General features: G+C 46.4%; 1 protein-coding gene across 1 annotated transcript; it reads left to right on the top strand.

Annotated features, from left to right (window-relative positions):
* The first annotated feature begins 16,479 nt into the window (after positions 1-16,479).
* DCLK3 (doublecortin like kinase 3) lies at positions 16,480-30,408 on the top strand. Its single transcript, XM_023760870.1, has 4 exons — positions 16,480-18,293; positions 28,053-28,185; positions 29,009-29,176; positions 30,105-30,408. The coding sequence occupies exons 1-4, from the start codon at positions 16,485-16,487 to the stop codon at positions 30,341-30,343; spliced, it is 2,349 nt and encodes a 782-aa protein (XP_023616638.1). The 5' UTR covers positions 16,480-16,484; the 3' UTR covers positions 30,344-30,408.
* The last annotated feature ends 39,534 nt before the right edge of the window (positions 30,409-69,942 follow it).

Here is a 69,942-nt window from a genome sequence, read left to right as displayed (position 1 = left end):
GCAAGGGCCCGGACCGGTTCTGGAACCCCAGAGAGAGAAGGGCGGGCGGCTCGTGGCGGCTCCCGTCGCGACCCGCCTCCCGCGCCCGCCGGGCCGTCGAGCCGCTGCCCTGCGACGGCCGCCAGCCCGCTCTCCCGGAGCCGAGCGCGCAAGATGCCGGCGCAGCGTCCCCGACGCGCCCGCGCCCGCCCCCCGACACGACCCGCCCCGGGCTTGCCCCGCGCGGCCGGCCCCGGGTAAGTGCCTTCGCTCCGGCGGGGACCCGGGCGGGGACGCCGCCTCGGTGGGGGGTGGGAGCGCTTCTGTCTCCTGAACTTGAGACTCGGCTCCGTGCGGGGTGGGGCGGGGGTGCCGGACCCGCGGGGGTGCCGGACCCGCGGGGGTGCCCGGAGTGCAATGTGCGTGTGTGCGCGCCGGCGCGTCTACACCAGCTGAAACTCGCTTGCTCGGGGATACCGCTGTCCGGAGCTGGTTCCCCTCTCTCGCCAGCCAGAGGGGCTCCCGGAGAAACGCGTGGGCATCTTGCGAGGTGAGGTGGACTTCAGAGGGGAGGGCACCAAGAGGGAGCTGACATTTACCGAGCGAGCGAGCGAGCGTCTCAGGTGCCTTCCCTAAAGTTGACCTCATTTCATCCACTGCACAAACCTGAGCGCGGTTTTCTCAGCTGAGAGAGCGGAGGTGCCCGGACTCCCGACTTGCCCAAGGCCACATGGCCCGGAGCGGTGGAGCTGGGATTTGAACCCAGGTCTCCAGAGCTCGCTGACCCAGCTAAAGGCAAGGAAACTCTCCTTAGAACTAGGTAAAGAAACACACAGAGGACCATCAGGAAAAAGGATAGAGGCAAAGCATTTGGGAATTAACAGGAAAAAAAAATGAGTTAGTGAAATGTCCCATTAATTAACCACAAATATAGGAGCGCATTTACACGGCCTTCCACGTCTGGCTCTGGGGGCGGTGTTGTGAGGTGGGCAGAGGCGGCTGGGGACACCTTTTCAGAGTACCCACCTGTTGGGAGTGGGGGGTGAGAAGTTGTGGAGGGAACTCAGTTGTTATTCATCCCCAAGTTAGTCATCCCTCTACCTCCCCCCTCCCTGTTGGCCCCATTTCCTTTCCTTGAGGTGTCGTCCGGGATGACAGCTGTCATGTCGAAGCTGGGTCCTGCCTTCATCATTGGCTCTCGGGGAGGATACTGGCCTTCGGTGGTCCTGTGCGTGGGTGACTGTTAGGAGCTGTGAAGCTGGTCCCATTACTGCCCGCACAGCGGATCTGTTGGGCTGGTGTTGCATGAACAATCGTGATCACAATCAGTGGGGCCTCTAGAGCAGTAGCCACGCATGGCGCTTATCCATGGGGCAAGCTAGCAAGAAACGGGCCCCAGGAAGTAAAAAAGGAAAGGGTTGGGTTTGCCTGGCAGCACCACCTCAGAAAAGCACTTCAGTTCAGTATTTGGATTGCGTTGGGCAGTGCCCTCAAACGCTCCACTGGGGAAAGATGGAGGCAGGACACGACTTCTGAAAGATGCTCTGTCACTCATCCCGTTTAGGTCTGAAAGGTCATTGGGTCAGGGTCTTCGATAGTGAGCTCACGGAAGTGCAAGACTGGTAAGGTTCCTGCCTGAGAACCCCACGGGGCCTCAGAATGACAGAGATGGAGTCTCGCGTTATCATGGCCAACACTTGGGCAAAACTTGGAGAAAGAAATATTGGACAGCCCTAGCTGGTTTGGCTCAAAGGATAGAGCGTTGGCCTGCGGACTGAAGGGTCCCAGGTTCGATTCTGGCCAAGGGCACATGCCTGGGTTGCGGGCTCGATCCCCAGTGGGAGGCATGCAGGAGGCAGCCAGTCGGTGATTCTCTCTCATCATTGATGTTTCTGTCTCTCTCTCCCTCTCCCTTCCTCTCTGAAATCAATAAAATATATTTTTAAAAAAAGAGAGAAAAAGAAATATTGGACAGTGGACTGTAGTAGATGCTTCGTGCTGTGCTGCATTTCCTCAGAGACCTTTGCCACCTTTGTGCGCATCGGTACCCTGGTCCCAACTGCCAGCCCCTCCTCTTCGTTGGAGGATGACCTTGGGCTGCTGGAGTCAGCTTGTCTGGAGGAAGGAACTGAAAGCAAGGAGTGCCTGGGAATGGACATCTCCCCTGGGGGCGGCCCTGACCAATGACTGAGAGGTGCTGGAGCATAAATAGTCCGGCTCCCTTCCCTTGGTTGGGACACTGGAGACGTAACATCCTTTGTGGAGTTGTGTCAGTTGACTTTCATGGGTCTTTGCTGGGGTTGCTTTTCTTCCTTCTCTCACTTCTTTACTCCCCTACCAGTTTTCCCTAGTGATACTTCCTAATAAAACACTTTCATGGGGATTCTTATTCCAGGATCTGATTCTAGAGAACAACAACAAAAAACATGGACCCTCTCACTCTCAACATCATTTCTCTCCCATGGCATCCGAGTAAAACTGTATCATTAATCTTGGGTTAGCTGTGCTGGCCCGTAGAGAGCCTTTGTACGCATTCCCACAAGGTGCCTCCTTCTGGGCAGAGGGCGCCCTGTGCCCAGGCACGGGATGAGCAGGGAGGGGTTCAGCGCCCATGAACCCCCTCATCTTTGTGCCCAACAGAAGGGGTGGCATGGTGCTTGGGCGCTCTGCTCAGAAAAGCAAAACCAAGTTGGTACCCCACTATTCTGAGCCTCAGAGTTGCTGAGTTGTCCTAAGATCTCATTTCTTGGCTTCTCTCATCCCTCTTTTTCCAAGTTCAAGGAATCTCCCCTCCATGTTTTCCTAAATATTTGAATATTTTAGGCCCTTGTTTTGCTTTTTTCTGGTGCAATGTTGAGCTGGTTTAATGTCTTAGCTTCTTTCTAAAGCCACTAAGTGGGAAGAAAAGGCTGTCTTGGCCAGTGGACCCACCACACCACAGACTGCAGGGGGGTGGTACCTGGTCAGAGAGGGTGGGCAGGTCTCCACCTGCCTGGCCTTCCAGGAGGCCTCTGCCGGACATGGGCTCACTGTGTCAGGGTTTGGATGGGCTGCTGTAGGAGAGGCTCTTGCCTGATGAGGTTTCCTTTCCTTGCATCCATGAGGCCATGATATCTGGTGTCAGTTTCCCCACCTTTTCCTTGGTGGCCTCCGGTTACTGGCTAAATTTGGCCCATCTGGTGGTAAAGCATGTGGGGGAGTTCTTTGAAAAGGATTTTTTTTTTTAGCTACCTGGTAATGTAGGTCAGAAGAGGGAAATACCAGGAGAGTGGGAGAGTGGGGAAGAAGACGGCTGTCCTGGGAGTCAGGGATGCGAGGGCTCTGGCACCCGTTTGCCCAATGAAGCACACACGTTTTTGTCTCCCACGGGTTTGAAGAAAGCCCCAGAGATCTGAGGCTTCCTGGTTTCCTGGGGCAAGTCGTTGACTTCTCTGGGAACCTCAGTGTCTTCGCCTTTATTAACTTCATCATGATTGTCCAGCCAACCTCAGAGGGTTGTTTGATGATAAAAGGGAAAATCTTTTCATGGGCTCATCAACATTATCGAGCAAGCCCATAAAATCCGTACCCAGGAGAACCGGCAGTCTCTCTGGGACAGTGGTGTACGTGGAGGCCTCGTGGTGTGTCTAGTCAGGGATGGAGTAGAGAGAGCGCCAGTTCAGTGGCTGTATGAAGGGATAGGGAGGCCTCCAGAGCTGCTTCGGCTGATCTCGAAGGCGGAGTGTTCACAGAGCTCTGTAAATGGCAGGGTGCCATGTAATGTGTCATTTTGGGGGTTAGAGCTCGTGAGTCCATCAGAGCTGCCTTCACATCTTGGCTCTGAAACTTCAAAGCTGTGTGATTCTGAGCAAGGTACTCAACCACTCTGAGCCTCTGTTTCCTCATTGATAGAATGGGCATGATCATGTTCTGAGAATTTAGTGAAGTGAAAGCTCTTAGCAGATATTATTGTAAATGAAAGTATTATTTTCAAGTTACCCTTTAGGCGCAAGGGATCCTGTCTGGGTTCTTATGAATTTGGTATGCTATGTGCTACGCCACCTGAGTTGTCCGATGGCTCAATGCTCTCAGCCGTTTCCTCGCTCGATATTTAGTCCGATTTGTTATTTTTCTCATTAGCCTGTGACAGTTAAAAAACCATTTCTTGTTGCCTACTACATCATCAATGCAAGAATACGTACGGTGAAATAATGTGGCTGCACTTGGTCATCACGTGGCCATTCGGATGATCTAGAATACGTTTCATTGATTTTCTATTGATGATCTTAAAAAAGGTGATCATGAAAATGGAAGCACAAAGTTAAGCAGGAAATAATTTTATTTTTTAATATATTTTATTGATTTTTTACAGAGAAGAAGGGAGAGAAATAGAGAGTTAGAAACATTGATGAGAGAGAAACATTGATCAGCTGCCTCCTGCACACCCCCTACTGGGGATGTGCTCGCAACCAACGTACATGCCCTTGACCAGAATTGAACCTGGGACCGTTCAGTCCGCAGGCTGACGCTCTATCCACTGAGCCAAACCGGTTAGGGCAGGAAATAATTTCAGAGAACATCTGAGCCCCCTAGAATATTTGTGAGGCTCCCCCAGAATTTGAGAACAGGTGGAAGTCCACCAGACTGTTTCCTGAAGGGGAGATGACCCGCTTTGTGGGTTAGAGACATCACTTTGTCCAGGTGTGTGGGTAGGGGAAGGGGAGGGGGAGGAAGGCCGGAGACAGATGGGTCAGGTCACATGTGATGAGGGTGGGCTCTAAGGCAGTAAGTAGTTAAGGTGCCATATTTGAGAGGCATATTGGAGGTGGAATCCGCAGGATTGGGAGATTGACCAGATGTGGGAGGTGAGGGAAGAAAAGAGGAGGTAGAGATGATGCTTAGTCACGGGGATCTGGGCAGTTGATGGTGCCACTGACCAGGATGAAGACCACCCGTGTCCACAGGAGGAACGGGAGAGCTCAAGGCAGAGCTGTGTTCAGCCACATTCATCACCCCATCTTTCCTCACTGACTCGAGCGTTCCTAAACCAATTTCTCAGGAACTGCTGCATTTTGTGGTGTCTGTTTTGGGGGGATACTTCATTAGCATTCATTTGGGTGATTTGAGGTGCTTTGCTAGCCTTTCTGTTGTGTCTGCTGGAGAGGGTTCTAGTGACCTTTTGCCTAATTAAGCAGACACTTTTTTGTGTTCCACATGTTTGGAGAAAGTGAAAAACATTGAGAGAAGTGTGGATGGTTCTGAGTTAGAATCCGTCATAGTATGTCACGTGAGATTGGCTATCTGCCTTCAGTTTTGAAGAGCACCAACAAGCAACTTTCCACTCTGTGTTTTTGGACTCAGATGCTCAGCATTCTCCAAGGGACAGCAGACCTGGTGCAGGTTAAATAATCTCTGGGGAATTACGTAACAGGGAACGTGGAAACTCAGCACTCTGGGGAGGTGGGGAGCAGAGAACACGAGGTCACCCAATCAGACAAACAACAATTTCACAAACTGCCCTGGCTGGTATGGCTCAGCTGGTGGGGTCTTGTCCGTGCACCGAATGATTGCTGGTTTGATTCCTGGTCAGGGCACATGCCCGGGTTGCCGGCTTGATCCCCAGTAGGGGGTGTGCAGGAGGCAGCCAGTCGATATTCTGCTTTCACGTAGATGTTTCTTTCTCTCTTTCCCTCTCCTTTCCTCTCTCTACCTCTAAAAATCAATCAATAGCTGAAACCGGTTTGGCTCAGTGGATAGAGCGTCGGCCTGCGGACTGAAGGGTCCCAGGTTCGATTCTGGTCAAGGGCATGTACCTGGGTTGCGGGCACATCCCCAGTAGGAGATGTGCAGGAGGCAGCTATCGATGTTTCTCTCTCATCGATGTTTCTGACTCTCTATCTCTCTCCCTTCCTCTCTGTAAAAAATCAATAAAATATATTAAAAAAAAATAAAAATCAATCAATAAATCTTAAAAAACGTTCCAAACTGGAAACAAATCCTTGTGGTCGCTAGAGTGAAATCACGTGTTACAGTTTGCAGCATTAAATAATTTAAACGGTAACTTGGTGTTTCCTCTTTGAATGAATTATTAACCTAATGCACCAACTGTTGGAAGCCACGTGAGCTGGCAGTAGCTTTGACCCTGATTGCTCTCGCTCATGACAGACTTCTACCTGTCTCTTGGCCTTGGTACAGGCATCACCTTCATGGCAGAGCCCGCGCGGACCTCGAGGGAGACGTGTAGTGCCCCTGCTGCATCTCTTAGGAACTTGTGATAAATGCTTCAGAAGCAGGTGCTTACCTGTCACCCCCAGAGACCACATACTACTTGCCTTTTCATCTTGGGATCCCCCCAAAATAGCAGGGCATTTTCCCCACCAGCCCTCTCCACACCCATGAGCTAGTCCAGGGCACCTGTCTAGAAGCATCGTTGGGTCTCGGGGCAGGTTGGAGGAGCAGGTTTCCCAGCAACAATAGCCGTGGTTTTAAGAGTGTCCTTGCAAGAATAGATTGCATGAAGCTGGTTGTTCAGTTTATTCCAGATGCCGAGTTGCTTTCAGATTGGCTGCAACCAGAATAATCCTCTGGAGTTTGCGTCTCTACAGCTGAGGCAGAGACAGTTGGTGCTCCCCAGATACCATGTGCTCCCCTTCTTTAGCAGATGCTCTCAGTCCCCGCCCACAGTCCCTGTTCTGACAGTTGCCCTGCAATCCACGGCAGCCCTTTTTGAGAGCTTTCTCTGGGGCAGGGGCATGGTTGGCCCATTCTTGGGGCAATTACTAGGATGATGAAGTTGATTTGTCACCGCAGCAGAGCTGAGCCTATGTTGACTAATACGTCTTCAGGAACTGAGCTCTGCCTCCCTGACCACGCCCTCCCCAGCATACTCCATGCTCCAAGCAACTCTTAGTTCAAGGACCTGAACACACCAAACGGTGTGTCATTCTCAGGTAGAGCCAAGGCACTGCCTTCATGTCTCTCCCACTGCTCGGCAACCTTGGAGGATCTGAGCTGGAGGAAGGCTGCTCAGTCCACATGGGAATTCACAGGAACAAGAGGCTTTACTATGGAAGCCACTGAGCTTCTGGCATTTATTGGTTGTGGCACCTTCCTACCTGGCCCATGGCATCAGCACTGTCCCCTTTGGGGGTGCCAATATGTAAGTCAGCCCATCAACCACTTGCATTCTGTAGGACACAGAAGAACGCTTGGGATCGTTTACTTGTGTTCTCCTTTAATGTTTCTAATTTCCAGACTTCTCCTCTCTTCAGTGGTTTGATTTATGTTTGGCTGTGGCTCTTTTTCGTTTATTCTCACCCAAGGACATTTTCCCATTGATTTTTAGAGAGAGTAGAAGGGAGAAGGAGAGACAGAGAAAGAGAAACATCGATGAGAGAGGCACATCAATTGGTTGCCTCCTGCACACGCCCTGACCAGGGCCAGGGATTGAGCCTGCAACCAAGGTATGTGCCCTTGATCAGGATCGAACCCGGGACCCTTTAGTCCTTGGGCTGCTGCTCTATCCACTGAGCCAAACTGGCTATGGCTGGCTATGGCTTTTAATTAATATGACATTGTTTTGACATATACTTGTGAAATAAAAATCCAAATTCATTTTTATCTCCAAATTAATAACCAATTGTTTCAATCCTGAATAAAAATTATTTTTACCTTCCTGATGAGCTTGTAATGATCTTTTATTATACATTAGATTCTCATGTCGAGAAGTATCTATTTTGGGGTTACAGTTTTCTTTTTACTTAAATTCAGCTATTCTTGTATAAGTACCAAGATGCTGTAATTATAGCTCTGTAATATATTTTACTATGTTCATTACTCATTACTCATTTCTCTTCTGTCTTCCCTCAACAATCCTATTAGTGCCTCACACCAACAAATTACAATGGGAAAGAATTGATGTGTTCGGCTTACTAGGACTTCATATTCTGGAATGGACAGTCATTGAATTGGATCTTCTATGTCCTCTCTCAGTTTTGTAGTTTTCCTTATGTTGATCATATACGTTTCTTGCTAACGTCATTCCTAGGAATCCTTTTTACGTTGACATTACTCATGTTCTTATTTTTAAGTTGTATTTTTCCAACTGGCTATGCTATTATGTAGGAAAGCGTAATCTAGATGATTAAAAATTTTGGCTTTATAGTTTGTCCACTTCCTAATGAGATTTAGAAGTAAAAACATACAAAGCTATTTCATGCCGTTCCATGTACTCTAATTGTCTTTGCAGGTGGTGCAGAATAAACAGAGACATTCTAGAACTGAAATAAATCCGGGGAGGGAGAGAAAAGGATACAAGGAGTTGGGCTGCTAGGAATCAGAGGGTCCCACCCACACAGCAGGTGCAGAGTTACAGATGCCTGACAACAAACAGCTTGGGTTCGTCCTGTTTTCTCGTGGAGACATAATCGCTTACGACTTTCAGCGTTGCTTGTAGGTGCCTCCGACTGCCCTAGACATCACTGGCCCCCACATCATAGTGTTCCCTTCGCCAGCTGACACTTGTTGGTAAGAACATGTTTATATTTGAGTCTGGATAATAAAAGATAATGTCAGGACGCCGGTTCTTCAGTGATACTGAAGACAGGCCTGGCAGGTCAGACTGGCTAATGGAAAACCAAATAAAAGGCCGCCACAGCCCTGCTCCGTGTCTCACCTTGAGTTCAAGTTATGATAACCCCAATCATTGGACATGTTGATTTAAAGAGAAAAAAGAAACAGAGAGACACCAAGTGGACTAGATGGAGATAAAGCTCCTTTTCCTTTTCTTTTTAAAAAATATATTTTTTTATTGATTTCAGAGAAGAAAAGAGAGGGAGAGAGAGATAGAAACATCAATGATGCGAGAGAATCACTGATTGGCTGCCTCCTGCACACCCTCTACTGGGGATTGAACCGCAGTCTGGGCATGTGCCCTGAATGAGAGTGGAACCGTGACCTCCTGGTTCATGGGTCGATGCTCAACCACAGAGCCATGCGGGCTGGGCTCCTTTTTCTTTCTGGAACTGGGAGTCAACAGATGCAGACCTCCCAGGGTTGCAGATCCCCCAGAAATCTCATGATGAGGTTACACGTGTGCTGTGTGCTGGCTCTTAGGACCGTGTAGTCCTTTCTTTTAATGCCATTAATATTACTTTAGAACTCAAAGGAGCTGATTGTTTTCTATAAGAACAGCATAACTGAAGATGTCTCATAGGTCTTGAAGATGATCTTTTTCAAGCATGTCCTGTGGCGTGAAAGGAAAACAGGCGTCCCCACTCACATTAAGGGGAAATAGAGAATAAGTCAGCTCCCCTCCCCAAGAACCAGTGGGGTGACCCCTGTGGTTCCCTTGTTCTCTGCCACATTTATGAGTTCGTTGCTTTTTCCCAGTGGCTTTGTCTACAGTACAAAGCACGGCAGCCGACAGCCAGGTGGCTGCCTGGTGCTCTTTATTTTAGTTGCACTTTCCTCATCACAAGTACAAAGGAGGTGTGTTTGAGAAGCTGTTTTCAGAAGGGAAAGGAGTGTTCGTGCGGAGGTGGAGAGGGCTGGGTTAGGAGACAGACTGGTGTCTCTTTATCCTGCCCGCAGGGTGTTCTCCCGGCCGTAAACACAATGGGTCCATGCTCAACCACCCTGGCTGGGCTCCTTTAAGTAGGCTTAAGTGAGGGTGTTAATAAAGAAAAAAGTATACGTTTGATGGATTTTTACTCTCTTCAGAAGAGGGATCGGGGTTTTAAATATCAGCCCATCCCAAGGGGAGGGAGAAAAGGAGAGTTTTATATTTTTCATGCTGCCTTCAATAAGTGTCATTCTCAGCGGTTTCTGGCTATCTGGAGGCTGGCGCTGTGTTTTTTTAACCTACAATTAAAAATTCACTAAAGATTCACTAAAAATTCAAGCAGTAATAGGTCTGTTGTTTCATAACTATTCATTCATTCATTCATTCATTCATTCATTCATAGATAGAGAGCAAGGAAGAGAGAGAAACATCGATGTGAGAGAGACACATAGATTGGTTGCCTCCCACACATACCCTGACCAGGGCTGGGGTAAAACCTGTAACCCAGGTACATGCCTTTGACCAGGAATTGAAGCCTCAACCCGTCAGGACTCAGGTAGATGCTGTAATCACTGAACACACCGGCCATGGCTACCTTTTTTTTTTAAAAAATATATTTCATTGATTTTTTACAGAGAGGAAGGGAGAGGGATAGAGAGTTAAAAACATCGATGAGAGAGAAACATCGATCAGCTGCCTCCTGCACACCCCCCACTGGGGATGTGCCCGCAACCAAGATACATGCTTGACTAGAATCGAACCTGGGACCCTTCAGTTCGCAGGCCGATGTTCTATCCACTGAGCCAAACCGGTTAGGGCCGTTTGTTTTCAATGAAACATGAGAGGAAGGATGGCTTCTACTGAAGAATTTGGAAAAAAAAAAAAAAAAGCTCCTGAACACTCAGTGCTCGTTCTTATTTTAAAATGTAAAGGCCTTTCATAATTTTGGGCAGTGGTGTGGGTCTAGGTTCCTTAGAAGCAGAACCTCAGAGTAGCATTTTTGTGCACATGATTTTGCAGGGGTGGGGGGATGTCTGTGTCAGGAGAAGGGAGCGAGGGGAGCAGGGCGTGGTTGTACCCACAGGAGCTCTGGGGCATGCATTGCACCTCAGAGCTGGTCCCGCCTTCGGGTGAGGGGCTGGGCTTTTGTACCCTTCCCTGTACCCGTCAACCAGTCGTGGATCATGGGCTGCCCTCTGAAGGCGCATTGCGTGTGTCAGTCCCTGGGTGGGGCGGCTCCCAGCAGAGCGTAATTCCTGGGATAAGTGAGCAGTGGTGGCCCCTTAACAGCCAGCATTCGTAAGCGCTGGTGGGTGGGGCCGCTGCCTGGTGAGGGGCTGAGGGTGGGCACCTACAGCATCCACAGCTGTGCTGGCCTGTAGCGTGTTCCTTACTGAGTAGCTTTGGGGCAGGAGTATGGGAAGTCCTGAGGACAGGGTTGCTTTGATCACCCAGCACGTTCTGATGATTATGCACTCAACGGGGAGGCTGTTTGCTTTAACTGGATTTCCTGGGTTCTTTCACCCAACACCTGTTTGTGGCCAGCCCACCCCAGGCCTGGCGCCAGGTCTGTGTATTTGGAATCTTCCCAAGAAAAGCCCATTTATTTAGAAGAGCCCGTCCCTTCCAATTACATATTCTTGGCAAATGCTAAGAGACAGCATCACAAGGGAGACTGCAGAAGCTTCACCACCACTCCTGGGGAAGCCAGATCTGCCACCGTGTACCCTCTCAGGGCTCCGAAGGCAGCAGTCTTTGTGAAAACTGTTACTTATAGGAGGCCCTCGGAAGGCCTGGGCTGTTTGAGGGACGATGTAAGGTTCTGCCCTCTGACCTTGGCTTCTCAGCAGAGGGGCTGGCTCGCCTTGGTGCCCCTGTTGGCGATCTGCTTTAACCAGCAAGCATGAGTGCTTCCCACAGGCAGGTCTCCTATGTCCATCATTTCGTTTCGGTCTTCACAGCCACCTAGGAGCTGGGCAGGTGGGGGCCGTGCAGGCCCATGCCAGTGAGGACATGGACACTGAGATGTAGGCCAGGCCCCTCGTGGCTCTGGCACTCAAGGTGGGTATTGGGGCCACTGCTAGAGCTTTGGGGTGCCTGTTGGATGCCTTTTTACAGCCAGGGTCATGGTACATGACTTTCCTACTTTTAAAATATACACATATATTTTAAATTGATTTCAGAGAGGAAGGTAGAGAGAAAGATAGAAACATCAGTGATGAGAGAGAATCATTGATTGGCTGCCTCCTATATGCCCCCTAATGGGGGTCAAGTCCGCAACCCGGGGCATGTGCCCTGACTGGGAATCAAACTGTGACCTCCTGGTTCATAGGTCGACACTCAACAACTCAACACTCAACCACTGAGCCATGCCGGCTGGGCTCCTACTTTTAAGTAAGAGGAAACCAAGCCCAGTTTGAATTTCCTAAAAGAAGAAAAGTTTGCACCACAATCTGCTTTACCCCAACATCACTCTTCTTTGTTTGGAATCTTAAAACACTTCGGGGAGTTTGTTTTTTTAGATCAGTGTTTTTTTAGAACACTATGGGGACATCGGGGAAAAGCTCACTTGTTTATTGCCAGCTGCAGGAACACTGTGTGACTCTATTTTGTCCAGTTGGGGTTCTGGCTGGCTTAACAATTAGGACACAGCTAAACGGAGGCTGCTTTGCTGGGGTATCGATGCCCATGGATGGGCCTGTGTTCTGCTCCATTTCCTCTGGATGATCCTGTGAGCTTTGCTTTATTTCGTGATTCAAATGACACCCCTACACCCGTCTCAGCCATTGTTCAAGAAGATTGAGGATCTATGGAAGGACTGTTTCAGTTTTTACTAACTAGCTGTGTAGCCTTGGGCTGATTGCTTACCCTCTCTGGTCTGCAGGTGCATTTGAAAATCGAGGGTGGTGGGCTACTGGCCCTTTCATTTCTAACTTGCAAAGATTTTCACTCGCTCAGCCTTTGTGTCTAGAACACGGATCCTCCTTAGAATTCTCCTTTGCATCCTGCTTAGATTGGATTGCTGCCCTTAATTTTATTGAAGGATATTTACAAAGGATATATTTTTCAACATAAGCAATTTTCCCCATGAATCCACAATCAGTCATATAAATGACCATGTCTTGAATATTTATGGAAAGTTCTTCCTCAGTGTACCTAAACTTCAGATAAATAGCACAGGGGAAGCTATTAGTTTATTTATTTCTCCTTGAGTCAACTTTGGTAATATGTATCTTTCATGGAATCCGTCCATTTCATTTAACTTGTCTTATTTATGAGCACAAAGTTATTCATAATATTCCCTTATTATTATTTTACATAACCAGGCTCACTGTTTTTCAAATGTGTATTCTCTCCTGAATATGAATGAAAGCTATATATCTTTTGGACACATTTCTTCTCCCATAGTTTTATTTGCTATTTAATTTTATGTTGTACCTTAAGGTTGTGTTTTATTTTTGTTTTGTTTTAATCCTCACCGGAGGATATGTTTTTATTGATTTTAGAGAGAAAGAGAGAGAGGGGGGAGAGAGTGGGCGAGAGAGAAAGAGGGAGAGAAACATCGATATGAGAGAGAAAGATTGATGTGACAAACATTGATGGGTTGCCTCCTGTACACTCTGCCCCAACCAGGGGTCGAGCCTGAAACCTGTGTATGGGTGCTGACCGGGAATTAAGCCAACCGGTGACCCTATGACTCCAACCAACTGAGCCCCACCGGCCAAGGCCATGAAGGTTGTCTTATCCAGAAGTCAAAATCATGCAAAACCACAGACCCTTTGCCTCCTCTGTTCTGGACAACAGTAAGTGGTGGAGGTGTCTGCCTGCCCCTCAGATAGGCATCTGGTACGTGAGGGTGAGAGGTTTCAGGGCCCAGCACGGACACATGGTTCAGAGATTCCCAAGGTCTTCACATCAGTCTCAGATCCGCCCAAACCAAGGCAGGAAATGGAGAAATGAGATAGATGGGCTCATCTTTCCACACAGCAGATGGAGGAGTGCTTTTTGAGTGATTTCTGCAGCCTCACCCATAGGGGTGGATGGATCATGGAAATAGTCAGCTAGTACAGTGTTTGCATGTTGTGACACAGGTTGGTGGAGACAGAAAGGAAAACATGGTAAAGTCTTGCGGGCATCAGTCAGCTGCAGACTGGCCCCAGACTGGCTCCTCCCCTTCCGAAGGAGCGTGTCCAGAGAGCCAACCTGGACAGCGCCGGGAAAAGCAAAACGCGGCCCAAGTCACGGTTATCGTGAATCTCTGAGCTGCCACAGACAGTGGGGATTCAAAATCCAGGGCATAGGAAACAGCAGCTGGCCTGGGAGCCCTGCCCTCTTGGAATTTTACTGAGTGAGTGGTGACCCCCCAGGGATGAGCAGTGACCCCCCCAGGGATGAGGTCGTGGGTGAGCTGGGAGTGTTGGGAGGAAACAGTAAACCCAGGGGTGAGACAGAAAGATAAGCTGTTCTCCCCCTCCCTCCCCCCCGCCCCCCGGGAAGCTTTGGGCAAAGGGAACCAGCATCAGGTGTCGCGAGGACAACACCAGGGCCAGGGCGGCACCTGGAGAGGCTCCCCACAGTGGCCCACGCAGGCAAAAGGGAGCATAGAGGCTTTGTGTGCCGGAATGACCGGAAGTGGGCAGAAGGGTCCGTCTGGAGGAAAGCCGGCAGGGAGAACTGTGATTGTGATTGTGTGGTCACCGGATGTCCAAGGCCTCGGCAGCCCTGGGAGCAAACGAGGCCGCGTTAATATTAATGTCCAACGTGGAGTCCCAGTGACTGCACCTGCTCCCACGGGACCTCAGCCAGTGTCCTCGGAATCCCCAGGGCAGGATGTCACCTGTGCTCAGGTACACCGTGGCTCCTGTTCTTCCTTGGTCATTCTATCACTCCTCACGGCCCCTCCCCTTGCTGTTCCCTGGCTGTCAGTGTGTCCTCAGGGCCCCACATGGCCGCACCCCCACCCCCGGGGCCCTGGGGCCCTGGGACCGGTGCGGCTTACTCTGTTGTACCTCATCACCTGGGTCCCAGCGCCTCCCACAGGCTTTTGAAACACTGCTCCCTCTCCTCCATCCTGAACCCTGGGCATGTGCCCTGACCGGGACCTTCTGAACCATGACCTTCTGAATCCTAGGTCGATGCTCAACCACTGAGCACATGGCCGGGCTGTATTGAGGGTTTTACTCTGAGAAGCACCATAGGAATAACAAATGAGAACACGGGTTCCTTTGTGCACATACATTGGAAGGTCACCTTCCTTGGCACCCTTCAATCTTTCCATTGAGGAAACACAAACTAGTATGACTCCTGGAGCCCCCTCTCTCAGCCCCAACTCTCTCCGGCAAATACGGAGGCAGACTACAGAGCACGAGAAGAAAAGGAATAACAGATGCCCATAAATAGTGCCACTGTCAGCGGGATGGTTAAGCTCATAAATCTATGGCACGTGGGAAGATCAGTACCAGCCACCACTTGTCATCTACTCTGACACCTGTGTCTAGATGGAAATCATCGCAGAACAGATTGTATGTTATAATTAAAAAACGAAAAAAACCGTTCTGGGTAAATATGCTCGGTCAAGTTGCCCATCCTGGCACAACGGGAGTCTTTGCCACAATTCAAATGTTCTTCAAAAGTCACTTGTAGCTTCTTTTTCAAGGAGGCACAGGCGCCAGGTTCCTACACGTAGGACATGACATATGGATCCTGTGGGGTCACTTGAATAACTCCCCGCCCACCCTCATGGTCGAGCTGCTCTACACATTCGGTCATTTTCCTGTTTCCTTTCCTGACCTGGAGGGGAATGGAAATCAAACCACTTTTTGTCTCCTCTAGTTTATTCTGGCTGGGTACAGTTGATCAGGAAACACAGAGTCTTGGTTTATTCATTTATTCAGTTTATCTGGAAATACAAGGAGAATGAACAAAATGCTCTGAACATTAAATAATGGTTTCTTTCCTTTTTTTTTTTTAATAATGAGAAAAAACCTTTTGGAGGAGAACTTTCTAGATGTAGACTGAAATTGTCAACTGTTTTTTTTAACCCCCCAGGGCAAGAAAATCCCAATCAGAGCTTTAAATACCCACCCCGTTGTTTGTCCAGGAGCTCTGTGAGGCCAGGTGAAGCTGTGCACAGTGGGGTTCTACCTTCTCAATAGATTACGTTACTACCGATGAAGTGATCAATTAGATGGTGTAGACAGGATTGGTAGCTGCCAATTACTATGCCCTGTGTGTTAAGTCCTCTAAGTAAATTGTATTCATTTTGTTATTTATTCTTCACAAAAGTCCTGGGAGGAGAGTGTTAGCATCCCGGCTTCATAGATGAAAAGACTGAAATGTTAGTACTTTGCCCAAGTTCATACACACAGTCAGAGGCCATGCCAGGATTCAAAGCCAGATCTGTCTCAAACTGTGACATAACCTCTTCACAGACTGCCTCGCCGTGAGTGGGTTGAAAGTCAAGCTAAGAAAAGTTGTGGTGGGTGAGATTAAGGTTCTGTAAAGTTCCAGAATGTTCTCACCTCTTGGTGGTATTTCTTGGGTAGCAAACCTTGGACCTTTTTTCTCAGTTGTGGATCCTTGAAGGTCACCTCACTTTAGGGAAGCAGGAGTTGTGTTCTCAGAGTCAGGCCTTGCCTAGAATGGGCTCCTGAGGGGTGGTTCAACCTGGGGGGTCCCTGGGAGGCCTACAGGAGCCACCTCAGGCCCAAAGCAGATTCTATTCCACACTCCTGGTCTCTCACAGAGGAGACAGCGATTAGACCTAAAGTATGAAGGCCCCATCATTTCAAGCAGATCCTCAAAGGTTACTGGTTCTATTAGAGAACCACTAACCTTTAGGAGAGTCTTGCTAAGGTCAAAGCCTCCTTGAACCCAATCTTGACTAATACTGTGTTGTCCTTTTCCTCTGGCAGGACATCGAGGCCTATGTGACCATTCGCTAAAATATCTAAGCTCGAGACTCATGGAGCGGAAGCTGCAGGGCACGTGGCTGCCTGCTGGCCGGGGGCACGTGGAGAGACCGTGCCTGGGCCCCTGCGGCTCCCTGGTGCCCGTGTTCAGCTCTCAGCACGGCCTTCACTGCATCCACGCCGAGAACAGCGCCCTGAAGCCCAGGGTCGTGACGGTGGTGAAGCCGGGTGGGCACCCCCTGCGCAAGGTCACCCTGCTCCTCAATCGGCGCTCGGTGCAGACCTTCGAGCAGCTCCTGGCGGACGTCTCGGAGGCCTTGGGCTTCCCCCGGTGGAAGAGTGATCGCGTGAGGAAACTGTTCAACCTCAAGGGCAGGGAGATCCGGAGCGTCTCTGATTTCTTCCGGGAAGGGGATGCCTTCATCGCCATGGGCAAGGAACCCTTGACGTTGAAGAACATTCAGGCGGCCATGGAAGAGCTGTACCCCAGCAAAGCCCGGGCCCTGACGCTGAGCCAGCAGAGCAGGGTCCCTTCTCCGAGGCTGAGAAGCAGGCTCTATAGCAAGGCTCTGAAAGGGGGACACCACTGTGGGGAGGCTGAGCCGGCCAAGAGCTGCGGTGAGGCTGCCGGGTCCAAGGCAGCCATCAGACGGCAGGGGAAGACCCCCATGGAGCCGGGGCTGGAGGACGGGGCGAGGGCCCAGAAGACGTGGGTGAGGGGCGCACGGGAGCCTGAGCCCGGTGGCAAGCCGCCCCGGGAAGCCCCCGTCGAGAGACATGGCAGCGGGGAGAGGCACCTGGGCGTGGAGATCGAGAAGACCTCGGGGGAAATCATCCGGTGTGAGAAGTGCAAGAGAGAGAGGGAGCTTCGGCAGAGCCTGCAAAGGGAGAGGCTGTCCCTGGGCACCAGCGAGCTGGACCTGGGCAAGGGCCTGCGCTATGACGTGGACAAGCTGGTGAGGACCAGGAGCTGCAGGAGGTCCCCCGAGGCCCAGTCTCCAGGCGGGGAGGACGGGTGGCAGGGTGACGGCCACAGGAGCAAACCCAGGAACCCCACTCAGGAGCTGAGGCCCAGCAAGAACACAGACAAGAAAGAGGACGCAGACCCCAAAGGTCAGGAAGGTCAGCCGCAAGGAGCAGCCAAGGCTAAGAAGGATGTCACGGAAGCCCAGCCCGTCAGAGAGGAGGGGCCGCGGGATGGGAAGAAAGATGCCAGGAATAAGCATGGTGGCTGGTTCCTCAGGGAGCACCCAGCCGACCCCAAGAAGCCGCCCAGGACCCGAGGGGAGGAGCAGGAGGCAGAGAAGGAGAAAAAGCCACCTGTGTCCGGCGGGAGAAAGATGCTTCCCAGAGATGACCAACCCGCAAGGGTAGAAAAGGAGCCCAAGATGATGGCAGAGGAAAGCAAGCCAGAGAGGCCCGGTGGCCGGAAGCGGCGGCCCGCGGGCATCATCTCGGCCAACGTGGAGAAGCAGTACGAGACCGGCCGGGTCATCGGGGACGGCAACTTCGCCATCGTGAAGGAGTGCCAGCACCGGGAGACCAGGCAGGCCTACGCCATGAAGATCATCGACAAGGCCAAACTCAAGGGCAAGGAGGACATGGTCGACAGCGAGATCTTAATTATCCAGAGCCTCTCTCACCCCAACATAGTGAAGCTGCACGAAGTGTACGAAACGGACACGGAGATCTACCTGATCATGGAGTACGTGCAGGGCGGGGACCTTTTCGATGCCATCATAGAACACGTGAAGTTCCCAGAGCGCGACGCCGCCCTCATGCTCATGGACTTGTGTAAGGCTCTCGTGCACATGCATGACAAGAACATCGTGCACCGGGACCTCAAGCCGGAAAACCTCCTGGTAAGCCCGACTCTGCTGCCTCATGGCTGTTACCCTTACGGCCAGAACAATACCTTTATGCTTATAACCTACTTGTTTCAGTTGCTTCCTTGTTTCTATGCTTATAACCTACTGACATAGATTGGTTTTGATGAGATTATTGAAAAAGAAACCTTCCAATTTAAATAAAACGGAATATGTTTCCTCATCCAAATAAAACGGAATATGTTTCCTCATCCCTGTCAGGTGGACTGATCAGGTGGACTTGTTTCTTGGGCATTTGCACGAGCTCTGGCCTAGGTATCGGGGTGTCCACTGGTAGCTGTTTGCCCTGCAGGCTTGGTGTCCTCTCTCCCACTGAAACCACCCCTGACTCTTTCGGAGGTAACTTCCTGCCGCGAGAGTTCCAAAGGCTCACACTGCTGGAATCTGTGTGTGGAGTGGATAAGAGGCTGGTTGGTCCTGGAGTCAGATAACTGACTTTTTAAAAAAATTCTTTACTTTTTAAAAAAAATTGAATTTATTGGGGTGACATAGGTTAGTAAAATTCTGTAGGTTTCATCAGATAACCTACTTAAGATCCTGGCTTTCCTAGTTGCTTGCTCTAGGATTAGTCCTTCCCCTCTCTGGGCCTTAGTTTCTCGTTTGTAAAAGAAAAATGACACAATAGCACCTGACTTGGAAGGTGGAAGGAGGACTGAGTGCAGGAGAGAGAGAAGCAGCCCTGACAGCTGGCAGCCGGCCTGGCTCCCCCGCTCAGCAATGTGCTCTCCTACTGAAATAAACAATTTCACGGAACATCAGCATCAGCTAAGGCCACTCTGGCCATGATGGGTCAAGACAAATGCAAGATCCCTTGTTAGTCATTTCCAGATGCAGAGAGAAACACGATTGTCCAGACCTCAAACATGGCCACATCTCCCCCTTCTGGCAACTGGGAGTGACTGCCTCACTTCATTCCTCCTGCCTTCTAGTTAAGAGTCACTACAGTGCCCAGTCATAGAATCACTCCCTCTTCCTGACAGTATATGATTTAGAGCAAAATCCTGCTTTATTTTGGACCCCTTCCCCTAATCACCTAACACAGCCCAGGTGTTGCAATAAGTGTCTTGAACATCCTCTTCTTAGGTGCCTGGATCTCAGGGGTGTGCGTGCTCCCTGTTGCAGTGAGTCAGTAGGCCCAACGTGTTCCTGAACCAGAAGTGTGCCCCTGGAGGTCTTGTTAGGACAGCGTACTTATCCCACTCTCTTCTTCATTGCCCTGACCACTGTCTGGTACAGGTGTATTTAATTTTCTGTTTTCTTTCTCTCACTGGGAAGAAAGTTCTAGGACAGTAGGAACTTGGTTCTATTCAGATTGTACCCTGAAACCTAGAACAGCTCTGTCACACGGTGGATGCTCATTAAATGTTAGCGGGATGAATGAATGAATGCAGACATATCCTGCTGCCTGGGAAGTAGTGAGGATTCCATCAGTGGCAGCTGCCATCATTGTGATGACATCAGCATAACTCTGATGTTAAGGCGGGTATGGTGAGTCAGCACTCAAAGCCGGATTGCTGCAGGTAAAGCAATCGTGGATGGAGACGGTGATCTTGATGAGTCATATTATTATGATTTATTTTTTGGTCAGAGAGTTAGCCTGTTTCCTTTCATTTCCATGGCTGTAGACCCAGCCTGGAAACACCATCCCCATGCATTCATCTATCCGTAAACTGTTCCCCCCAGGAGAATGGAGCAATGAGTGAGTCAAGCTAATTATCTGGTGAAATGAGGTCTACCTTGGCCACTAAGTCAAGTAACCTTGTGTTTGCCCACATTCACAGAACTGTGGTCTGAATTACCATCAAATAACTCTTCTGTGAAAAATTTCACTTTTGTGTGAGCTGAGTGCCCTCATCCTTTCTTCACTTGCTTTTCGTCTGTCTTCTGGGTCTGAGCCCAAGTAATCTCCACGTGTGCTGTGCTACCCACTGTTCACTATGGCCACTTGGAACGGCCACAGAATAGTGCTCTTTAATGCCCCTCTGATGTTTCCCCCAATTGTCTCAGCAGGAGAGGGTCTGCCTAGAGGCCTGGGCTGGTCTCGAGCCAAACATGTTGGGCGTGTGTCTCCTAAAGCAGTAGCCCGGCGCTCTCAGACAAGTTCTCGGGATGCGGGATGAAATCATTGACCTTCCAGGGTCCTTTTCTGTCGGGGACAGCCACCCGAGCTTGCATTTTCTCCACAAGGTCCTGGAACCAGGCTGTCGAGCTGGCCCGTCTCTTGGGCAATAGAGACTCTCACTTGTGTGAAGGGACTGACTTGTCAGCAGTTTTTAAAATGGAAAGTCAGCACTGGTGTAGACTATGTGAAGTTCACTTCAGGAAGCAGAAAACTGCAAGGTACACGTTTAGTGTGGATAAGCTGACTGCCTCAGAGAAGTCACGTAGCAACTCTTCACGGATTTAACCGTCAGTCAGATGTGTTTTTAGTGCCCTTAAGGGCAGTGAAGTGTGTTTACGTGTTGTGTGTGTGTGTTGTATGTGTGTGTGTTCTGAGAGAGACAGAGGCAAAATTGGAGAGTAGCTATACTTTTTCCTTCTAAATACAAGAGTTGTTTATGTGGAATAGATAAGTAACTCTTTTCCCCTGTGGATAATTTTGTCAGCTTGCATTTATAAGAATGAATAGACCTGTCATATTTATTCACCATTTGTCCCTTTTCTGGGTGAGTAAAGTTCAACGTATCGCTGTGTCAGGAGTCTAAATGCCATCTAATGTCAGCGCTGTCTGGTTTTCAGAAACATCTGGATTGTGTTGGATTTGACTATGGGCTCATTGTCTGGTCTTAGAAAGCTGTCATCTTTCAACTTGCTGATATGATAATGATATTGAAAACTCGCTGGGTCTTCTAAGGTTTAATATGAGTAAATGTTTCCAGGGTGACAGCTGTCCATCAGTTAATATTCTCTAGTTTAGTCTGCTGCACTAGTGTTGAGCTTTGTATTATCAAAGCAATGGTTTCTTCCTTGAATGGATGGTTACTGTCCGTATTAAGACCTGTATTTGCTAAGCTTAGAAAAATGATTATGTGAGAACTAACTTTTGATTACATGGCTGATCGCAATTGTTGCTGCTTTTAGAGACTTTCTGAAGACACCGAGAGCTCTTCATGACGACAGCAAGCTTATTTTTGTTGTCTTAATCAACAGAAATATTTACATCTGATAATTGGGCTCTGGAATGAAAAATGTTAGGCCTGTATTACCGAGTTTATTTCTACAGATTGCATCTCCTGACAGGATGCTAGCCCTCTTGCCCCCTTCGGGTTATTTAGACTCCTGAGATCTTGCGAAGTAAGTTTTAATTATGAGGATTTCCTGCCTGCAGAAATGTCAGTGTTAATTGCTTCTCCTGCCAGTGTGCGCTGGGCAGGGTTGGGATGTGCTGTGGGGTGTTGACCGGGCCCTGGGAGGAGGGGAGGAAGCAAACAGGAGCTGGAGAGGCGATGATGGCCAGATCACCCACGCAGGATGGGAAGTGGACAGGCCAGGTTGTTTATGGCCAACAGCCAAGATATCACATACGGCAAAGAAAGCTGAGCGAGTTGCGTGTGTGGGGGGAGCCTGAAGAGATGTCAGACAGGAGCAAGATCCTTTGAGAATATCTGTCCCGGAATAAGGAAAGACGAGGGGGCATGTTCCTGCCTGGAAACAGGGCTGGAAGGAATGAGACCCGTTGGCCTCCTCATCCCATGGGACGAGGCATCTCTCAGATGCTTTCCCTTCCTCCTGTCCATCATCACATACTGTAATAAACATACTGTAATATCCCCAACTTAGAACAAAAACAAACCTTTGCTTTCTCCACATGCCCCTTCAGCTGCTGCCTCACACACGCACACACACGCACACCTTTGATAGAAGTGTCTCTACTCACCGTTTGCTCTTTTCCACGTTTCATTCTCTCCTGAACTCCAGCCACTCTCTCCCCCACACTGCACCGAAACCACCCTTGTCCGTCAGAAAGATGGGGCCACGCTGACCCGCTGCTCGGGGGTCAGGTACCTCAGAGGCGCCCCTGCGTCTTCTCTCCCCTCATCCTCACAGTCAGTCCATTCTCTAGTCTTATTTTTACCCTCAGTATGACCACCTCCACACCTCACTGCACTACCCAAGCCCAAGCCCTAGCCACTGTCACCTCTTGCTGAGACTGGCAGTCACCTCCTCACTGGCCCTTCCTCTTCCTCCGAAGCTTCTTCCTCACAGAAGCCTGACTGGCCTTCTCCAAATGAAAATTAGAACCTGTAACTCCTCTGGTCAGAGCTGTTGTTGGCTTCCCATGGCACTTAGAATAGAGGCTAAAGTTCATTTCCATGGCCTAGAGGCCTTGCATGATGTGGTCTCTGTCTTCCTCTCAAAGCCTCACTCCAACCACTCACCCCTCACTCACTCCAGCCCTGCCCTCAGTGGCTGTTCCTCATTGGGCTAAACATGCCTCAGGACCTTTGCACTTGCTATTTCCTTTACCTGAAAAGCTCACTCCTCAGATTTTAATATGATATTTTTTCAAATGTTATTTTCTCAGTGAATCCTTCCTTGACTACCCTATAAAATACCACCCCCTACCACTGTCCAATAGAATGTTCTGTGATGATGGAGTTGTCCTATATCTACAGTGCCTAGTACGGTAGCCACTAGCTCTACAAGCACTTGTTGAAATGTACCTTGAGAGTCTGACTTGAACTTTACATCTTATTTAAAAATAAATAGCAAATGTGGTTTGTGGTTAGTGAATACCATACTAGACAACATAGCCTTTATCTCACTTTTTCTTTTTTATAACACTTATCACTACCTGAAATGACATATTTTTCGAATATTATTTCTTAATAGAAAGAGGGCTTCATAAAATCAAGAAGTTTACCTGTTTCATTTACTATACTATTTCTAGGGCCTAGGCCAGAAATTAATGCTTGTGGAATGGATATGAGATGTTAAAAAAGACTCGCATGATATGGAGGCTCCAAAGGCATTTTGTGGGCCTGATATGTGTCAGATCCCAGGGGAGACTTGGTCCTTACTTACTTTTTTCAGCCATTTTTTATATTACAGTATTGTTTGCTGTCGAAATGTAAATTGATTTTAGGCATATTGATATGAATTGCTTTCTATGATCAATTTGGTCCTCATAGCCAGTTGAACAGGGAACGATGGAGGAAGAGGCCGGAGGAACCATGCAGGATCAACTAAGATTTTGGCAAAGATACCTAAGCCTTACCCACATCAAATACTTTTTTTCTTAGGGAGACTCTTGCTGTTTGGTCTGTATTCTGCTGCCCCCTTCTGTTCAGAGATGATAATGACAAGATCACCCTTAACGTTGACCTACCATTGAAGGAGAGATGGGAGGCTAATTGTTAGAAAAGTAATGACTCCTTTTGAAGCTGTGAGACCATCCAGATGTTACCTGGTGCTTATGTAAACAATAAAGACCACCTTGATTCAAGGCAGGGTGCTTTGGTATGGCTGGAAAAGGGAGGGAAGCCCTAGCTGGTTTGGCTCATTGGATAGAGCGTCAGCCTGCGGACTGAAGGGTCCCGAGTTCGATTCCAGTCAAGGACACATGCCTGGGTTGCAGGCTCAATTCCCAGTAGGGGGCGTGCAGGAGGCAGCCAATCGATGATCCTCTCTCATCATTGATGTTTCTCTCTCTCTTCCTCTCTGATATCAATAAAAAATATATTAAAAAAGAAAAAGAAAAGGGAGTGAAGAATGCAGATGGGTCAATAGTCATTACAGTTCTGTGCAAATTAATCTCGAACACCCTTAGGTGAGAGGTAACTGAAAACAGAGCCCCTGAAGGCCCTCGACCCAGAGCAGCGAGTTTAGATAGATTGGAGACTCCGAGAGAGATGGAGATGTGGGGTGAGGGCAAGGTCTGGGGCTGTGGGCAGGCCCTCCACCAAACCTGGCCCAGGAGGGCGAAGGGGAGGGAGAAAAAGAACACCTTTTCCCACTACCCTCTTAGGTTCTGTGACTGGGGCCCTGGAAAGTAGGCTCACAATAGATAGATTAACAAGGCAAAAACAACAGTTTATTTACCTGTGCACTGTGTATGCACGAGGGAGAAACTCGGGGGTGAGTAACTCAGAGGGGTGGTGAGAACTTGGGGCTTGTCTAGCATTTTAGCAAAGAACAGTCCACATTCTCAGAAGCGACAAGACAAAGGAAAAGGGGTTTTGGCTTCTAGGGGTGGCAAACTGGGAGGTAAATTCTTGGAAACAGTGGAAGATGAGCTGTTTCAGTAAAGTTAGTTATGCAGCTTTCTCTCCCTGCACCTCAGGGCGAATGGAACTCTCTGGTGATTTTGTTATTTCACATGTTTATTTCAGTGTATTAAGTCAGCCAAATGCTTTCAATGCTGATCATTTGTTTGGAAATATTTGCAAATATTTGTGAGGGACATATTTTTTCAACCATCACCCGGCAAATGTGATGAATGTAGACGATCCATCTGGAAACTCGAGGCAGCGGGCTATTTTTTGTCCTTTCCTTGCAAACTCAGTTTTCTAATCTAAATTATCCTAATAATTACGTCCCTGGTCTGCTTTCGGGCCATGTCTGTCTTGTACGCACACCAAGGCGGACTCGCATTTTCGTTCTACGTCTACCCCTTTCCATTTGGCTGGGTTCATTATGGAGACATTGATGAGATTGGCCGGTGGTGACTCAGACACAGTAATTAAGACATATCTGCTCACAGAGCTGTGAGCTCACTGGCCGGAGGCAGGGCGAGTGCAGAGAACTTATTCCTGTGTGGGGAGTGGATGCTCCACTGCCCCTGCATTTTGGGGTGTCGCTGTGCCCTGATGGGACACAGCGAGAGCCAGAGTGCTCCCCCTTGTCCTCCTGTCCCCCTTCCTGAGTGCTGGTGGGAGCTTTGAAAACCTCTGCTCAGTTTTATTACAGATGTGAGAACACATGCCTGCAGACAAGTGGGCAATTTCTCCTATAGCTCCGGGGGCCCCATCGTGTCTCTCCCTTGGGCGACATCATCACCAGGCTCAGCCCAGTATGTTTTCCATTGTGTGGCCATTACCTGCTCAGGGCACCGCTGGCCTGAGCATGCAGGTTCTGTGATGAGCAGGGCGATACCCATGCCAGCTTCTCTGAACTTCTCATTTTGCCTGAGTCAGTCCTGGCCTTCAGAGGTGAACTGTTTTGGTGGCTAAAATAATATGGTTTTACTTGACCAGTGGTTCCCAAACTTATTTGGCCTACCGCCCCCTTTCCAGAAAAAATATTACTCAGCCCCTGGAAATTAATTTTTTTAAAATTTTAATAGCAGTTACTCATCGCCCCCAAATGCACCTGTGGCCATCACCGCCCCCTGGATCGCTGCAGCGCCCACCAGGGGGCAGTGGCACCCACTTTGGGAATCACTGTACTTGACAAACACTTGAATGTATTGTGCTTCTTAGGTGCCAGGCACTGTTGATTACACTTTACAGATGTTAGTTCATTTCATCCTCATCACAGTCCCATAAGGTCATGCAGATCCGCATTGTACAGATGAGGAAAGGGAGGCACGCAGTTACTTGACCAGTTGCGCAGGAAACGGCGAGCTGGAGTTTGGACCCCGACAATTGGGCCTTTGAGGTGTGCTTGGCACATGACACTGGATACTCCAGCAAAGGGAGTTTCCTTTGCAGGAGGTGAGGAGGCCCATCCAGAGGCCCCCAAGAGAACCAGCGGGAGGTGGATCCGAGGCAAGCCTGCAGCAGCAGGAGGCAGAGCCAGTACATTTTACCATGTTGTTACAGAAAGAGCTTTTGCTGCCTGGTTGGCCTGGCTCAGTGGTTGAGCATCAGCCTATGAAACCAGGAGGTCACAGTTCGATTCCCGGTCAGGGCATATGCCCAGGTTGTTTGATTCCCAGTGTGGGGCGTGCAGGAGGCAGCAGATCAATGATTCTCTCGCGTCATTGACGTTTCTATCTCTCTCTCCCTCTCCTTTCCTCTCTGAAATCAAGAAAAATATATTTAAAAAAATTTTTTTAAAGAGCTTTTGCTACAACTTCCTTAGGCTGTGCAGGGTCCAGGAGGGGCACCGGTGGGCCTTTTACTTGCTGTAAGAGATGCTAGGTTTGCTCCTTCATTGGTTATTTCTCTTTTATTTGAACTATATCAGTATCTTTAGCTTTATTATTTTTTGCATGGTCATCTAAACACTTGCTAAGCTCACCTTCTGAGATTGATTTCTTTGATGAAATCAAAGAGCTTTTTCCTAACTATCATCTAGCACGCAGATACCTCAAGGTGAAGAAGGACAGGGCAGATGAACCTGGCTGACCAGAGGTCAGAGAGCCAGCCAGCTGGACTCGGAAGGGAGGAGACTCGTCGGGTGGGACGTATTTTAATGAGAACACGGGAGAGCAGCCAGTTCTCTGTGTTCATTTCAGAGTGAGGGTCGCTGTCTTTTCTGTTTTTTTTTTTTTAAAAATCACCATTTCTACCCTTTCTAAAATTTGGTGGAAGTGGCATCTAAAGGAAGAAACAGACATAATTTCTTTCACCTTCATGCAAAAATATTAACAATTAGAACCCAGATGGTCAGTTCCAATATGTAAGCATAAATCTCAGTCCCATAGCATTACTTTTTAAAAGATTTATTATGTGCAAACTAGGACAGCCATCTCAGACTGTTTTAGAAATAAAAGTCTGTAAATGAAAGTTTAAAAATGAAAGCCCCACATCCTGGAACCCCCGAGTCCCCAGCAGTCTGGGACTGCTGGTCACTCTAGGGCAGGGGTGGGGAACCTTTTTTCTGCCAAAGGCCATTTGGATATTTATAACATCATTCTGCTTAATATGATTCACTTAATATAAATTTACGTTGCTATGAGAAAAGCTCCGAGATTTATTGAATTTTGAGTCCTGCCTGTGGTTGCCTTGGCAGGGCCAGACCAAATGATTTCTCGGGCCCTATACGACCCGCAGGCCTGGCGTTCCCCACCCCTGCTCTAGGGCTAGCACTGAGCAGGGCAGATTACAGACACTGAATGGAACTCCTACTTGCTGGAAATTTTCACCCCCTCCTTTCTTCTTCTTGTTAAACAAATGAGAAAATGGAAACTCAGATCAGTAAAGAAATTGTCCAAGATCACCCAGCTGCAAGTCTTGGAACTGGAATTCAAGCCTCCTGGTCTGTTTGATTCTTAAATCACCCCTTCCCCTTGGTCCCCCCAATTTGGGCTGGTATTTAACATCCCTCCACTGTTCCTTGGTCTACTTATTCATTCTAATTCCTATTTTATTTTCTTTTTTTTCCCCCTCTGCCCAGACTTTGCATTGCCCACAGGCATTTCCTAGTCCTCACTAAAACTGTCTGTACTCCCAATATCACTGGTTCTTGTCCGAGGTCGTGCTGCCCAACAGGACTTTCTGTGGTGATGGAAATGCTTTGCACTCTCACTGTCCACTATTGTAGCCATTAGTCACCGATGGCCGATGAACACTTGCAATGCCATTAGTGCATCTGAGAAACCAAATTTCAGTTTTTTAATTTAAACAGCCACGTGTGGCAATCTGGTATAAAATCCGGCTCATTAATTTGTTACTTGAAAATGTGAGCACCTGTCACAGATCAAATTGGGTCCATCAGTGTTGGGCTAAACTGTAAGGGTGTGTAGGTTCATTGTTTGTTATCTTGACCTCTTAGGCTTGTTGTTGCATGAGTTTTCCTCATTTATTCTCATCACAGTTTTGGTGGTTTGGGGATTTGGGTTTCTTACAGGTTCAGAGGAATGAGGACCAGTCGACGACCTTGAAGCTGGCTGACTTTGGCCTCGCGAAGCACGTGGTGAGACCAGTGTTCACCGTGTGCGGGACCCCGACTTACGTAGCACCTGAAATTCTTTCTGAGAAAGGTAAGTGTGGGACTCTTGCTCACTTACTGATTAATGTTTCATTTTTTAATATTTCATATTTTATATTCTTTCAATATGGAACAAAGATCTTAGAGTTGGTGCTAAGCTGGCATTTAGGTTTTAATGGGAATATTGGAAGTTATTCTCCTTGACCAAAGCACGAGAACGCTTTCTAAATCAGGGATCACAGCTCATGCCACGTGTGACTGACCACGTGTGTTACACAACCCTGAACTGATGATCTATACCAGTGATGGCGAACCTATGACACGCGTGTCAGAGGTGACACGCGAACTCATTTTTTTGGTTGATTTTTCTTTGTTAAATGGCATTTAAATATATAAAATAAATATCAAAAATACAAATCTTTGTTTTACTATGGTTGCAAAGATCAAAAAATTTCTATATGTGACACGGCACCAGAGTTAAGTTAGGGTTTTTCAAAATGCTGACACGCCGAGCTCAAAAGGTTCACCATCACTGATCTATACCCTGTTCACTGTGTGTCCCTTGAGCGTGCAACTGGATGTCATAGCCATGTCAAATGAGAGTTTCCAGATGTTTCCTTTCCATGTCTGTGCTTGTTTTATGACAGACCAGTCAGAAAGGGTCACACAGTGGCCGTGGTCTGAGGACCACACGTTGAGTCACCCTGGTGTGTACCCCACGTTGGTAGGAGCTGGCAGTCATGTTTGGAAGTGGCTCTCGCGTGCAGAGAGCTGAGGCCCTCTGTGGCCTGAGCCATGATTCTCCACGGCTTGTCTCATCACGTCCGACCCAGCCTGGGCTCAGCTGCGCTTGTGTCTCTGCCTCCGCTGCACAGGTTACGGGCTGGAGGTGGACATGTGGGCCGCGGGCGTGATCCTCTATATCCTGCTGTGTGGCTTCCCCCCGTTCCGCAGCCTGGAGAGGGACCAGGACGAGCTCTTCGACATCATCCAGCTGGGCCACTTCGAGTTCCTGGCCCCTTACTGGGACAACATCTCTGAGGGTGAGAGTCGGGGCCTCCACGCTCGGGAAGAGGGGAGGCAGGACTGGAGCCCCTCTGGGTTCTGACTGCGAGCAGGGTCTAGGGCAGGTGTGTGAGGAGAGCGCAGAGCCCCCCCGCAGCGCCTGCACAGGGTGGGCTGTCCACAGGTTGCGCTTCATCCTTTATCTCCTGCTACATCAGTCTGCGTCCTTTGAGGACCTGAAGGAGTGATGCTGGTATTCTCGAGAGATTGGAGGAGGAGGCTCAGAGAGCCAGCCTGGGAGAACCAGAAATCTTTCCTCCTCCCTGCCTGCCCCCTGGCCCCCTAGGTGTCACCACCTCTCTCCAGAATCACTCATGATTTGGGGCAGAAAATGAAATTAATTGTGAATTTGCACTGTTTACGACTTAGGCTTCTTCGTACATGTTCTTTGATGTCAGTAGGAAGGCCTATTTGTCAATGTTGGAAGTAAGAACACACATCTGTCATTTAGCACCTTGATAGTTTGGTTAACAGATGGAAAACATTGTAGACAGACGTGACCTCTATTTGTCACCTTGCGCTGGGCGCCATGGCTGTCAGTGGTCCTGGCCCGCGACCCTGGGGAGAAATGAACAAATACCCTGTAGAGCTGCTCCGTCCCACAGGGTAGCCCCCAGCTGCACGGGCTACCTCAGTGTAAATGTAAATGTGAGCGAATTAAAAGTGAATTCGACACAAATTCAGCTCCTTAGTCGCACTAGCCACGTTTCAAACGCCCAGTGGTCCCAGCGTGGAGCACAGAGGTGGAGGGTTTCCGTGGTCGCAGAAGGTTCCATCGGACAAGGCTGCTCCAGGGTAGCACGTGGTGCTAAGGGGGATGTTTGGGTTCAGTTCACGGATGGGGAAGAGAAATTCAGAACCACCTGCATTCGTCTCATTTTCCTCCTCCTTCTCTCCCTCCGACAGCTGCCAAAGACCTGGTGAGCCGGTTGCTGGTGGTGGACCCCAAAAAGCGCTACACGGCCCACCAAGTTCTTAAGCACCCCTGGATCGAAACTGCTGGAAAGACCAGCACAGCCAACCTGGGGAAGGAGCGCAAGGAGGCGTCCCCGGGCAGCGAGGGCCACCTCCGGAGCCAGCAGGCCCCGTGGTCTCCACCTCCGGCCCCTGTTCAGCCCTCAGTTCTGCTCAAGGACAGAGGATAGAAGTTTAGGAGAAACGCAGTGCAAAGGGCGTCTTCTCGTAATTGGAGAATCAGGGGAGGGAGAGATGCTCAGTCTATTTTAAAAGAGAAACTTGAGTCTTAACGTTAAATGTAACATATTTTTAGATTTGCATATTTGAAGCTTTAATACTTGTTGTTTTTTTGGGGGGGGGTGGAGGGGGGAGAAGGGGAAGACTTGTTACCAGTATGGAGTTTTTGGTAATAACGATGTGTTTTGTTTCTTCCTTGTAATCAAGTTCATGGTGTATGACATGAGTGGTGCTTTCCGGGGTCGCAGTGCCCCCTGTGAAATTAATAAGGTGAATCGTAGTCGTTCTGTGTTAATAAAATGTGCTCTGAATACTGAAGTGGGTCCTATTCTGATTCCTTCTCAGCGCTGGTGTGGGAGCCAGGAAAGCCCGGTTTAGACACGCCTCCCGGTGCCAGTATGGCTGCATAGACACCTTGTGATGGACACTCGATGAGCCGCGAGGTCTGTTTGTTTATTTCAGTCAGGAGCATGTCCGTCTTAGCTGAAAACCAGACTTGGCGCAGTCTGAAAAACGGAAAGACGGAATCGTGGCTTCCTTCTTGCCCTTTTGATACCCATCTGTACAGCTTTTAAGCCCATTATCCCTGAGCCGGGGTCACTTCCACGTGAAGTCAGGCACTCAGGCTGCGACTGTGTTAACATTGCAGATCTCGAGGGAGCCACTTAGTGCATGAATGTGTCAGACCTGCGGCCAATGGATTACGCTCTGGCTCGAAGGAGCTCAAGAGGGTTCAGGCCTGTTCCCACCTGCAGGGCAGACACACGGAGGGCGCAGAGGGCCTGTTCCCGGATTATTTCAATCCAGATTTCTGGGCCAAAATGTTGGTCTTTTCAGATGACGCTGGGAGTGTGCATGAGCTGAGAGCAAAACATGATGCTATTATTTACCAAGTTGACCTTCTGGGTTATATGTAACCTGGTCAGTAGGGCACAGAATCAGTCACAAAGTGCGGGTTTCTCAGCCCTCTCCTCCCTTCCCTACCAGTGTTGGAGTCCCCCTTGCGGGGGTGGGGGTGGGGGCGGGGGCGGGGGTAGATCAGTCAGGAGTAAAGGTGTAGCACTAGAGAGTTTAGTAGAAGGAATTGCTCAGACAGGTGCTGGAGAATGCAGAAGCACGAAGGAGGCTCTGAAATAATTTAGAGAGACGAACTGCAGGGAACGACTTCCACTCCTAGGTGGGGAGCCGAGGGCAGAGGTTGGGGTGAGTAGAACCTAGAAACTTGGAGGAGAAACCCCTTGTCCTGGACACTCAGTGTGTTGCCAGAACCTGCTTCAAGACTGAAGGGATAAGCTGCTGGTGCTATTGGCCGACAGCTCAGCGGTCACCGTCTACGGGGATGACCCCCCGCCTGGGGCAAGATGCATCCAGTGACTGGTCCATGTAGGGTGTGACCAGTGGGGACAACGCTGATGGGCCATTCTCCTAGTAAGCGTTGGCTGAGCCCTGGGTTGAGGCAGCATCCCAGCCAACTTCTCCCTCGCCCTGTCCTGCTTCTTTCCCTTCTCTTCCAGAGGTGATGACCCTGGGACCACTCCCTAAAACACTGCCTGCATGCTCATCTCAACCTCAGAGTTGGCTTCCCAGAAAACCGGGCCTGTGACCTTCCTTGAAACCTGGAACTGCTGGAAGGGGGTACCAGCTGGTGCTTTAACCTCAGGGGCTCGGAAGAGGGGGCCCACAGAGTGGGACTCAGACACCCGAAGAGCTGCCACCCAGTAGGCAGTGCAATGGTGCTCATTCTGAAAATGTAGAAGGAGGCTGGGAGCTGGATTTGCTACTGGAACATCTTTTGATAAGGTCAGCAGAGGCTGAGATCCAAACGAGAACCTTCAGCCTTCACGTTAGCATCATTTGATTCTATCGATCACTCTCTTTTTGAGTCGTTTCTCCGGTGGACGTCTGTGATTGCCCCATTTTCCTGGTTTTCTTCTTGCATCGCTGTCCACTCCTTTGGGCCTCCTGCACAGGTTTAGTCTTCCACTTGCTAAAAGTTGTAGTTCCATCATTAGTCACTAGGGGAAGGCACATCAAAACCACAACAAAACAGCGCCATACACCTATTACAATGGCTAAATTAAATGGCTATGATGAGAAGACAGACCATATCAAGTATTGTCGAGGATTTGGGAGCAACTGGAACTCTTGTACATGCTGTTGGGGGTGGAACATGGTCTTCCCCCCTTTGGAGAACAATTGGGCAGCTCCTTTAAAAGTTAAACACCCTATGACCTAGCCATTCTACTAGATGTTTACAAGAGAAATGAAAGCATATGTCCTCACAAATACTTGTACAAATATTCACAGGTACTTTACTTGTAGTAGTTTAGTTCAAAAGTGAAAACAACTGGAATGTCCATAACCTGGTGAGTGTATAGATCAGTGATGGCGAACCTTTTGAGCTTGGCATGTCAGTATTTTGAAAAACCCTAACTTAACTCTGGTGCCGTGTCACATATAGAAATTTTTTGATATTTGCAACCATAGTAAAACAAAGATTTATATTTTTGATATTTATTTTATATATTTAAATGCCATTTAACAAAGAAAAATCAACCAAAAAAATGAGTTTGCATGTCACCTCTGACACGCGTGTCATAGGTTCGCCATCACTGGTAGACAATGAATACTATTTGGCAATAAAACAACACGAACTCTTGACACATGCAACAACGTGGACAAAACTCAAAGTTTTGGCTGAATACAAGGAACCAGACCAAAAAAAGTCTATGTTCTGTATAATTCTATTTATATACAATTCTAGAAAATGAGAACCAGTCTACAGTGACAGAACATAGATCAGGATTGCCGGGAGTGAGGCAGGTGGGAAGAGTTATAAAGGAACACCAGGTAACTGTAGAGGTGATGGGTATGTTCACTACCTTGAATGTAACAATGGATCCATGGGTGTATATATGTCAAACCTTATCAAAGGGGACCCTTTCAATATGTGCAGCTTATTGTGTGTCCATTACACCTCAATATAGCTGTTAAAAATGCTATTCTTGCCCGGTTGGTTGGGCATCAACTATGAACCAGGAGGTCACGGTTTGATTCCCAGTCAGGGCACATGCCTGGGTTGCAGGTTCAATCCCCGGTGTGGCAGAGGCAGCCGGTCATTGATGTTTCTATCTCTCCCTCCCTCTGCCTCCCTCTCTGAAATCAATTAAAAATATTAAAACATACTATTCCTGCAGTACCTTCAGGACTAGCTCTAGACTTCAAGACAGTGCTCTTCTGTTACTCCATATTCCCAGGTTGTATGGCCTTGCCCTTGGTCCCAGGTGGGATCATCATGGCCATCCCTCCATGGGTAATACTAAAAACTGAGTTGCTGTAAAATTGAATCTCCATGGTTGTTTTTCACTCATTCTAAGATGGATGCTTTTCCATATTTCAGCATTTCTTCCGTTGGAGTGCAGTTTAAATTGACAAGTACTTAATAGTTTCTTTTTCCCTTTGAAAGCTCTTATTAAATCTAGGGTGTATCATACAGTAATGGTGTCCTAGAATCCGGAAATCAATCACAGTGGAAACTCTGTAATTATCTTCCAGGAAGTGATAGGACCTGGAATAAATGGTGGACCTGTCTCTTTCCCTTGGGTTGTATTCTTTCTGTTTTACACAGACACTGTACAGAGAAGCCTCAGATATGTATTTTGTTGTTAGTGGTGTATTGTTTTTCTCCGTGTTTATCTGGGAATTGAATAATATGAGAATATAAAGGTATACCGAGATTTGTTCTGACAAGTCTCATATCACTGATGATACCTGGCGAAGAAAATTTGACCTTAAGAAAAATTACATTGAGAAATCCAGCTGCTATTATGAAAACCGTGCAGCAGAGAGAAAATGATGCTTTATCTATTGAGATAGCCTGTGTAATTTATGTCAACAGAAAGCCAATAACTTCATCATGATCTGAGAGGAAATTTCACTTGAGAGATCTTGGTCTCTCTCCTGATCCGACAGAAGGAAGCATACTGTATAAATCCTCAGCTCCAACTTTCCAACTCTGGTGGGAGGCGGGGGTGGGGGGCGACCTATGGCTTGCGATTGCTCTCATTTTACGTCAGCCATCACCAAAGGCTCCCAGGCATTTGACAGAGATTTATGCAGGAGCATCACGGAAGTAACTCTGGAAACAGAAAAATATGATTTTAAGGAGCATTCTTCCCCAGACCAAGGATGTCATTTGAAATTGACATGTTTCTCCACCACATGTAGATTCATCCAGTTCTTTTTTTAAAAATTGAATCTAAATGCAAGTTGCCTAATTAATCTTTTGACTTAATGCAAGTTGCCTAATTAATCCGTTTCTTTACGTGGATATGGCAGACATTTATATTAGTCTGAAACCACAGGTGTGCAACCGTCATTGCATAATTTTATTTTCTGTCCAATGAATTATTTTTTGACTGTATGCTCCCAGCTCTACTGCCCTGTGAAATGCCAAGTCACAGGGTGGTCCTGTGACTACCATCCTTTACTGGTCAGTTCTCATGGGGTTACTATTGACACCCCCACAGTGCCAGCCCACTGCTCTGCTGCTTCCTTACCACCCCAGGGCCTGGAGTCAATTGTACAACTGTCCATGGTCTTATCTCCATGGTCACACTGATTCTTCTTCTTTGAGGTTCTGACCCCTCACTGAGTCCCCACTTGGATCTCAGGGGCTCCCAGAGCCTATAGAATTCTTTCTATTACCTCAAGCCCATGGTTTGGGGGAGAACCCTTTCTTCCTCCTTTTCTCTCTGCAAACTCCCCTCCTCCCATCCTCCATTGGTCTCCAAATTCCCCCCTGGGCTGGGCTGGGATTAGGGTGAAGTGAATGAGGAATCCCCCTCAGCCACCTTAAAAATCATGGATTTTTATTTTTAATTTTAAAACTGTTGCACTAAACTATGACTTCATCTGGGTTGCTATGGCTTACTTCTCTTTTCTGTCTTGCCATGTGCCCCGAAACCAGCTTGAACTGAAGGGAAAAGAGGGGAAATGCAGGAAGGAGGAACCATCAATTACTGTTTCCAGACAGATCTCGCCACACAGAAGCAGAGTGTCGGGCTCTCACGTCTGCGGTTGACGGACAGATGTACACAAAGAAGATACCTGCTCCCTCACCCACCTCAGTCATCAGCAGCAATTAAATTGCTCTGCGGCTCAGAGTCTGGCTGTGGAGACGTGGCCAGTGGACAAAGCCTCAGAAGCTAGAAAATCACAGCGGAAATGATGGTGGCCCATGACCTGCGAGGCGGCTCTCCGTTTCCTTTTCCTCATTTCTTTGAGGCCCAACGGCTCTCTTGCTGGCTGTGGCCCTGGGCGGCTCTTCACTTTTGCACTCATTAAAAAACAAAAAACAAAAACAGTTTTTTTTCAAGAAAGGTCTCCATTCCCCAAAGTGCATCAGCAAAGCTGGATTCTATTTTTATAAAAGGCCTGGCTTTTGCCCCAGGGCACCAACAAGGAGCTCTTGTTAAGGAGGGGGAGCTGAGCCTCCTGATTGGAGGGCGATTCCTTGTATTGCTTTTCTTTCTTCAAACTTGACCTCGGGGGTAAAAATCCCCGCCCGGGAAGCAACAGAAGGTGGTGAAAAGCCGGCAGAGCTGGTCCCCTGCCTGGAATTGGGAGGGGCCTGGCCTTTGTAACCGGGAGGCAGCTGCTTTCAAGCTGCCTGGTTTGGCGTTTGCAACCTCATAAAAACTGTTCAAGGGCTGAACATCACTGTTTTCTCCACTCTGCCTGCTGACTCCCTTGAAAATGACAGAAGCGAGTAAGCCAGTCAGAGAGAGACAAAGGCCATATGATTTCACTCATCTGTGGAAGCTAATGAACAAAACAAACTAATGAACAAAATAGAAACAGACTCCCAGATAGAAAACAGACTGGCAGCTGTCAGAGGGGAGGGAGGTTGGGGTGCTGGGTGAAAAAAGTGAAGAGATTAAAAACAAATTTCATAAACACAGACAACACTATGGTGATTACCAGAGGGAAGGGGGCTGGGGGGGGAGGTAGAAGAGGGTATAGGGGGACAAAAGGTGACGGAAGGAGACTTGATTTGAGTGGTGAACACAATACAATAGATAGATGACGCATTATAGAGTCGTACACCGGAAACGTACATTTTATTAACCAATTGCACCCCAATAAATTCAATAAAAATTTAAAAATAAAATGACAGAGGCACCATGGGACACGTAGTCCCACATTTGCTGCTTCTAAGAGTGTGTGTGTGTGTGTGTGTGTGTGTGTGTGTGTTTTCCAAGCTTTCTGCACAGGCCTCCCCTCTGAGGGCTCTGAGGGACTGAAGCGTCACTTTCTCTCACTTTGTCTTCCCAGGTTGCACCTTCACATGTTGGGGTGAGGCCACAACATTAGTAACAAAGAAACAGAATTTCCGGAGGATGAGGCCCAGAAATCAGGATTTTGAAAAGATTCCCAGATGATTCTAATGTGCAGCCAAGGTTGAGAACCACTGCCTTAGAAGAAGTTAGAAGTAAATCATTTTATATAATGTAAGTATTTCAAACAATACTAGTAGATATTTCTTATCTTTATAATTCATACTCAGCCACAAAAGAAAACAAAATGACAAATGGACGTCAAAGAAAGCGACATCAATAATCTACACCATCGCAACGAGATGGACCTTGTTTTGCTTCTACAACGTGGTCTTTGCATTGGACATATGCTCCCTCCTGTTCTCAGATTCTGATGGGTTAGGTGTGCTCACACCATCGTGAGCCCTGCAATAATTCAGTTTTCTGCACGTTTCTAGTCACGATGAAACTCACAGCTGCATCCTTTGGCTTCTAAGTAGAAATGTTTTCTTGAGAAGATAGTTCACCTCTGCTCTGTTTCACTAACAATGAAAACAGCAGCACCTGACACAGCCTCCTAGTCCAATCCTAACAAATGCAAAATAAAGGAAGGCCTGGAATCCGGTGGGATGACTTCCCTTCCATCATTATTCCGACGATCTGGCATCTGCTTGTATTACGTGTTTTAGGTTATCATGAAAACGAAAACACGTACAAACAGCTCACAAACCTTGCGGAGCACTTCAGATCCTCATCAGCGTGCTCATGCACCTGAGGCCCACCAGGTTAAATCCCTTGTGTTAATAATGGCTTTAAAGAGAGATAAACAAGCCAGACTTTTCTCAGTCTGGGCAGCAGGTGGTGCTGTTGGCACTCGGATTCGCAGTGGCGCCGGCAGGAAGTACCAGGTACGTTCCTCAGCTTTGGATATAGTTTGCTGGTGTTGCACTGCAATGTGTTTACTGGTTTTTAATCTTTTGAAAACACCCCCTCTGCAATGACCTCATCTGGGCCAAGTCGGCCAAGTTTAACCCAATGTAGCCCAGGCAGGGGACTGGGCTGTGTTTCGGTCCCTGGTTCTGTTTTGCGGCGGTGAAAGCCGTGCGGACCCCAGCCTAGCAGCTGCTGGTTTGCGGGGAGACTTTTGTACCCTCCCTCCCCTTGATGCAGGCAGTCAGTGGGCTTCTCCACGCTGGTTGACTCCTGGCCTCACACCTGCAGGCTGGCGGGTTCATGCCAGTACCAAGGTGGGGGCGTGAGACCTTCCTGCTCTGGCCCTCCACCAGTCAGTCAAGGCAAGCATGTCAAACTCAAAGGCTAACAAAGTTTAAGTTTATGTGGGCCGCAAAAAAAAAAAAAAGCTTCAATTTTCATAGAAACGTAGAATTATTTTGAAAAGTATAGTATATATAAAAAAAGAACAAGAGCAATGATAAAATCAATGTTTTCTTCCTAACACTTGGCATCTCTTCTCTGTTATTATCTTTCCTATTTCGGGGGAAATCTTGTTGCGGTGATTACTTTCAAAACTGACCCAAGGTGAATGTCAGTAATTCTGGATCTGACAGGAGACTTATTTCCTTTCATAATTGTAAATAACTGCTCTCACCGTTATATTGGCTGGGCCACAAAAATATTCATGTGGGCTAAGCTGTCTCCAAAAAGGGCAGTTGTGGTGATTGTACCCTTAGCAACCTGGAAACCCAGAATGCATTTCTCTTCAATGGCGTGGAGGTCTTCAGGCACCTCATGTTCAGTTTGCTGCGTGGTCTCCACTGCTCTAAGCCTTGGTTTTCTACGTAGCAACTCGGAACAGTGGCATCGTCTTAGGGATGGTCACGTATAGGAGGCCTCACTTATTTGACTTACAGTGAATGTTGCCTGAGTGCTTCCGGTAGCTAAAATACAGAATTAAACACACACTTTAAGATGCTGAGGTCACCTTGTTCATCTTACTCCTTTTACAGTTGAACATCTAGTGCCCAGGGAGGGAGCATAAACTTGCTCAAGGAAGCACAGTGGATTTTTTTCTTTCTCAATCCAGTGGAGGAAAAAAGACCCTGCTGAATATTTCCCCATACAGCCGGTTCTGCAAGCTGCCATGCCAGCACTGTCTCGCCCAGGTGATTCCTGGTGTTGAGAATTTTTGAGTTCATCCTCTGATACAGTGGTTCTCAACCTTCCTAATGCCGTGACCCTTTAATACAGTTCCTGATGTTGTGGTGACCCCCAACCATAAAATTATTTTTGTTGCTACTTCATAACTGTAATTTTGCTACTGTTATGAATTGTAATGTAAATATCTGATATGCAGGATGTATTTTCATTACAAATTGAACATAATTAAAGCATAGTGATTAATCACAAAAACAATATGTAATTATATATGTGTTTTCCGATGGTCTTAGGCGACCCCTGTGAAAGGGTCGTTCGACCCCCCAAGGGGTCGCGACCCACAGGTTGAGAACCACTGCTCTAGAATGAGAATCTGATACTATATATTCAGTCTTCATTAACCTAACCCAAATTTGGGGTGTCCCAAAGCGTGGAAGTATCCCTTTTAAAGATTGAAGATGTCTTTGATGACATATCTAGTAGTCTAGGTTGCCAGTATGAAAACTCATAGCAATTGCTTTTTTTTTTTTTTAAGTTGAGGGCTATTTAACATACAATAAAATGCACTGATCTTAAGTGTTCAGCTTGATGAGTTTTGACAATCAAGTAATTGCTTTTTGAGAACAAAAGTGACTATAGATCTAAGTCTTAAGGGGGTTGGAGTAATGTAATTTGTATCCGAGGAAAAGAAAATCACTCTGTGAAGGCTGTCTGGAGAGGGAGGAAGACTGGCATCTCAGAGACCCTGTCAGTTCTCCTGGGTGGGGTTGCTACCCTGTCTGGTTTCCTGGTATGTTCTCCTGCAGAGGGAGAAACCCTGATTGTGGCCTCCCGGGGAAGTCACTGGACTTCCGCCCTTGTCAGGGAGGATGCTCAGGCCATTTTTACTGAGATTTCAAAAGACAGGAGCTAGCCCTAGCCGGTTCGGCTCAATGGATAGAGCATCGGCCTTCAGACCAAAGTGTCCTGGGTTTGATTCCAGGTTGCAGCTCCTTCCCAGCCCAGGCCCTGGTCAGGGCTCCTGTAGGAGGCAACCAATCGATGTGTTTCTCTTACATTGATATTTCTCTCTATCTTTCCATCTCTCCCACTCTCCCTAAAAATCAGAGGAAAAATATCCTGGGGTCAGGATTAACAGAAGCCAGGAGCTGTAGTTGTGAATCACGGGCTCTGATTGGTGCTTCCAGGGCGTCCTCACTAGTGATCTGGGAGCCACAATTCACCAATGTGGTCAAATACCAGGCTTGTGCATGGCCACCGTAGGGCCTGTGTGTGGCTCTGGGCTTTAAATGGCTGGGTTTTAATTCCTTCCTTCTGGGTCTTTGTCTTCAGTCTCCATGTCATAGTTCCTCCTGGGACCCTCTAATTCGAGTGGCAGGTGTGTGCAAAGTCTGCTCCTGCCCATTCGGTTGGGGTGCTGTGAATCTGAGACTCACCCAGGGTGTGTAGCCGGATCCTCCTCCTCTGATTTCTAAAGCAGGAGCCTCATTCTGTGGTGTTGACAGGAAACTTCACCTCAGGTATTACTGTGGGCATCTTTCTACGCTGGGGCTGTGCCAAGGTCCTGAGGTCATTCCCGAGATTAAGCAAAGGGGAGGCCTCTCTAGTCACCAGTCATGTGTTCACACTGGTTAATGCCCAGCTTATTGGGCCAGCCCGGAGCTCCAGGACTTCTCATGAGGCTGGGAGCTCTAGGCCATTCGGTCCAGCCTCCCGACCCTCGCATCTCCTTGAGGTCTTGTGACCACCCTGGAGTGCTGTCCCCATGACTCATGGACTCACAGTCATTCCCAACATCACAGACATGGGGCTCACAGCGACTCCCGGCCCTGCACACTCTCCTCTCTCCTCTGGGACACCCCCTATTTCCTCATCAGGGGGCCGTGACAGAGGGCAGAAGAAAGACAAGCTTCAAACTTTGAGTCGCTTCTGCATCCTGGTCTGCAAAATAGACCCCAAGGCAAAGAATTACACAGGCGACTTGTATGGAACCCGAGGGGATAAAAATAGCACCCACCAACCATACATCTGAAAAAAAAAAAGTATTCTTCCAAAAGTTTACAATCTCCCATTGGCCGGTTTTGCTTAGGAGGCTTCAGAGTTCTCTCTCCTGCTCACTTTCCCAGAATGTTCTATGTCCCCTTGGTCTGCTGTGACTTCTCTGGCACCATCAGGATGATCATGGCAGGGCCTCTAGTGACTATTTTTTACCTGGAAATAGTCACTTCCTGTATTGGTTTGCGCTGAAAGGACACATCCTGGCAGCAACGTGAGTCGTAGCTGAAGCATCTATGTTCAGGGGTATCATTGTTCAGGGACCCCACCCTCATCCTTGTTTGCAGTAAGATTTTGGGGGCGAGCTGGATACTGTCTTTAAACACTGAGATGAAGCATTCATTTAAAAGAGGATTGGGCCCTAACCAGTTTAGCTTAGTGGATAGAGCGTCAGCCTGCGGACTGAAGAGTCCCAGGTTCGATTCCGGTCAAGGGCATGTACCTTGGTTGCGGGCACATCCCCAGTAGGAGGTGTGCAGGAGGCAGCTGGTCGATGTTTCTCTCTCATCGATGTTTCTAACTCTCTATCCCTCTCCCTTCCTCTCTCTAAAAAATCAATAAAATATATATTTTTTAAAAAAATAAAAGAGGATTGGAAAAAGTCAAAAGAGGCTCTTGGTTGTGTCACTGTCTCCAGACTAATGAGGCAGTCGTAGATTCTCATGCTGGGCTGAGGACAGCAAGGGAAGGTGACCGCCTGTCCCAGGGGCAGCCAGGTAAGGCATTCTCTGTCCTCATTTCCTGCCTTTTCCAAGCCATGGAGGGGGAGGACGTGTGGGGACAACCACAGACAGTGCTGCCTTCCACCGTGGCCTGGCACACCCCAACACTGCTTCTGGCTGATTCCATGTCCGATGCACCCCAGCAAAGGAGAACATTGCTTTATCCCAAACTGAATTTTCCTCCTCATGCTCATTGTTGGGACCAGACACATCTTGACGATGAAACAAGAGTGAGCAGGTGGAAGAAAGAATGAAAGGCAAAGCAAAACTTTTGACTTTTCTGACCCTTATTTTGCGGGTGCTTGTAAGAGGTTCCTCAGGCTGGCACAGCCTCAAGGAACCACCAGGTGGCGCTGTGAGCAACATAATGTAAGGCCTCTTCCAGGCGAGGCCCAGGTTATCAGGAAATCCGTCCTTGCCTCCAGGGCACTGTGGTCCGGCCTGGGGAGCTTAGCTTTCGGATCAGGGAGTGACCTGAGTTTCACGAGGCCTGGCTCCTGCGTCCTGATCTTGTACCCGAGGGATCCGAGTTGTATTGGCTTCTGATAAATGCTTTCCGGGGCAATCTGGGTTTGGTATCTTTCTCATTTTCTGCCCTGCTAGGTTCCGTCTCTCAGAATGGGATATTGCTGCCTGACAAGATAAGGGTTGTGTCACTGTATCGAGATGTTCTTGCTTGTGGCAATGAAAAAGCTTCACGGATAAGTTCTAAAGTGTGCAGTCCTGCCCCTGACGCTCACCTAGCCTGCCTGAGTTCGTTTCACCCCATCCCAGAGGTCAGGGGAGAAACCTCTCGTGTGGACAGACCAGGCCCAGTGATGGGCTGGATCTTGGACAAAGGATGGGGACAGGGATGAGCTGAGGCTGTTAGGCGGTCAGAGGATGAGTCCTTAATGGGAAAAGGCTCAGATGCCAAGTGATGCTGAAGGATAGGAAAAGGCTGTGGTTTACCCGTTACATGTTTACAACGGGTAAAAGAAGAACTTTTACACTTTGCTACTGATGTTATAAAAGGCTGGAAACAATATCCTAAAGGTTAGAAAAGCCTTATCATGTTGCTGCCTGAAATGTCCCGATTCATCAGATGGGTGGCTCCAGCCATGGGGAGCCTGTCTGCCAGGATAAACCGGGACACAAGCTGAGCAGCACTGGCTGGGCCAGAATCTCTGAGGATGGGGGGGCGGGGGGGGGGCGGTGCTGGGACATAGGGCCCACTGGGGGCTGTGGACACACTCGAGGGTAAGAAACAAGTCTGGGTTCATTTCTGCCCGAATTTTGTCTGTGAGAAAGATTGTTAGAATGTGAATGTCAGTTCTGGTTCTCTCTCTACGGCCAACAGCTCTAATTCCTGGCTTAGGGAAGCAATACACTCATAGAGCTGCTTAGCCCAAGCTTGCCTGCCTGGGACCAGCTGTCATGAAGGGGAGATAAGATCTCAGACTGAAATGTTCAAATTGTACAAACTTTTTTGCCCCTTAATAACAGAGGTGCTGACAGTTGTGAGGCCTATACCACTCTAACCTTTTAAAGTTATTAAGGGTCAGCCAACATTTTAAAGTTAGAGACTTGAACTGTGTTATTTATGCCCACGACACACTATTGGTTATGGCTTTAGAAATGTAAGTTTTCATATGTTGAGGAAGATCAGTTTGTTCTAAAAAGAAATTCTCTTTTTGTGATGGAAATGTGTTTTGATCTCTGCACACTGCAAAACCTTGGAAATATTTAGCTTTGGAGGGTGTGTGTGTGTGTGTGTGTGTGTGTGTGCCTAAAGTATTGGGACATTAATGTTTACTTTTCTAGAGCAGTTTGCTTGCCAACTCTCAGGATTAGCTAAAAGTTTCCCAGAACAATGTAGCATGCTTCTAACTTCTAGGAAAAACTATTGTTTCTTATAGGAGGTTAGGGCGACATACATTGGAGGAATGAGTGCTTATTATCTTACCCAGAGCCATGCCTTTTCCATTGTTGTTTCCAGCACTGTCCTGCCCTTTCTTCCATGAGGAGAAGAGAGAAATACTCCCTAACTTTAGCTTCACAGATGACTTTGTCCATGAATTGATTAGCTTCCTTGTCAAAATTCCCTGACTTCTTTTGGGGAGAGACATATGGCAAGTGTATCAGTCAGCTATTGCTATGTAACAAGCAAGCACAAAAAAATCTCAGTGGCATACAAAAGAAGCATTTATGTAGTGCAGACATCTCCAGGTCAGATATATGCCTCTGTTGATCTCAGGTGGACTGTTCTGTTCATGCATCAGGAGTTGGCTGGAGGTGGACTGATCTAAGTGGGGCCTGACTGAATGGTTCTGCTTTGAGGGCAACGCCTGGGACATTCCATTTCTCACTGCAAGTGTGTCTCACCTTTCCTGGACCAGCAAACTACCCAGGGCGTGTCTATGTCATGACAATAGGAGAGGTCCAAGAGGGAAGGTTCCACGGCAAAAGCCAGATTTATGTCACATCTACTAAGATCCCTTTGGCTGAAGCAAGTTTACAGCTGATCCTGAAGTGAAGGGATGGGAGTTACGTGGAGGGATTGCAAAGTCACATGGGAAAGGGTGGAGTAAAGAACTGTCCCCCAACATGTAAGCTACCGCAGTGTGGAGGAGACACACCGCTGCATTGTTCAGAAAGCATTAGTGGCCCTGTGTTACCTTTAGGCTTTCACTCAGTTTCTCTGTAACTTCTTATAGCCCTCCCTTACCTACTCCCCCCGGCCAAACACATTAAAACATGCCCACCTTTGCCTGGGTAGCCCTCTAGAGTTTCTGTCACCTGTTCAGAGTATTATCAGGAAGAAGTCCTCCCGCCTCTATGACCTTCATCCTTTATCCACAGATGACGAACCAGGAGGTTTCCTCCCCCTTTTTCCACACTGAGCCCTTAGTATGTTGTGACCCCTTGGTATAGCCGACACTTTAGCATTGGGCCATCCCCCATGTCCAGCGGGTATAGACCAGCCTAATAGTCCCCAATCACAAAACTGACTATGCAGCCACCTCTTGGGACCTGCAAGGTTAGTTCCAGGAACCCCTGTGGATTCCAAAACCCGAGGATACTCAAGTCTCTTAGCCAGCCCTCCACGTCCACAGGTCCCTTATTCCTGGTTTCAACCACCTGTGGATGGATTGGTTAGTTGAATCCGAGGATAAGGGACAGGTGGATACGAAGGGCCAGCTGTATTCCCAGTGAAAAAGGCCAGGGCACTCCAAAGCAGTAGAAAGGGCAGAAGCTCAGTGAGCGGGATTATTATTAATATAATTTTTAATAATTAATAGATTTTACTTTTTGAGTACAGACTAGATTTACTGAATCATTGAGGAGCTAGAACAGAGAGTTCCATATCCCCATTCTTCGGCACCCCACTCCCCATCCCACGCACACCATTTCCCTACTATCATCATCTTGCATTAGTGTGGTACATTTGTTACAATCGATGAGTCAATATTGATCCATTACTATGAATGATAATCCATAATTTGCATTAGGGTTTACTCTTTGTGTTGCACTATGGGTTTTGACAGAGGCATAGAGGCATACACCCACCATTACGGTTTCATACAGAATAGTGTCACCACAACTAAACATCTGTGCTTCACCCACTTATGCCTCCCCCACACCCCGCCCTCTCCCCGTGTTCTGTTTTGATAAGTGGATTAGGAAAAGCAGGGCAATATTCTATGACCCTGAACTATGAGCTAGAGTGGCTTTGTCTCCTGACCTGTTTCCTCAGGAAGGTCCCCTCTACCGCAGCGTCCTGCAGGGTTATGGGGCAAGTCATCCCAAAGGAGACAGAGTGCTCCGTACAGGTTAACCATCTCCCCCTCCTCCCGCCAGCGTGGCTGTTGGAGAAAAGGCGGAGGCAGTCCTGACACCCCGGTGATTGCATTTTCTCGAGATAACTCCTTTCCCTGCCTGCATCCCAAGGGGATAAGCAACCGGCTTCTCTGGCTCCAGTCAGAGGAGAGATCTGGTAGAAAATTTAATTTTCTTTGTGAGTTTAAGGGAATCAGAGGCCAAGACTTTCATGAATCACCATGAGAATCCTCTGCAGCCCCTTTGCTGTGGGCGTCACCTGTCCTGAACCGTATCTTCTCGGGGGGCCGGCCATTCAGAGCCACCCACATTAACCCCTTGCAATCGGTCTGACCCTCCCTGACCACCTGCTGAAGGCTAGCTCCCTCCCCTGCCCCCCTGTCCTCCTCTGACGTTGGAATACGTCTTCCTTGAGGCAGACTCAGTCCTCTGTGGCAGGATTTCACAACAGACATTTCTCCCTAGCACAAGCTTTCATAGTGCTGATTGGAAGTGATGGGATGGATTAATTAGGAAGCTTGGTCTAGCATGGCACTTACTCCTTAAACATAGGGAAACAGTTGCTCACAGCTCAGATTCTTTGTTGGAGTGGCTCTGTGCTCGGCTTATCCTAACGGGTGGATCGGTCAGGGTCTTGCAGAAAACATGGCCTGTGCCAATATGCAATTTAGGAGAGCTGAATGAGGAGGTGTTTGCAGAGGTGTGGATAGGATGAAAGGCACCAACAAGGGGTGGTGAGGCACTATAGTAGCCAAATTGGTGGGCAAGGGGTGGGAATGGTAATGGGAACTTGGCAAGAGCAGCTGTCAGTGAGGGTCTGTCTGAATGGAGCTGTGACCTTGGGTGGAAAAACACAGACACTGTCCGACTGGCATGGCTCAGTGGTTGAGCATCAATCTATGTACAGGAGGTCGCTGGTCTGATTCCAGGTCAGGGCACAAGCCCAGGTTGCTGGCTTGATCCCCATTGGGGGGCAGCCAGTCTCTCAGCATTAATGTTTCTCTCTCTCTCTCCCTCTCCCTTCCTCTCTGAAATCAATAAAAATATTTAAAAAAACCCTGACACTGTCTAAGTGTTGTGTAGCAGGGAGGGATCCAGAAAATAAACACACAGCTTTTTGCCCCTTCCCTTCAGGTGTTTAATGGCACCTCCATCTGCCAAATCCAACCAGAAGCCAGAGGGCCAACGAGGCTGGGTGATGCATTCCAGCAGGGAGAGCTTTCTGGGCTCCAGGGCAGGGCAGGGAAGTGTGGACAGAGCTGGGAAGAGGACCCAGTGCACGTGGATTATAAACGGGAAAGAGGTGATAAGAATGTGTGAAGCAACCAGGGCTAATACATGTGCTGGCGGTGAAAGGAAAACCTGGTATTAGTGCTGCCCAACAGCCACCTGAAATAAAATCCTACATGTGCTCCATGATATTTGAGTTTGCAACTACTGGATGAACTCTACAGAAAACCTCTTGGTACAATATCTACAGGAAAAATAACTCATAAATCTGTAATTGTTGAAGCCCTGCCTACCTCTTTAGCACCTGTACTCCCATGGCCACCAACATAGTCATTTGTGCTAAAAACACATAAAGTTACCCTATTAACAACTTAACTGTCCACGACAGTAATGCTAACGATGTACAAGTTGTTTACCACAGACCTTTAGAACTTCTCCATCTTGCACGATTAAAACTCATTGAACAACGGCTCCCCATTTTCCCCTCCTTGGCAATGACCCATCTACGAGTTTATGAATGTAACTATTCTAGGTGCCTCATATAAGTGGAATTTGTCTTTTTGTGATTGGCTTATATCACTTAGCTTAGTCTCAAGGTTCATCCCTGTTATAGCATATAATTTTACCTCTTCCATTCCAATTTGGCCTTTTATTTATTTCTCTTACTGAATTGCTCTAGCTAGGATTTCTGGTATTAACGTTGAGTAAAAGGTTCAAGAGTAGGCAGCTGAGTACTAGACTTATGGGGTGATCACTTCGTAAGTTATATAAATGTCTAACCACTATGTTGTACACTTCAAACTAATATAATATTATATGTCAACTGTCATTGAAAAAATAAGTTTAAAAAAGGAATGTGTTGTTTAATTTCCACATAGTTGTGAAATTAACAGTTGTCCTACTGCTATTGATTTCTAGCTTCATTCCATTGTGGTTGGAAAGATACTTGGTATGATTTCAACCTCCTTAAGTTTGTTAAGACTTGTTTTGTGGTCCAACTCGATCTATCTGGAGAATGTTCTATGTGCGCTTGAGAAGAATGTGTATTCTGTTAACCAGTGAGAAGACCCAGGGGATCTGAGCAAATGTCCCCTTAGGATCACAGATTGAGAGTGCATGGTGGTTAGAGGCAGCGACAGCCACATTTAACATTGCCATAGCTTTTTCCACTTTCATTTCCCTGTCCTGATCTGAGCTTGGGCATGTAGCCCCTCTCCTCACCATACTTGATGTAGAGAAGGCATATTTGCTTTATAATGCTTTGCATGTTTCCTCTGGCAAGAGACCATAAGTCTACTCCTTCCTTTTATTTACCAGGCCATAGGGCTGCTCACGTCACCTCTCATTGTGCCAGAGCCCAAGGTTGGAGCAGATGAGCATATTTCTTATTCCAATAAATATATATTTACCGGAAGTATATACAAAACCTATTTATGAAGAATATATTTTACCAGGAGGTTTGATTTTGTGTTTTGATCATCCATGTAGTTTGAGACCATTTTCCTTTTAATGTCACATCCATCAGGGGACGGAGAGGTAAAAAGAGAGAAGCTAAAACGCAAATGGACCTAAAATTCAAATGAGCTTGGTTGTGAAGGGACTCATTATTATATGTTGACCCCTTCTACACAGTGTTTGCGTTATATGACTCATTTAAATGGGACACATTTCCCTAAAAGTAGCCATAATTTGCAGTGATGTCATTGGTGAGTTTCTTATTGATTTTGGATGATGAGAGCACGGGCATAGTATCAATCAGTTCTGGAAGCTAAAATTAGTAGCTGAAGGCAGTGGACACCCGACCTCTTCTGCCGGGAGTGAGGGTAAGGAGGAGGCAGGACCTCAGGTGTCTTCATTCTTACCTCCACCTGCTGTCCCTGCACGTGGACAGGACATTGTCAGAGGGAGCTGGGCTGATCCATCCACCCCATGGTCTCCTCCTGCCCAACATGGTTCATGTACGGGGTGCATTGGTAGCCGCTGCCTTGTGGGGTTACAGCTCACGGGTCCCCACCATTCTGGCTGTTTCAGGTGTCCTGCAGCAGCCAAAGCAAAAGCAGATTAACATTTGTGGATGTTATCCTAGCATACTTATAGTGCAAAGAGGGATTGCTTTTCTTAAGGACGTGTCCTGGACAGTATGGGTCAGTTTAAGAGGTTTTTTTTTGGCTACTTTAAGAAATCAGACCTCATGCCAAAACTCTGCCAGTAAACAATTCTCAAAGGGCAGTTTAAGTGAGTGTCTGTTGAGAGCCACTAAACTATGCTCCCATGAAGATAAGGTCTGCAATGCTACGATATTGTAATCTGTGTTAAATGGCAATCAAATCCAATTAAAATTCTCTATTTTACATTTACTACTATACTTATAATGAAGTAGAGGCCGGTGCACAAAATTCTTGCACTGGGGAAGGGGTGTCCCTCAGCCCGGCCTGAGCCCTCTTGCAGTCTGGGAGTTCTTGGGTGATGTCCATCAGTCAGACATCCTTAGTGCTGCTGTGGAGGCAGGAGAGGCTCCTGCCACCACCTCTGTGCTCACCAGCCGTGAGCCTGGCTTCTGGTTGAGCGGTGCTCCCCCTGTGGGAGCAACTGACCACTAGGGGGCAGCTCCTGTGTTGAGCATCTGCCTCTTGGTGGTCAGTGCGCATCATAGTGACTAGTCATTCCACCATTTGGTCGATTTGCATATTAGCCTTTTATTATATAGGATTATTATATAGGATGATTGCAAACAGATATATATAAAGACAGCCTTCATGCAGGATTGAGAGGTTACCTAAGACCTGGGACTTTCAAGTGCTAACACCAGAAAGTTTCCAGGCAAACAAGGACCAGTTGGTCAAACTGGACCACAACACATTGACTCACAGTGCAAGTCAGGTACAAATCCTAAACCTGAAAGGCAGGTTTCTGAGCTCATTCTGACTCTACTGCTGTGGCCCTTTGCGTGACTTAATTCTTCTCCCACTGCCCTCTGTTCAAACTGCTGTGAAATGTTTGTGTGGGAGGGTTCTAAGTTCACGCACACCACATTCAGATGTGGAAACAGACGCCATCTTCTTTATTTCTCTTACTACGGTTTCAGCTTGGCTCCAGGGCCTCCTCACATGCGTCTTCCAGAACTGCCAGGGCTGCTTCCTTCTCTCTGGTTGGGCACGGATGCCCCTCCTGCACTCTTTCCCTCTCGGCGGAAACAGCATTTCCCCTGCACTCTTTCCAGGCCCAAAAGATTTGGTGCAGGAGGAGGAACTGGTTTCCTGATAAGGGGCTATAAGCTAGGGAATATTTAGAAAGGCTTAACTCATTATATTCTTTCAACGGACCGTGACACATGTTTGCTCTTTACTTGCTGCAGATTCAAATAGGACCATGTGGTATAAAGACATCGATTGCTTGTATTTTATAACTGGGTAGCTCTTGTAGAAGGAAGTTAAGACCAAGGAAGATTAGAATGAAGGATTAGGAGGATTCTTTAATCTCACAGCGGCAGCCGTCTGCCTGGCGAGCTAGTAAACAACCTATTGTTACTGTTTCCGGATCTGGGAAGCTGGCCCAGGGCCCCTTCTTTGAGCTGCCCGTTGGAAAAGCATCTTGATTTTAGCGGCGTCCCTGTTTTTATTGACACAGAACCCTCACCTCTCATGACCTGTGAACTGGTCATGTACGAGTGGGTTTAAATCCTCCTTTGATGGAATGGATGCATAAAGTTTCACATTTTCCAGAGGATAATTTCACAGAGCCATTTCTGAAGAGGCACATTTTTACAGTTAGTTGAACTTATTATCCCAGTAGTGACAGTTAAACATCGTTTTCGGGAGATATTCACCTTTCTGTCATTCACTGCCCCACTGGTAAAGCTGCACATTTACAACTGGCAGCTTCTTTTTCTGGTTTTTTCATATTTAGCTTTCTCTTTTCAACAAGCACCTTTCAGAGGAGATGGTGTGCGAGGTTTGGAGGTAGGCATGACAAGATCAATACTCCCAAGACTCCTGTTTTTCAAATGCAAATGTGATATACCCAAAAAAGCCTTTCTTTTGTCCTCTTTGATGCTCTAAGCATTTAAAACTTTTATTCCTCTCTCAAAAGTTCAACATTTTAACTGTAAGAATCAGAGAGGGGTGATCATTAACTACAAACACTGTTTGAAAGCAACTGTGTTTTCTCAACAGATAACCCCTTCCCCAAGCCAATTGTGGGATGTCCAGGGTGTCTATGTCCATGTCCAGTCATTTAATTACCAGGAGAAACAAGATCTTTTAGAAAATTTATTCCTGGGTCTTGTTCTTTTTGTATGAATATCCTTATTTTAAACCCAAGACTGGTGTATTGGTTTACTATTACTGCATAACCAATTGCCACGTAGAAGTTTAAAAACAATACCTGCTGCCCTAACTGGTTTGGCTCAGTGGATAGAGCATTGGCCTGCAGACTGAAAGGTCCCAGGTTCGATTCCTGTCAAGGGCATGTACCTTGGTTACGGGCACATCCCCAGTAAGAGGTGTGCAAGAGGCGGCTGATCGATGTTTCTAACTCTCTTTCCCTCTCCCTTCCTCTCTGTAAAAAAATCAATAAAATATATTTTAAAAAACCAACCAATACCTGCTTATTAGTTCACAGTTCTGTAGGTCAGTAGTTCAGTAAGACATGACTGGATTCTCTACTAAGGTTCTCAAAAGCACATTCTTATCTGGATGCTCTGGGGGAAGTATATTCAAGCTATTGGTAGAATTCAGTTCCTTGTGGTTGTAGGATTGAGGTCTTGTTTTCTTGCTAGCTGTCAGCTGGGGGCCATTCTCAGCAATTAGAGGTTGCTTTTAGGTCCATTTCAGATGGCCTCCCTCATCTTCAAGTCAGCAGTGACATGTTGAATCCTTCTCATGTATGAATCTCTGACTTCTCCTTCTGCTATCAGACAGAGAAAACTCTGCTTTTAAAGAACTCATGTGACTAAGTTAGGTCCATCTGCATCATCCCTTTCTTAAAGTCAACTGTGCCATATGACATAACCTAATCATTAGAGTAATTTCTTTTCATATTCACAGGCTCCACACACTCACAAAGGGTTAGACTTGAACAGGGGCAAATGCCATTTGTGGGTCATCTTACAATTCTGCCAATGACAACTGGGGATAATTTAATGATAACATAGTGATCAGTTTCTCTGTGCATTGAAAAGGTCTCTTGAGTCTTGAATCACATGTTCAGCTATACAGAAGATAATAGGAATAAAAATGTTTACTTTTTGTAAAATAGAAAAGCTATAGCACAATCATATTCTTTCCATAAGAAAAAAAAAGAGAATAAAAGAAAGGCAAGATGGAAGAAAGAAAAAAGAAATAAAATACCAAAGGAGTGATAAAGTTCAAAAGTATGGAGGTTACTGTGAGGGAAAGAGGGGTGTGGGAAGGTAGTAAAGAGTAAAAGGGAACCAAATATATGGAAGGAGAGTTGACTTTGGGTGGTAAATACACAATGTAATATATAGATGATGTATCATAGAACTAGATACTGGAAACCTATATAATTTTATTAACCAGTGTCACCCAATAAATTTAATAGTAAAAAATCACCTCCCCCCAAAAAACAAAACCCCCCAAATGTTATATTTTTCTATCTTAATTTATGCTCTTGGATTGTAACAAAAATGAAGCATATCTACTTTATACTCTTTGTGCTTGTCACTTCGAGGTGAAAGTCTCTTTGCTCCCACTTCTAACTATGTGACCCTGGAAGGTCACCTTCTGTGCTCCACACAGAATCCCCCTTGAATGGAGAGTGGGGAGAGGAGGTGGGCTTCCACTTTCCCTCCTTTCAGCCACCTTGAAATGAGCTGGCTCTCAGCCTCTAGGGGAGGTGAGAGCGGCCCACTGTCTCCACACTCCCTTCAGGTCCGTCAGCTTTGTATACTCTCTCTTCCTCATCCCCCTCACCAGCTGTCAATCATTCCATTTTGTTTGTTTGTTTGTTTATTTATTTATTTATTTATTTATTTATTTATTTATTTATTGGTTTATTTATTTTTCTTTTTGGATGGAATTCTGGAAGGCGAAAGGTCCATGAAGGCTGGGGAAGGGATGAAAGACAATGCTTTTCTGGTAAGGCAATCAGAGGTTTCCACTGACAATAGAGGCTTAGCAAAATTCCTGCATCCCACTTGTATGTGTGCAGAACCACTGTTTCTGGTCTCAGTGTGATTGGAATGGTTCCTTTCTGCTGATCTGGATGGGCACATGGCCAATCCTGTAACTGAGTTGATCTGGGTTCATGTGGGGAATATTATGTAAGTTTCTCTGCTCACAAGCTGTTTCCATGCCTGCACACGCACCCGTTCTATTCTTCATGCCTATGGTTTATCTTCCTTGGACTTGGAGACGCCATTTTACTCACAAACGAGCTCAGCTTCTCAGAAAGTTAAGCCACAACCTGCATGTACCATTGGATGCTGCCATTAGAATGGTCAATATTAATACATCCATGATGTTCAGCTGATGGTTTTTAAAACTGATCTTTGAAGAAATAGGGTCAAAATATTCTCGACTACTGTTGCATCCCAAATTGAGATGGGAGCCAGAGGGTCCTATATTAACCTGTGAATTTCAGTTGAAAAATAATGTTAGATTCTTTGGATAGAAATTGAGCTCTGATTTGGTGATTGCTTTGATATTAAGACTGGTGTTGTCATTAGGTTCTATGCAAACAATTACCATGATTTATTTGCCACTCCAAGTTTAATTAGAAACTAAAAGCATCCCCCCTCCACCAAAAAAATACTGCCTTAACACAGATGAGTTAAAATTAGCCATGTTATATTTTCCCATTCTTTCTTCAAAGTTTCCTAATGGCTATTGCTGAAGGGCACCTTGCAATCAAAATATGAACTACAAGGGTCTACAATTTTCTAAACCAAAGTTGTAACTTTGGTTTAGGAAGGAGATGTCTGTGGGAAGCTCACCAGGGTCCGGGTGAGTGCCCCCTCACCCCCTGCATTTCTAGCTGGTAGCATTACTATTCATAGACCGAGACTAGCACTAAACAGAAATGCTTTGCATGATGTCCTTACGACTGCTATGATGTCACTAGGTGCTAGAAAATTTTCAACTCCATTGTAATCTTACTGGACCCCCATGGTATATGCCGTCCATCTTTGACCGAATTATTGTTAATCAGCACATGACTGTGAATATAAAACTACAAATATCTGTATTTTTGCCCCATAATCTACTGACAGTAACACAAAGCCAACAATTCTCGTGAAATCTGGCAAGAATCTAGGGGATGGCTTAATTTACCTAAGGAAGGGGACATTGAGAATATTCTGTAACTGCACGCTCTGTCCAGTCTTATCAATGTCCCCATTCTTGAAAGTAGGTGAGACCAGCTCCCATTTTAGAAACCTCCCCTAAGACCTGAGGATCTTAAAGTGTGGAAGGGGGGCTTTTTGTGTGGGTGAAGGCCAACAGCCAACCTTGGCATCCGGGAATAACTCTGCTTCCCACCTCCCTGGGGATATCAATTTCCCCTTTCATCCCAGAGCTTTCTTAAAGTACTAAAAGTGAGCCTGGATATATGTGGAATAGGATGTAAGATGTATACTAAAAGTTTAAAGATATCACACAAGACTTCTAGGAAATATTATATGGTTGGATCCAACAGCCACGCCTTTAGAATCTCTGGGTGTTGAGTTTGCCATTCTCTGCCTTTAGGGCAGCGGTTCTCAACCTGTGGGTCGTGACCCCTTTGGGGGTCGAACGACCCTTTCACAGGGGTCGCCTAAGACCATCGGAAAAACACCTATATAATTACATATTGTTTTTGTGATTAATCACTATGCTTTAATTATGTTCAATTTGTAACAATGAAAATACATCCTGCATATCAGATATTTACATGACGATTCATAACAGTAGCAAAATTACAGTTATGAAGTAGCAACGAAAATAATGTTATGGTTGGGGGTCACCACAACATGAGGAACTGTATTAAAGGGTCGCGGCATGAGGAAGGTTGAGAACCACTGCTTTAGGGAGCCTTCAATAAAATGTTTGAGAAACCTGCATTCAGGGCGTCACCTGTTTAAGGTGGTCCTTGCTGTCATGGGGAGGGAAAGGACCCCAGGCGTCCTCAATGCCTGCATTTCCTATCGTGCCGTTGTGGCCCCCGGTGCGTGGTCCTGCTGCTGGCCCATTTGCCGAGGCCGTTGCGGACATGGTGTGGAGAGGAGTTCCCAGAGTTTGCAGAAGTTGCGGAGGGTTTTCTTCTTGGCTGACATTCAACGGGGAACGTTCTTTTGCTTGGGTTACAAGGAGGTCGATATCTCATTAACAGTGATGACAGATTGTAGGGGCTGTAAGACAGCCCCGTGCCAAATGCGAAGCAACCAATATGTTTATGAAATCATTGAATCCATAATCACAACACGGAAGGAAAGGGGCTGGTGGCTTGGCATTGGCATTTACAAGGCTGCCACTGTGAGATGTTTCTGAGAATTACAGATTCAATGAACCGTGTAACTGATGAGCCCTGGGGGAAAATAAGATCCATCTAGGGCAGTTCTTGAAGCTTGTTGGGGCAGGTCACGTCTGGAATCAACCTGCGTATAAAAACCACACTTCGTTGAGTTAATTTGCTATCCCGTGCAATGTTGTGTTTCCCTGGTCCTTAGCATTTTCTGAGGGGTTTGGGAAGCAGAGGGGATATAACATTCTGTTCAGTATTGCTGATTATAAATTTTTTATTTTCCAAAGATGCCCCAGATGAGCTACAATTACTTTCTGTTACCATTCAGAGCTGTGCCTTTCAGTGTGCTTCTTGTATTGACCTTGAAAAATTACTTGAGTTACCTTTCATCAGATAAATCAAGAGCCGTAATTTGGCCCTACATGAGGCTGCAGACAGAGCATCTGTGAGATTTCTGTGGACCCTGGGGATTCTCATCATTTTCCACAGCGGAATGCAACCCCTCTCTGAACTCCGGCCGCCCTGATCTCTATTTCAACGGGTCATTAACTGTGTTCACAGCCATTTATTTCTTTACGGCGATTTTAGAAAGGGCCCATATATCAGCCTCCGCAGTCGTATAGCTGTGTTGTGTTTGGGACTGCAGGTCACATTTAAGATGTATCCAACAAATCCATGCCTACCGTGACCTTTCGTGTCTTTATTTGGAAGGTGATTCTAATGATATTAATGTTTGTGGTGGCCACGAGGACAAAATGGTCAGCAAGTATGAAGCACCAGCACACTGTTGCTCAATTAATGTCAATTTAGTGCCTGCCCCCATGAATATACAAATCCATCAGGTTCTCCCAGGGCAGAGAAAAGGTGCTGGGGTGTAACTGTACGCTCTCTTGGACTTTATGGGTGTGGGGTGGTGCCAGAGCTAACCAAGCCGAGGGTGTAAGCTTATAGGAAGAACCTCAAAAGAAGCTGACAAGTGTCGGCTGCGTGTCTTTGTTGGGTGGGTAACATGTACCTTTCTCCTGCTATTCCATATTCTTTAAAACCACATTTCAGCGGCTTTTATGGGCCTCAAGCGCCTTGCTGTCTGCAGTAGCATTTATCTGTACAATCCTGTGGGATTTTAGTGTTAAAGGTAAGATATGTGCACTGACAGTGCTTTCCGCGAGTAGCTGGATCCCACGGGTAATGGGCATGGCACTGGAATCCAGTTCTAGGTTTTCACTCTGCCTGTCTTCTCTTCATTTTTGTTGTCTATAATAATAATCTATAATAATAAAAGGGTAATATGCTAATTAGACCAGGTGTCTTCCCGGCGTCATTCCGGACATCCTTCCTGACCTAGCCGGGGCTGGAGGGAAGCCAGCCCAAGTCCCAGGTGCCTGTGGGCAGCCCGAGGGAAGCCAGCCGGGTCCTGGGTGCTGGAGGGAAGTCGGTGCCGGCAGCTGGGGGAAGGAAGGCCTACTCTTGCACAAATTTTCATGCGTCGGGCCTCTAGTTTATTAAATTTAGGATGTTTGAGCAATTTGGACAGCCCCTGGACTTGTCTGGTTTTAGGAGGAGGCTTCAAGAATGGCACTAGGGCCCTGGCCAGTGTGGCCCAGTGGTTGAGCATTGTCCTGTGCTTCCTCTCTCTCTAAAAAAATCAATAAAAACATATTTAAAAAAAAGAATGGCACTAGGACTGAGACCACAGACGAATGCTGTGTGCAGGGGCTGAGGGCCAGCAGATAGGGGACAAAGAGGGAGGGAGATTAAATACTTAAAGCAAGAGCTACATCTCCAAGGCAGAGGCGTTGGAGAGGATTCACTAGCCAAGGAGTAATGAAGGATTACTCAGAAGTGACTGCGTTTCTGGCAGTGTGAGCTGTCAAAGGGAAGTGAGAGCTTGGCTGAGCTTTCAGTGTAGTTTCAGCTTGGGGATAATGAGGCAACATTTGGTTAAGACTCAAAATGTTCAGGCATAAATTTACTGGGAATGAGTCACACACAGATGATCAACTTGAGGGTGAAAAGGGCTTCAGGATTTCTCAGAGCTTCATCATTCATTAGCCTGGCTTGGTCTCCCAAGGAGACAGGTAATTCCTAATTTTTCACGAGGAGAGCAATACGTGTTTGTTTTTGTACAGGGGGCCTGGCTCCCTTCCCTTGTATTTCTTGTGGAACATAGCTAGACAATGAACGGTCAGAAAAAAATGGGATGCATGAGATAGGTAGGTAGAGGCTGAGGAATTTCTGACTTTCTGAAATTTCCTTGACGTCACATTATTGCCCGTGTTAATTTTAAATGATAAAACTGACGACACAAAAGAACTCTTTTTGGATGCTAAGTATAGTTACTTAGCAAGAGTTATGTAGAATACTACGTGAAAAGGACTATATTCGGCACTTAAAATTCCTCTCAGGTGGAAGAAGAGGAATCTGCACAAGGAAATAGGAAGGGATTATCCAGGGAGGAAAGAGGAATATTAGCAAAGTGTGGAGTGCGGAGAAGAAGAGGGGCGTATAATAAGGAGGGGATATTTTAAAGGATTATGAGAAGTCAAGTAGCATGAGAAGAGAACAATGCCCGCTGGGTTGTTTAGCATAGAGCTTTCTGATGACCATGGCAACAGCAGCTTCACGGGAGGGGGTGTGGATTGGAATGGGTTGAAAGAAAATGGAAACTACTCCTTAGTGAATGTTTGCTACAAAGGACACGGAGGATTTACCTCTCTGGCTGTCAGTTACTTCTCTGGCTTCGTACTTGATGTCCTTGGACTTGATACAATAGAACTGGGGGTGCTTCTTCTCTTGGCTGTGAGATGTCTCCAATGCTAAACATGGGGACAACATGTGAGCGTCTCAGTTCAAGAAATGAAGCCCTTGGCTTTATTTTTAATAATAAAATGTCTGCCTGGAGCCAGGCTGGCAAGGGTGGGGCAGTGGCTTAGCTCTATGCTGTGGGCATGTCTGATTCTGGTGGAAGGCCTTTGAGCTTGGCCATGAAGATGAACCTGAGAACACTGGACGTCTCACACACGAAGCCACGCCCCCACCCCCAACTCTTAGCTGTTGTTTAGCACCATGTTTCTCAAACTGATTCCTTATTGTCCCTTAAGGAGCCTGTTTAGATGTTGTTTTCCTACTTGCTCCTCCCCCATGAACTGTCCCAAACCACAGATATGCTGTGTATCTGTTTATGTACTATCTGTTTCTCTTTGTTTATACATAAAATGAGTATAATTTTTCCAGTCCCCTAAAAATCATTTTTTTAATGGTGAAATCACTCTGGTCAGAATGCATGGTCTTAGCATGATAATTTTTTAAATCTATAATGGGGCTTGGCACTTTTTTTCTGTAAAGGGTTAGATAGTAAATATTCTAGGCTTTGCAGGCCACATATGGTCTCTGGTCTCTGTCACCTATTCTTTTCTTTATTTAAAAAATGACTCTTTAAAGATATAAAAATTATTCCTAGCTTGCTGGCTTTGTATGAAAACAGGCTGTGGGCCAGATTTGACTCACATGCCATAGTTTGCCAACTCTCTGATTTGTAACAATAGAAAAAGCTTAAATTTCAGTGTTTAAGTAATTTTTTTTTTTGCAGGTTTATGGCTTGGCAGTTTGAAATAGATGATTGTGTTGTAGATTTAAAAGCCTACACAGAATTCATTCATTTATATACTAAATAATGATAGACAACTTCTTGTGTACAAAAGGTATGAGTAATTTTATATTATGGTGAATCAACCAATGGAGTAACTAAGTATTGAAATGAGTCAGAGCAATTAGCAGTGTGTAGAACATGCCGTGGGTGAGATTGGGGGAAGCCTGGAGTCATGCAGAGGGACTTGCTCCGGGACTGAGTTCAGATAGACTTGGGTTTGTGTCTGTACTTATCTTGGTCTTCCTGCATGACCTTGGACAAGTCACTTAACCTTGTAGAGTCTCAGTGTCTTTCAGTGGCAGTGCAGGTGATAACAGCCACCATTACAGGGCTGTTGGGAGGATTAACTGCAGTCAGAATACAAAGTGCCTGGTCCCCCATAGCAGCTCTGGGGTGATAACTTCCATTTTCTTTCCTTTGCTTTTAAGATGATGGTACTGAAGAAGTTCATATGAGCATTGTCATAAATTATGTCAGGAAAGCACATCTATGCCCATTTCAGAGATGAAGACATGTGAGTATTGTTATAAATTATGTCAGGAAAGCACATATATGCTCATTTCAGACATGAAGACAATAGAGGCAAGCTGTCTCCATAATGAGGATGCTAATGGAATTTAGGGAGTATGTACAGAGCACCTTAAGGAAAATAACCACCTGGGCAGCCTGGTTCAGGAGGTTTCAGGGGCACCTGGGGAATGTCCATTTTTAGAGCATGCAGATGATTCCGATGGAGGTGGTACACGGCTGTACTTTGAGAGACACTGCCCTGTTATTAAACAGAAAAGCTTGGTTGAGGTTCCCAGACCCCAGAAACGTGTAGTTTCTCTATCAGGTTTCCTGAGACTTCAGAAGCAGTAGAAGGGGGTAATGCCAGGGTCCGGGGGGTTTACCTTGGGTATCTAGCGGTGGCATTGTGCAATGGCCCTCACTGTTCTGGGCAGGAGAGATCCATTTTGGGGGGAGAGTCACTCTCAGAGACTCTGATTGTTTGGCATGTGGTGAATGTTGAGAACCTTCCTTTTAAAGCATTACTTGATCCTTCCCCAGGTTCTCCTTCCACCTCTGGTTTCCTCCCACTGTCCTGGGAGGTAGGAAGAGAGATGACTGGAGCAGGGTTCTCACCTTTTTGTGTTTGGATATTTGGCACTGCGCTCGGAGGGATCATAGAAATCAATCAGGCACGAGCAAGCCAGCCACCACTCCAACAAAATCCCCAGCCGCTGCATGACAAGGCCTCATGCTGCCGCAAAGCATCCGTCACCCCACTCGTCTCTGGTTTGCCCTCAGAACCCTGCTTCTGTTTGAGCTCACCTGTTCCTACCCTGGCCACACTCTTGCAGGTACCCAGGGGAAAACTGCTCCCATTCCTCCTTTGACTCTTTGACTTTTTGCTGTGTCTCCTCCCTCTTACTCCCAGCAAGTTGTGTCCCCCTCTAAGTTGTCCTGCGTAGCGCAGTGTCAGCCGATGGACCCGAATGCATCCCCCGTTGCAGGAAGAGTGGGTTTTCCATAGTGATCAACAGTTGGAGGCATACTTGTGTGGCGACGGTTTTCGGGGGCACAGGGATTGAGAGCCATTGGCGGAGAGCGATGGGGGAGAGAGACATTCAGAGCCCCAAAGTCAGAGTTGAACTGGGCAGAGACAGATGGGGTGCCATTCAGTGCTGTGAGAGAGCAAAATATCTCCATGAAAGCCCTTTTTCATAGGAGTCAATGGTTGCAAACAATTTCCAAGCCAAGTTAAGGCCTACACTTCTTGTTTCCCATATGCCTTATGGGGCAGGAGAATACGTCCCATGTATGGGCTGACTCCATACACCCATTGGTTAGCTGGGTTGTCATAACAATGCTGGGGCTTTCTGCCAATGGGTCTGGTTTCAGCAGTGAGGGCAGGAATTAAAATGCGCCTTTAGAATTCACTTGTTTTCCCTCTGGGGGTACCAGAGTTTATCCCCGTGATTTCTCTCTCTTTTGTTCGCTGGTGAAAGCCCAATGTGTTCATGTTAATAGGATTTGTCTGGCTGAAACTGTTTTCTGCTGTCATTATGAATGTAAAATGACAATTATTATTTACAAGCATTTCAAACAAAAACACACTCCTTGCAAATGAATGTCAAGTTAATGTTGTATGACGATGGCAGAATTTTAAAGCTGAAGACACACATGTCTGTCAGCTCGTTTGCAATCTGCACGGTTCTGGAGGCATTAAGCGGTTAAATGCATTGCTCCAAATATGCTAATTTTCCACAGGCCTTTGAGTGGATCTCTGATGTTTCAAAGAGGCTGTGGCTGCTTGCCTTGAGTTTTTGCAGAATGAAGTACGGACATGCCCATTTTTCAGGTCCTCTAGGTCAATGCCATTCCAAGTGTGTTCTGAGGGCTGTGCTAGTTGGCCACCTGGTTATGACTGGCCCATGAGGAGATGGGTGTGCAAATGAGAGGATGTGTAGAGAATGTTGATAGCAATTTGGCATTGCTGCCACTTCCAAGCGATGACCAAGTCCTCTGTCTCTGAATGAAAGATAGAGCAGTTCTGGTGATAAACTTCCTGGTGAGTCCCAGGTGTCATGAGCTGCAAAGTAGGCGTGCCAGGTAGGGCCATGTTAAGCATTAGGAAAGGCTATCTTGAGCTTGCTGAAATGGCTTTGAACTCTCTCCTTCCATTTCTGCCAACATACCTCTGTGGGAGTGGTTTATCTACCACGAGTCTATGAGTGTTAGTGAAACAAAACACTGAAATCATTTAGCTATTCTGCCTGGTTGTTCCTTGTGAGTAGCATTGTTAATCCAGTTTAGCGTATCTAATACACTTGTTTCATGAAAGCCTTTAAATGCTGATATTCATGTCCTCACCTATATCAGCGTTTGAGCAAACTCCTGGTGATTGCTCAAAATGTACATCTAGGTGCTCAATGTGGGGACTTGCTAACTCCATAATTTTTGGTTTAGTTATGAGTGTGCAATGACAAAAAGTTATGACTATAATAATGATTATGTTCATTGTGTCTATGAACACTTTCAGTGAATAATATGCACAGATTTTGTTCTTTTCTTGTATCATGTGTTTTCAGATTAGATTTAGTGATGAATTGATGTATTTATCAATATGTAATTTTACACCTGCTGAATCGAATAATAAAAACTTAGACTTATATTTGTATATAGATTTTTGTTTTATTTTTATAGTAATTCGTTTTTGTTATGTTTCATAAAACTAAAGTCTGTGATGGATTGGAACATAAAGAAAAAGTGGTTCTTCACCACACGTATCTAGAGAAGCAATTGTATAGTAGTATTTCTCAAAATGAAGTCTATGGAAACACATATCCGAATAACTTTGGGGGGATTTATGCTGAATCTCTGGGGACAAGCTGGAAAATCAGCATTTAAACAAGCTGCCCAGGGTATGCTAAGTCTTACTTACACTTGAGAAAGACCCAACTATAACACCAGCATTTACTATGTTATAAGTGCTGCACTAGGTACTTTTGTATTTTAGGATTCTTGGAAGGTCTGTATAGAAAGCAAAGTAGAAATATCTCATGAAGTACTACATCCACCCCTCAAACTCTGGACATGAACAGAATCCATTGTCCCAAACTATAATCATTCAGTTTATTTCTGTGACTGTGGACAATTCTAGGTGCCCATCACAACGTCCTGTTGTCAGGTTGATTGACAAGTAATAGATGAGAATGCACATGATGATGTTATGTATTGGATCATTTGTCTTGACAATCTCAAGAACTGAGTCAAATCAACACTGTGGCCCTCTTGTGCCTTTTTTTTGACAGTTAACTGTTGAGAAATAAGGAAGTATGTCTGAAACGGAATGTAATCATATTCCCTTCCCACCCCAAACTGGGTCATCTTCTCAATTTTCTCATTTTTATATTGAAAAGCCATGATGGCATCCTTGGATCCGTATAGCAGCCTCTGATTTCAGTAGTTTTCAGAATTTCATTTTAGGGGTAAACCTCAAAATATGTTTAACCCAAGAGTGGCTTCATATCCCATAACTATATCTTAGTGGCAGTTAGTTTTGGTAAATTATACTCTACTAGGAAAATATCCATTTCATCCAGTTTTGCATAGTCTTGAGTAATGTAGTTTAGTGTTAATCTTTAAATTTTATATTTTTGAAAAAAAATGTTTTTATTGATTTCAGAGAAGAAGGTAGAGGGGGAGAGAGATAGAAATATCAATGATGAGGATCATTGATCGGCTGCCTCCTGCACGCCCCCTACTGGTGATTGAGTCTGTAACCTGGGCATGTGCCCTGACTGGGAATCAAACCTTGACTTCCTGATTGATAGGTTGATGCTTAACCACTGAGCAATACTGGATGGGCAAAATTTCTCTTTTTAAAAATTTATTTACCCTTAACTTCTCCATATATGTATTTTTTTGTAAAAATATTTTTATAATGAAGTTTTTTAAAAAAAGGTTTTTAAAAATAATTTTAAAAAGTTTTATTTTCTATCTTGAGGGTATAAGTTCAGTATATATCAGTAAGGCCTTCTATTGCTCTATTTGCCTTTGGTCCAGCAGGCTTCTGGTGGGTGATATGACTACAGAAGGACCTGAGCAGGGTCTTTCATAGCTTGTGGCCTAGATTAGGTTCCACTCTCGCCTGGGTCTAGGATACCCTCTTGTTAGTCATATATCAGAGGAGTTAGTGGTAAAAAGACTGACAATCCCAAGTATAGGTGAGCAATAAGGCTTCTTCTTCTCTTAAACACTGCTGGTAGTTAATTGTGTGTAAATTAATATAAATATTTTTGGGAATTGTTTGGCAGCATTTGCTAAAGTCTGTGATGGAAATTCTACTCTAGGTATTTACCCAATAGAAATGTGCACATACATATACCAAAAATGAGTGCAAAATACTTCTAACATGATTGTTCGTAGTAACTCCAAGCTGTAAACAACTCAGCATTAGAATGGATACATGAATTGTGGGGGTATTCATTCATTCAATGGAATACTATACAGAAATGAAAATGAATTATCTACACACAATGATATGGATAAGTCTTACAAACAATGTTGAGCTAAAGAAGCCAAACCCCAAAGAATAGGTTCAGTGTAATTTCATTTATATAAAATTCAAACACATGCAAACTCATGTCTGGGGACAGAAATCATGATATTGGCTGCTTTTGAGAGGAAAGAGGGCTTTCTGATTGGGGTACGTGAGAGTGGCTTCTGGCATGCTGGTGCTGTTCTATTTCTGAATCTGAGTGGTTGATGGATGGGTGTATTCCTTTGATGAGCCATCAACCTGTTCATGCATAATTTTGAACTGTATACATCTGCTATAGTTCAATTGAAAATATTACTTAAAAAATAATTGGAGGTCATATCTGTTGGGGTTTTCCTGACCTGGGAGAATCTGACTTCTTTGTCAATTCTTCTGTCTCTTACCCTTTTGTGTTTTCTTGCTTAAGGAACTGAGGAAGTGGAGGGTTCTCTGTCCATACTCCAAGGTAGTTGAGAATGGATGCCACGGTCACATATAAAATAAACTGCCACATATCTCCTTCTGGGAGGTCTGGGAGGACCAGGTAATCCAGGCAGAGAGGATCAGGTTGTGATCGGTGACCTCATTGAAAATTGAATGGACCTACAGAGCAAGTACAAGCCTTTGTCCCAGGAAGAGCAACAAAGTCCAAATGGGAATAGCTGAAGGTCTAGGAGGTGAGCGCTAATCTGGAAATGGGAGATAAGCCAGCAAGTCAGGAGCCAGGCAGAGCACGGATGGAGCTGGGCAAGGACGGAGGTGATGCATGAGGGAGGGAGTGCTGCCTCCTTGTAGGTGTATGGTTCCACTAATGGAGAAGACTGGGGCTGGGAGCAGGGGACAAGGACCTGATCCAGTGATGTCTTCCACATTTTAATTCTGCAAATGGTCTTAACAATATGTGTTCCAAGCTCAGGCTTCTAAATGGATAAAAACAAGTGCACACGCATTGCAGCTTGCACGGTACCCATTGAATGGAACACCTGGAGTTAGCTGTCTTCTTTAAGGAGTGAAAATAAAGCTTTTTCTGGCAAGGTTGCTTCTACCAATTGCTACCCATGGTGTAGTTAGAGCTTAAAATAGTACAAGGCACTATAGGAGGCAGGAGGGAGTGTTGTATTGACATTTATTTTTCTTTGAATTACTGTTAGGGCCACAATAAAACACGAGGAGAGAATGTTTTGCAAAAACCAGGAAGTCATAAAGTCTTTTTATTTCAGAGCAATTCAGTGGTGCTAAAATGTCAATTAAATCAGCAGATGGTTAGCTATTCTTTTTTACAAGTTAAATGATATAATTTCAGAATTAAAAAGACTGACATATCCTATATACATTCATTCTATTTCTTCATTTAAATATATAAGACATGTCTTTAAAGTTAATTTTATGAACATTTTCCTACTGCCCCCCGCCCCCAGAAGCCTGGCAATGAAATAGCCATGGAGCTAGGGCCCTGGTGTGACTTCATATATGAGTGTCCCCAAAATGTATACACACTGTAACAGCTGACAGCTCAATTTTGAAAATAAAATGTATTTTAATAAACACTGCTTTTCTAATTATTCAAAGTGTGTGTATACATTTTTGGGGACACCCTAGAGTTTCTTTTAGTTCATCTGGATTATCATCTCAGCTTTTTTGAACTAATGGGTGCTGTATGTTTTAAGAGCATGGAAAAGGAAAGATGTGAGAACCATCAACTTGCCTAAAGAAACTCAGGTAGGCATTGGCAAAGCTAGAACTGGATTCAGGCATTCTTGTAGCCACTGAGGGCTTATTCACTGGATAGGATAGACGCGGGGTCTTGCTCAAATATACTTGCTTAGCGCTTAAATCATAAAAATCACAGCAAATCATTTAATAGTCACTGGGCAAGTCAGGTAACGACAGGGCACACTGACAGGAGCCAGTGTGACTTCTTTATTGGTGTTTAGACCTAATCTGGAGATAGCAAGAAAGCAATAGGCGCCCTTATCTCTGGCAGAGGCAGGGCAGGGCAGGCCAAGGAATTATGATAGAGATAGAAACAACCTGGGGCACTGGTCTGTCTGGTTCTCTTTGTATTTATTCTTGACAAATGTGATTTATGAATCCCGGCTCTTTTGTCCCATTATACAACGAAGCGATTGGCTTTGTGCCCTGACACCATAATTTTGTTCTAAGCTGTTCTGTCTCTCCATATGCATTTCCTGGCCACGTTTGTGCACCTGCTTGTCAGTTCCATAAATCATTATAGATAAGCAAATCCTTCTCTTAACCTTTCGGAATGATAACGTGACCAATATTTTCTGAACATATCCTTGCCAAGCTTGCTCTGGGGAGATAAATAGAGTCCGCCTTGCTAGTGCATCATTGAGCAATAGCATGATTGATGAGGGGGAGTGGGGCTTGTTTGTTGTAATTTACCCAAAAAGACTTTTCAAATGCCTTCTTCTTGGAAGAGCCACCGTGAGTTGTAAGAAGACATAGTAAAGATTTTTGAAAAAACCTGATTTCTGCAGCATTTTCTCTACCAAGGCAAAGCCCAGTCACTTGCATTACCTAGATATTCTTTGTTGAAGGATGTGAACATTCCTTACATTTTTTCTGGATATTTACATAGATTCCACCAAGAAAGTCTCAACCAAGAAGCCCCCTGTCAGCTCCCCATGGCACATCTATGCAGTCTGCTGTTAGAATGAAGGGGATTTAAGATACAGAGAAGAAGGGGAATGCATAGGACCCGGAGAAACAAACGAAGTCCCGACCTCATTCTGCCAACACTGAAGAATATAATCCGGGCATTCTGTGGATTCTGGAGATTGAACTAAATATAAAAGCCAGCCCTGGGAGCTGAAGCTCAGCCCCCAGCTCATGGGCAGTGGGTCAGATTTGAACACCACGAGACAGACCCCTCCAATTTTCCTCTCCAGTGGGTGTGTGTTGGGAAGAGGAATAAGGGTTGGAAATGGGAAATCAAAGGGACAACAAGTAAAGTAATAAAGGAGAGACTCTGCAGGAAGTATGGATAATCACTGAGGAGTAGGTATGATCATTCCAATTCTCCATGCCAAAGGGGAAACACACGCTTCATTGAAAACCAGGATAATGTCTCTCTTAATCTTGACAACACTCTGAGGTACACATACTCCTCATTTTATAAGAGAGCAAAACAGGTGAACCTGAGATAGGTTCCCAATAGTGCCCAAGTTCACGCCATTGCCAAACAGGGTTTAAAACCCACCCCTGCTTAATTCCACAGCCTGTGTCGATCATGACACAGTCTCCCGCTATGGTGCTTATGCTGGGCATGATTTTCTATTGATATGTCCTTTCTTTAGATGTGAGATATCATGGTTATGCGATAGTAAAAGGCTCTTTCTCATCACAACTAAAAACACAGTTGGGGTGTGAAGTGCAGGACTGTTTTATCCTTAAAGCCCAGAACACCCTGGTGTTTAGTCTGGAAACTCTCCCTGTGAACCATTGGAGTAGTGTCTTGGAGGTCACAGTACTTCTCCTTGTGATTAGACTCATTATGTTGAAAACAAATTGAATGTGGAGCCCAGGCTGGCTCTAAGAAGCTGCTATCGGAGGTGAAAAAGTCTATTATTTAAAAAAATATATTTTTATTTCAGAGAGGAAGGAAGAGGGAGAGAGAATCATTGATTGGCTGCCTCCTGCACACTCCCCACTAGGGATTGAGCCCACAACCCGGGCATGTGCCCTTGACTGGAATCAAACCCAGACCCTTCAGTCCACAGGCTGATGCTCTATCCAATGAGCAAAACCAGCGAGGGCGAAAAAGTCTCTTCTTCACACTCCTGGGATGACTTGTCAGAAACCTGGCATCCCAGGTCTGCCTGATGGTCCTCCTCCCAACCCTGAGGATCAATCAGCTTCGCCCAGGTCTCTGGATTCTGCCTTTAGATTTAGCTTCAGCACATGGATGAATGTGGATGGCTCCTCAAGTCATTGGTCAAGACTATATTTGATGTGAAAGACTTGGCTCCAAACCACTTTAGCTCCAACCTGTTCTGTCTGGACCTATCTCTTCAAGCTGCTGTCCACCAGCCACCAAACGGCTCATGGTAAATCCTTCCTATCTGAACAGAGGACCTCTGTCCTTCCTGTCTCTCTGTGTGTGGTCATCCTGGCCTCACCCCTCCTTGTCAGGAATTCTTTCCTGTGTATGAACATTTAGCAATAGAAACAAGCAACCTCTCATTCTTCTCTGTGTTATGCTGCTCTCCCACTGTAGATGGGGTCAGATCCCACCTGTGAGTCAATAATTGGTGGCCAGGGGAGCCAACAGTTACAAACATGGCAATACCCAGTGGAATCATGGATACAAAGTGGTGAGTGGTGGGTGGTGGGGGAAAGGGAGTTTATGAAGAAGGGATGGTCCTTGGTTTGTCTTCCCTTATTGGTATTACAGGAGGGATACTTATGTAGGTAAAAGAACAAATGCTAGCTGGGTAGTAGTCAGCTTTAGCTGCAGTAATAACCCAATTCTCAACAGAATAAAACCAAACACTTATTTCCTTCTGACATTAAATGAAGGCTGAGACTGGCTGTGATTCTGGAGGGCTTTCGTGGGCTCAAGGCATCTTCTCATTCCAGGACTCAGGCTGGAGGAAAAGTCTCTATTTTCCATACTGTTCTCATGGAAGAAAGCAAGAATGCAAGAGGCCACAATGAAGGGAGTGAGCACATTTAAAGTTTCTGCTCACGAGTAGAAAATATGTGTGTCCACACTCTACTGATTCATTTCACTCATCTGGTCAGCGTGTCAGTGGGGTAGCCTGGGAAACACTCAAAGTCTCATGGCAAAGACTGTTGATGAGTGACTCTCATCACTTACGGTGGGGGAGGGAGCAGGGAAGTGAGAGTGAATGGGAGTGAGGGCAGGACCACACATGCAGATTTCTCTTTCAAGGAGCTTGGCATTTAAGGAAATGGAGTTGTGGTAAATTGTAAGGATGAGTGGTAGATCAAGCTTTTTTTTTTTTCTTTCTCCACCCCTCCCCTCCTTCTTCTTTAATGGAGTAGACTTTACTGCATTGAAGCCAAAAAGAAAATACAGGGAGAATATGATGACATGATTTAATACTTTAAGCCTGCATTCTTTGAGAGATTATTCTGTGTGGCCACTTTATATTTATCATCTTATCAGTCTTCAACAATTAATGAGTCAGGTACTACTAATGACTTTTTTTTTTTTAACCAGTGAGGCAGCGAGGCTGATGTTATATAACTTGCTTAATCACAGAACAAACGGAGCTGCTACTTCAGCCAGGTAGATGGACTACAAAGTGCTGGCTGTTTCTTATTTAATAAATGGAGATGAAAGAAACACTAACCTCACCCCCCCTCCCCTCCCCCCCGGCACCATCCAAGAAATCCAATAGGCATGTAGATGGTTCTTTTCATGTCTTGGAGCAGATGGCAAATGTTTGAGGTCATTGAGAGGCGCAGAGTGAGACTGTCCTGCTTAGATGAACATGTCACCCTCCTAACTGACTCCAGGTGGGCTGTATGCATTGGGCAGCTTTGCAGTGAAAACACTGGGTCTTGGTAAGGCTTTCTGTCTGCTGCATGTGGCCAAAGCAGACAGAGCTCTTGGCGATTGTATCCAGATGTTGCCTGTAGCTGGAAAACAGTCTACCTCAGCCTTCCTCTGGATCCAACAGAAGACATTTTCGGTTTAGTGTCCTTCTTGGTGGACTTGCTAACACATTTCTTTTTATTTAGGGCCACATGCTCAGGAAGCAGAGCCTGCATTGTGTTTGCCAAACATGCATAAGAACACAAACAAAATTCATGTTCACAAGCTCAAGTAAGTGCTTCTTATGCCTTAAGTGCCGGTTGGAAGCCATCCAGTGCCCCAGTATGTAAGCTTTCTAAACAATTCTCCAGAATTGTGTATGCAAAGGGTGTATATTCACAATTATGTGAATGTCTTTAATTGCCTTTGATTACATGGCACACTCTGTTCTACCCTCTTGCAATGACGTTTCTTTATATACCAATGGCTTTCTAAATTTGATATAGGTTCCCGTGGAGTGGAATTTTGTACAGTGAAAATTTCTAATTGGAGCTGGGGTGAAAAGAGAGGGAGGAGAAATGGAAGGGGACACCAAATTCTGAACAAATAAAAGAAAAATCGAAGTGTAAA

Source organism: Myotis lucifugus, unplaced genomic scaffold (assembly GCF_000147115.1).
Source record: "Myotis lucifugus unplaced genomic scaffold, Myoluc2.0 scaffold_195, whole genome shotgun sequence".
Classification (NCBI taxonomy): Eukaryota; Metazoa; Chordata; class Mammalia; order Chiroptera; family Vespertilionidae; genus Myotis; species Myotis lucifugus.
Note: the sequence above shows the minus strand (reverse complement) of the source record. Positions and strands in the feature narration are given on the sequence as shown.

Excerpts from the sequence above, each read along its gene's own strand:
- DCLK3 (XM_023760870.1), top strand. The coding sequence starts at position 16,485 with ATGGAGCGGAAGCTGCAGGGCACGTGGCTGCCTGCTGGCCGGGGGCAC. Across the intron at positions 28,186-29,008 it reads TGAAATTCTTTCTGAGAAAG|GTTACGGGCTGGAGGTGGAC; the intron begins GTAAGTGTGGGA and ends TCCGCTGCACAG. Across the intron at positions 29,177-30,104 it reads CTGGGACAACATCTCTGAGG|CTGCCAAAGACCTGGTGAGC; the intron begins GTGAGAGTCGGG and ends TCCCTCCGACAG.